This window comes from Rutilus rutilus, assembly GCF_951802725.1.
Source record: "Rutilus rutilus genome assembly, chromosome: 6".
Lineage (NCBI taxonomy): Eukaryota > Metazoa > Chordata > Actinopteri > Cypriniformes > Leuciscidae > Rutilus > Rutilus rutilus.
The window spans coordinates 50,000,874-50,072,558 of NC_140214.1; the positions used below are offsets into that span (position 1 = coordinate 50,000,874).

General features: G+C 40.1%; 2 protein-coding genes across 4 annotated transcripts; both read left to right on the top strand.

The window, feature by feature from the left end:
- Positions 1-2,462: 2,462 nt before the first annotated feature.
- LOC311292806 (hydroperoxide isomerase ALOXE3-like) lies at positions 2,463-20,547 on the top strand. The gene is made up of 16 exons (XM_084412622.1): positions 2,463-2,617; positions 2,725-2,783; positions 2,903-3,053; positions 3,323-3,527; positions 6,159-6,240; positions 6,352-6,474; positions 13,220-13,323; positions 14,798-14,967; positions 15,070-15,213; positions 15,664-15,867; positions 16,473-16,559; positions 16,914-17,083; positions 17,336-17,457; positions 17,830-17,930; positions 19,717-19,887; positions 20,204-20,547. The coding sequence occupies exons 3-16, from the start codon at positions 2,910-2,912 to the stop codon at positions 20,381-20,383; spliced, it is 2,007 nt and encodes a 668-aa protein (XP_084268748.1). The 5' UTR covers positions 2,463-2,617; positions 2,725-2,783; positions 2,903-2,909; the 3' UTR covers positions 20,384-20,547.
- A 7,859-nt stretch (positions 20,548-28,406) lies between these two features.
- Positions 28,407-33,626, top strand: LOC311291921 (uncharacterized protein). Of its 3 annotated transcripts, XM_084411277.1 has the most exons (10): positions 28,407-28,601; positions 29,037-29,255; positions 29,362-29,597; positions 29,794-29,903; positions 30,369-30,538; positions 30,720-30,917; positions 31,005-31,091; positions 31,295-31,548; positions 31,648-31,776; positions 32,179-32,248. In XM_084411277.1, the coding sequence occupies exons 1-6, from the start codon at positions 28,466-28,468 to the stop codon at positions 30,899-30,901; spliced, it is 1,053 nt and encodes a 350-aa protein (XP_084267403.1). In that variant the 5' UTR covers positions 28,407-28,465; the 3' UTR covers positions 30,902-30,917; positions 31,005-31,091; positions 31,295-31,548; positions 31,648-31,776; positions 32,179-32,248. The 3 variants fall into 3 exon arrangements, with proteins under 3 accessions (XP_084267403.1, XP_084267405.1, XP_084267404.1); XM_084411278.1 differs by lacking the exons at positions 28,407-28,601; positions 29,037-29,255; positions 29,362-29,597; ... (1 more) ...; positions 30,369-30,538; positions 30,720-30,917 and adding exons at positions 32,586-32,653; positions 32,839-32,953; positions 33,072-33,626 and having other exon boundaries at positions 31,009-31,091; positions 32,179-32,251; XM_084411279.1 differs by lacking the exons at positions 30,369-30,538; positions 31,005-31,091; positions 31,295-31,548; positions 31,648-31,776; positions 32,179-32,248 and having other exon boundaries at positions 30,720-30,833.
- The last annotated feature ends 38,059 nt before the right edge of the window (positions 33,627-71,685 follow it).

Consider the following 71,685-nt stretch of genomic DNA (forward strand, 5'->3'; position numbering starts at 1 on the left):
GATGACGACATACCCGCGTGCGCGATCTGCTTGCAGTCGTCGAGATGGATGCTGAGGAGTTGAAGAAAAGAATAGCAAGTGGAGATTGTAAAGTTGTCGACAATACGTCATCAAAAATCAAGTCCAGTGTGTGGGAGAAATTTGGAGTTATCTGAAGAAAATATTGTGAAAGGCTTTGCTGCAAACATTTTCGTGTTGGATTGGATAGCCGTAAATGTGGAACTTCATCCCTGAGGAAGCACGCAGACACTGTGGTAACAAAGCAGTTCTATCGAACGGTATTTTTCATATTTAACACTGTTCAGTGTGTGTGGTGTGCAGGGCGTGTTTGAACCCAGAATGGTCAGATGTAGGCTAGACGAAATTGCGTGGCAGATATAGTGTTGTAGCCGCGTCTGTTCGACTGGTAAAATGTTATAAGGCTACTCAGTTTTGTGGTAACTTTTGATAGTCTAAACTGATTTTATGTCGGGTGTCGGTTCTATTTTAAGCGGGTCGGGTGCAGATTTTAATTAGTGCTGCTGTCGGGAAACGGGTCGGGTACGGGCGGGTGTGGATTTACAAAATCGGACCCGTGCAGGACTCTGACCCATCCAAATCTCTGACCCATCGTCGTCTTCTTCGTTGAATATCTGTCGCTCTACATACGTCATCTGGTATAATTGAAACGATTGGCTATGAGCTACGTACAGGCGCATTTGATAGACATTTGTAGCGCCCAATAAACGGCTCTGGGCATTCGTAAACCACGCCTCCTACGAGAAAATGAACATGTGGTTCCCAGACCACGTCTAAAAAAGAGAAAGAGGTCTGACGTTAGCCAGGCTAGCATCGATCCTTGTTGAATAAAAATATTAATTTCATTAAAAAAATCTTACTGACGTCAACATTTTGAACCGTTATGTACAGTTTTGCTTTGTTTATTGCGAAATAACTCCGGATTGTTTCTCTGTCATCTAAGCAAGGCTTCGTTTCCCAAACGCACTGGGCCTGTGAGCTCAGCAAAGCACCAGCATCCAACGCTCTCTGGGATTGATTGGTTTCGTCTTGTACTGGGGGTTACTGGGGGTTGGTGGTACAGGGGTTGTAGACAAATGAAAAATAAGCAGAAAATGAAAAATAAGCCGCGCCCCTCCGTGTTCGGCGATGGTTTGACTCTGGCTCGACTCTGGCTCAGCATGTTTTATGACTTTGCGTGCGAGTCCGCTTCCGAAGATGAATAACTTCGAAGTGCGTTCCGCTGTGTGTGCGCGCTGTGAGTGTGCTCTCCGCTCCGTGTTCACAGCGCGTTCTGCTCAATATTCCGCAAGCAACCTCCGTGTGTGTGTGTGTGTGTGTTATGAGCTCTGCTCACGCTCACCGGAAAGGCAAAGTCCGCTAAAAAAAACGTGCCGACATTAAATTTCTCTGGACTTGTTTCTTTTTGCAATAGCACTACTGTGCTGTAACATGGTGTGTATAGCCGTGCTGGGCAACACTGGTAAAATTACACGAATCACGACCCTCTCGTTCACTGGTCCTTTCCCTGTTCTGCTCATGCTCTGATAAAAATAGCTTTGTAGGACTATACTTTATTTTGACAATTGGTCAAAAAATAAATCTGTTAAATCTGATTCTGCTGCATAGAACTGATTGAAGAATAATATATTGATATTTTTATATTATTTTAATATAGGTACCAGTATTAGCCTTTTCACCATTTGTATCACTCCACTTGTCTGTGTTTGCTTTGCGCCACTTGCATCATTAAGTGACTGTCAGTAAGTGACAAGTGACTGTCTTTATGAGTGAACAATTGAACTTTAAACTGATGAGTGCCAAAAACATTGATTAACTCAGGAGAGAAACAAGTTGCTGAAACCAATCTTTAATGCTAATATAAATTGCTCATCTGCCTCTGGACACACAAAGATTGCACTGGTTTTTGATTGAAATGTAACATCTATGCAAAATAATCCTTGAAAGATTTCTCATTTAAGTTCATTCCTGTTTGGAATATGTGATTATGTATTGTCAACAATAAGCAGAAACATTCTGCATTTCCATTTTGTAGTGTGGATCATTCATTGCAACATTTATCCTCATTCTCATTTTTAAGAATCTGTTATCTTGACAAATAATTTATGCTGCTGCCCACTGACATGCTTTTAAAGCTATTGTTATCCACATTTTTTGGCCTTGACACAAAATTGACTCTTCTGTGTACTTTGGCTCAGGATTTTTTCACATACATCTGGCAAACCTGAAATTACACTGCAGTTTACCATGGCCAGATATTTCCAGATTCTACCCTTTTCATGCAGTGCAGTGTAATCAGACTTTCGTCATGAAAATGTCACCAGTAACAGAGATAAGCACAAATGATCATGTCAGAACACCTCCAGGCCCAGAAAACACCTCAGGCCCCAGAGGGGGAAATGCCAGTGTTGGGAATCATTCCAACCAATCATAAGCTTAAGTTTGAAGACGTTTTCTTATTTGTACAAAAGAAGGCATTATTCTTTAGACTGGACCAATGACGAAAATGAATACATTACAAGGGAGTTATAAAATGCTCAGCCTCTTCTTGTTCAGGTCATTTTGAAAGGAACAAGGTCCTTGTTTTGGCAAAAACCTGGTAATAAAACTTTGAAGATTTTTGCAACGGAGTGTTCAATTAAAATGTATTTCATTTTTGTTGTAATTTCCATGACATAAACTACTCTCTCTTTACAATCAATCTAGTAACAACAGTTATTGCAATTCTTACAGCAGTAACATTGTGACTTCTCTTACAGTAAGAGGTGAGACTCTCTCTTTCACTTACGCACTCTCTCTCTCCCTCTCTAGACGTGGTGATATTCTTTGGTGGTCTCATCATGTTTGTATTATCTCTTAAAAATCATTGTCCTTTACTTTGCAGAACAGCCATGGTGATCTACACAGTAAAGTTATACACAGGAGATAGGCATTTGGCGGGCACCTACAGCCATATCTACATCAAACTGCGTGGCACTGAGGCTCAGAGTGATGAAATTATTCTAAATTACATTCGGTGGTTTTGGCGAAGCCAGGTAAGTGCACCCAATTAAACCAACAGTATGGAGTTTTGGACTAAAAACTATCAGTCAATGCTACATTTAATGGAAGATAATTGAAAGAGAGAGTATAAAAGTTTTATGGAGTTATGATAAAAAAAATATTTTTTTATTTAAAAATAAAAATGTTTGGGTTAGGGTTAGGGTTAGTTTCTTCTCTGAATTTTAAACCCAACTGCATATTATTTTTTTTATTTTTTTTACTACAATGGCCCTAATACGCCATTGTACATATGTCTGTTTAGGTGCGAGAATTTAAGATACACTGTAAAGCGTCCCTGGGAGAGCTCGTAACTGTCAAGCTCTACTCCAAGCCGTATATGGGTCTTCTTTACGACCAGTGGTTCTGCGATAAGATCATGATCAACACGCCAGAAGGAGACAAGGTTTTGTTTCCATGCTACTGCTGGCTTGACTGTAACAAGAAGCTCTATTTAAGACCTGCTAAAGGTAGGCACTCCAGTTTGTGCACCATGTGCACACACACACACACACACAGTCTGTTTTGCAGTTTTTATACTGTACAAACTGTATATTCTGTCCCCTTACACTAACCCTACCTCTAACCCTACCAATCACACAAAACTTTTTGCATTTTTACATAAAAAAAAATTATTCTGTATGATCTATAATTCAATTCAATTCAATTCAATTCACTTCACATTTATTTGTATATCGCTTTTTGCAATACACATACAGAAAGTGTATATTACAAATATTAAGCCCATATTACAATTTAGAGGGATGTGTTCTCAGAGGAAACTGTCTAAGTTATGGATTTCAGAAATGTACATATACAAAATCACAGTTAGCGAAAAATGTATTAATTTAAACAATGTAATAATTTAATGCAGAAACAATGAGCTCATTAAAGTAATGAATACTTGTCTGTTAACAAATGATTATGATATTTAGAAAAATTTAGCATTGGTGCTTGTTTGTGGTTCAAGTCCCCACCGGGATAGAAAAACATGCGCACACACACACACACACACACACACTTTTGTATATTGCAGAAGAATTCCTTTAAACAAACCTTTGTGTCTTGATTGAGAGATAATGTCAGTATCGTGTCAGTAATGTCATGTAAAGTGTCAGATGCTCAAAGTCAAGTCAAGTCATCTTCATTTATATAGCGCTTTTAACAATGTAGATTGTTCCAAAGCGGCTTTACAGTGATAATAGGAAATTGAAGTAAAGTGTTTAGGCTTTACAGCAGCTCTAGAATAAAGTTATTGTCCAGCTAAAATTAGTTTTGATTGATTCACTTCTGTCGCAACGATCATTAGTTATTAACTTAGGGGCCGCTAACACAACACTGTTTTAACAGAAAACTCTTAAGTTCTTCCTGCGCAAACTTCAAAAACTCGAACCTGTGAGAACACAGATGGCGTGCACATGCATATTACGAGTTCAGTCTATAGGTATGCGCGTTTGAATATATGTGCACAGGCGTGTAGTCCTTCCCTTCAAATCATACCTCAACATACTACTTGTCTGGCCTTAAAATTTATAATACAGAATCCTTATCGCTTCCACGCGAACCGGAATTATCCCGACAACGCTTTATCTGTAGAGAGGGAAAGGGAAGGGAGGGAGGCCTTCACAGGGAAGAGACTAGTGACACTTCAGGACTACGCTATCGCAGGTCCTTCGTCAGATCTGGATACGGTCTGGATCCGGCGGACTGCGGTAAACCTCGGGATAAACAGAGCGACTAATATTAGCGTAGACGCCATTCTTCTTATGATGTAACAAGTGCATCAGGATTTATGGGAAGTGTTCCCGGTTCCGGCTGACCTAATCTATGCAGCCTAACATTGAATTATAGAAGTCTATAATGTATTATGTGAATGCTAGGTCAAAGAGATGTGTCTTTAGTCTAGCTTTGAACTGACAGAGTGTGTCTGCTTCCCGGACAATGGTAGGAAGACTGTTCCAAAGTTTTGGTGCTAAATAGGAAAAGGATCTACCGCCAGCAGTCGATTTTGATATTCTAGGTATTAGTAACTGGCCGGAATTTTGAGATCGCAATAGACGTGACGGACTATAATGCGTTAAGAGCTCGCTCAAGTACTGCGGAGCTAAACCATTTAGTGCTTTGTAAGTAATCAGCAATATTTTAAAATTGATGCGATGTTTAATAGGGAGCCAGTGCAGTTTTGACAGAACCGGGCTAATATGGTCATACTTCCTGGTTCTGGTAAGAACTTGAGCTGCTGCGTTTTGGACCAGCTGTAGTTTGATTATTAAGCGTGCAGGGCAACCACCCAGTAGAGCATTACAATAATCTAGCCTTGAGCTCATGAACGCATGAACTAATTGTTCCGCATTTGTCAATGAGAGCATATGGTGTAATTTAGATATATTTTTAAGATGGAAGAATGCGGTTTTACAGATACTAGACACGTGACTTTCAAATGAAAGATTGGTATCAAAGAGCACACACACACACACACACTCACACACACACACACACACAGGTTCCTAACCGACGACGAAGACTTAACAGAGCAGCCATCAAGTGTTAGACAGTATTCTAGGTTATTACGTGAGGAAGTTTTTTGTCCAATAATTAGAATCTCTGTTTAGGGTTAAGGTTAGTATGATCGGTTAACGGTCAGATAAGTATGATTTAAACCATGCTAATGCAATTCCACTAATGCCAACATAATTTTCGAGTCTATTTAAAAGAATGTTGTGGTCAATGGTGTCAAATGCAGCACTAAGATCGAATAACACTATAATAGAGAGATACAACCACGATCGGATGATAAGAGCAAATCATTTGTAACTCTAATGAGAACTCTAATCATTTGTAACTCAAAGTATAACTCCTGCACAGGGTTAAGACTAGAGATTACATGGCTGTCATTAGCCGCGTTTCCATTACCCTTCAAATGGCGTAAATTGAAATTGCGAATTGAATATATGCCCAATGGAATTGCGTCAATTTCGCAAAAAAGTTTTTAGTACAAAATATATACAAAATATAACCTGCATTATTTCTTTCAAAAATGTTTTCGGTTGCAAACATAAACAAATTTAGATTGTGAATTAATGTTGGCATTTGCATTTCAGCTTCACTTGTGTTCCAGGACACCAACCTAATATCCCAAAAACAAAGGATGAGGGAGATAGAGGAGCAACAAAAGCTATTTAGGTTGGTGGGCAACAAGTCGGGTGTGACAGCGAAGTGTCTGTGTTATATTAAAATAAATTCAGAGAAATTAAATTCCTTCCGTTGAAATACAGCTGAATATTCTACCCCTAGGTGGCGTGTGTACGCTGAGGGCACACCTCAAGTTATCGACTGCAACACTCCCCTTTGTCTGCCACCTGAAGTCCGATTCTCTTTCACAAAGGAAACCGAGTTTTACTTCACCGCAGGAAAGCAGTAAGTGACCAAGTAATTTTAACCCTCCTGTAGTGTTCATGTCTTTGTTGTACACTGTTCGGTGTTCACGGGTCTGCTGGACCCAGTATTGGGTTTTTAGAAGAACACAACCATAAGAATTTAGGGAAACAACTGACCAGGTGTCGACTCTATTTTAATTTCAATTACAAGCAATATTGGACAGTAGGCCTATTCATGGTTAATCTTTGCCATATAGGCTTCCTCTTCCAGATCACAATTATTGGTAGCGGCAGCAGGTGTAGTTTCACTCTGCATAAAAATTAGGGAGAAGACATATTCTCGTGCTTAAAGTATGTTTTGTCCTGTTAGTAACTGTTAGTGAACACTGAGGGCGCTAGTGAGGGACATACTGATGTTTTGGTGTGAAGAGGAAGAAGAAGAATAAAGTTGAAGATAGTGTATTTATGTCTCTCGGCTCGTAACTAAATACTTTTACAAACTATCACATTTTGGCGACGAGGATGGCTATTAATGTGCCTTTACCTACACCGTGTATGCCTTGCCCAGGCGAACCTGCTATTCCCTTCCCTACATGGCTGAAAATGTTTGAGAACTACATGTAAGTAATCGATGCCATTGGGGAAAAGTGGCCCGAGGCAAGAAAGCGTGCTGTTCTTCTCCATGCATTTGGCACCGAGGGACAAAGACTGTTTTACGCACTACCAGATACAGGTACTACATATGCTACTGCAGTGGATGGACTTAGAAATCACTTCGTTCCTAAAGTAAATGTGATTGCGGAACGTCACAAATTTCGCCAGAGGGCACAGCGACCAGATGAGTCGATAAATCAGTATCTAGCCTCATTGCGAGAACTGGCTGCACTGTGAGTTTGGTGATATGGAGGAGCAAATGCTTCGAGATCAACTGATAGAGCGTGTTGCCAATACACGCGTACGAGACAGACTTTTGTTAGAAGCGGATCTGACCCTGATTAAAGCTACTTCGCTGGCCCTGCAGATTGAGGCGGGGCTACAGAATGCGAGCGTTCTCTCCGACAGTACTGCTAATGCTGCGACCTCAACGGTGGTTACTGCTGCGTCGGTGAGGGCCATACATAAACAGCATAGGAAGGGCCGCCAAAAAGAACAAAAGACACCTCCTTCATCAATGGCGCCCGCGCCTACAACTAGTCGCCACTCATGCTACCGTTGTGGATCTACCAGCCACCTAGCAAATAAACCTTCATGCCCTGCTGCTAAAGTGACGTGCAATTCATGTGGAAAAGTGGGACATTTTTCCAAAATGTGTCGATCCGGGCAAAAGGAGGTGCGTGAAATAGTGATAAACGAACTGACTGTGCTTTATATGACTGATACTGTGCAAGATAAAATTATATGTACTGTGCAAGTGAATGCAAATGGTCATTGTCATGACGTTGAGCTAATAGTAGACACTGGTTCATCAGTCTCTATTGTTCCAGAAAGCACTTATCAGACCCTTTTTCCTACATGTGAACTGTCTGAGCCTACAGTGAACCTGTTCACATATTCAAGAGAGAAAATACCCGTTATAGGGTGTATGAATGCCACAGTTAATCATGATGGGCATTCTACTACAGGCTCATTCATAGTGGTAAAGTCAGGCACTGCTCTATTAGGGCTAGATCTAGTTGTGGCATTGCACATGCGTATTGAGGGCACAAAAGTTGTAACAGCTGACAGCTCGGATGGTCCTACTGCACAGAGGGCACCTAATGTACCAAGCACAATACCACAGATTGCACCTGAGCTCCAGGTACAGGAGATTGGCTGTGCAAAGGGATTTGTGCACAAAATTCAACCCAAACCAGAGGCTGTGCCAATACAACAAAAACTCAGAAGACTTCCCTTCTCGGTGAGGCAGGCCGTGAGTGATGAGCTCAAAGACCTACAGGAAAAGGGCGTCATAGAACGCATTGATGCATCTCCATGGGTCTCTCCGATAGTGGTGACGCGGAGAAAAGATGCGCATGTGTGTTGACCTCAGGGAACCTAACAAAGCCATTGTCAGTGACTGTCATCCGTTACCACACATGGACAAGCTATTCTCTGAACTGAGAGGAGCCACAGTCTTTTCTACCATTGACCTGGCCTCCGCTTACCACCAAATGTTACTGCATCCAGACAGCCGTGATATGACTGCATTTATCACACATGATGGTCTTTTCCGTTTCTGTCGGGTCCCATTTGGCCTTGCTTCAGCTCCATCAGCCTTTCAGAAGATGATGACAACCATACTAGCAGGCATACCAGGAGTACAGGCATACCTGGATGATGTGATTTGCTACGGAACCACTCAACAGCAGCATGATGCCAACCTACGGAGGGTGCTGCATGCCTTGAACGAGGTAGGACTTAAGCTAAACATGCAGAAGTGCAAACTCAACCAGACTTCTTTGCGGTTCCTAGGCCACACCATATCCAAAGAAGGGCTTCACCCAGATCAAGATCAGATCAAAGCTGTGGCCAATGCACCTGCTCCACATGACGCATCCTCCCTGCGATCCTTCTTGGGTCTGGCATCATGGTACAGTAAATTTATTCCCGATTTTTCTACTGTTGTTGAACCGCTACGTCAAACACTCAGGGATTCTACAGAACGGCAGTTCAACTGGACTGCTGAGGCTGAGCATAGTTTTACTGACATTAAGAGACGGATTGTTGGTAGCCCTGCCCTAGCACTATACGACCCTGAACTGCCTACATATGTAACTACAGATGCCTCTGATTATGGGCTAGGGGGTGTACTTAGCCAACTTCATTCAGATAACACAGAGTCGTGGCGTTTGCATCCAGAACACTTTCTCCGGCTGAAAGAAAATATTCTACTGTGGAACGTGAAGCACTGGCATGCGTTTGGGCAGTAGAAAGGTGGAGAACATATCTTTGGGGACATCACTTTGTGTTACGCACAGATCATCAAGCACTTACTACCCTGCTCACATCCAGGGGTACTGGCCGTGCTGGATTGCGAATTGCGAGGTGCTCTGCAAGACTACTTTGCTTTACATATGATGTTGCTTACCGCCCTGGGAAACTGAATGTGACTGCCGACTGCCTGTCCAGGCTTCCACTGGCTACCACAGGAGAAGATGAAGTGGAACCGGACATAGTAGCGACCGTTTTCATGGAGTCTTTGCATGCCATATCCTTGTCGGAGTTCACCAACGCATGTGACATTTGTCCGGAATTGACTCAATTGCGACAGCAAATACAGAAAGGCTGGCCAAAATGCAAAAAGAATGTAACAAACAAGCTGGTTTCATACTTCAATGTACGAGACGAACTGGCTGTAGACAAAGCACTTGTCATGAGAGGTACTGACCGTTTGATCGTGCCTACATCACTGCGATCCAAAGTGGTAGACTTGGCACACGAGGGGCACCAGGGAGTGGTGCGCACTAAACAGAGACTGCGAGAACTGTATTGGTGGCCACAAATGGACAAATATGTACAGAGTAAGATAGCTTCATGTGTGTCATGCCAATACAATGACAAAACAGTGAAGACTGCACCTGCACCACTTACACCCGTCGAATTGCCAGATGGACCATGGGAAAAGGTGGCCATTGACATAACCGGTCCTTTTGAACGTGCTACATGGGACTGTCGTTATGCCATCACTCTCACAGACTACTACAGCAAATGGCCAGAAGTGGCATTCGCCTCTATAGTCACAACAGAGGTGATTACCCGGTTTTTAGCTACAGTGTTCAGTCGTGAAAGAAATCCGACCTACCTAGTCTCTGACAATGGATGTCAATTTACTTCCCATGAATTTGCAAACTTTCTGAGAGAGAGAGAGAGATAAAGCATCTGCGCTCCAGCGTCTACAACCCAAGAGCCAATGGAGCGATTGAGAGATTTAATAGGGTATAAAAGAGTGTCTCCAGACGGCAGAAAGAGCACACAAGCCGTGGAAACAAGCAGTGACAGAATTCTTACAGATTTACCGAGCTACACCGCACGCTACTACAGGAGCTACTCCATTTGAGTTGCTGAGAAATAGGAAGATGCGCACTAAACTGAACATCTTTCCTGTTTCACACAAAATTACATCACACAAGCAAGTCAAAGAAACTGTGAAACAAAATCAACAAAACAGTAAGGAGTATACAGACAGAAAGCGAGGAGCAAAAGTGCCCACCTTCCAAGTGAATGATGCTGTGCGAGTCAGGAGACCGGAACACGTTTACAAGGGGTCATCCAAATACACAGAACCTCTGACAGTCGTAAAGAAGGTCGGACCAAGTACTTATCTTCTCAGCGATGGTCGGAAATGGAATGCTTCAAAGCTGGCGCGTTTCTCAGAGGAAGCTCTAGCTTGCATCAGTGAGAACAATGAGACTACACTGGATGGTCTCACTGTGACCGAGAATGTGCATGTTGGGCAAGAACCAGGCCCTAGACGCACCCCCAGAGTCCGAAACCCACCTCGGTGGTTAACGGACTTTGAGAGATGAATACCGACGTGTGAACTGCAAATTGAAAAAAAAACCAAAAAATACTCATACTGTTCTACTCATACTGTTCTATTATGTAAGAAAATGTCATACTGTTTTGAGGTCTGAGTTATAATAGCTAAGAGAAGAATACCTTAATTGCCTGTTAAATTTAAATTTAGGTTTTCAGGTACGATCCTTATTGTAAGGGTTATTTTACAACGGTTGCAGGTACCATGTTTAAGTGACTAATTCCTTTAAGAAAAGGGGAAATGTTGTGTCCTGTTAGTAACTGTTAGTGAACACTGAGGGCGCTAGTGAGGGACATACTGATGTTTTGGTGTGAAGAGGTAGAAGAAGAATAAAGTTGAAGATAGTGTATTTATGTCTCTCGGCTCGTAACTAAATACTTTTACAAACTACCACAAAGTACAATTCCGGTGCAAAATGAACCTACAGTAGGGGTTAATAACACATGGGTACCGAGTCGACCGTTTTCTGGGAGGGATGTGTTTTCATACGAATGGAATGTACCCAGTTTTATCTCGAACCACTGATTAGCTTATAACGCTAGTATATAGGGCATAGAATAAGTAAAAAGAAATCGCTAGTTGATACCACTAACAAGGCTGAAAATAGCCTCACACTAACACGGTAGCATAATGAGGGTCCCTACATGCAAACCGAAGCACTGAGAACTTTGTAAGTTTAATAAGAAGATATTTTATAAAGACAGTACACTTCGCGAATACAGGCAGGAGCCATCTCTTGGAAAGTCACGAATTCACGAATTCCCGACCAGTCACGAATTCAACCCAAGCGCTCTTTGGTGACGTGGATGATTACGTTACTGTTGATCATCTGTCCATCATCGTATAAAGTCCACCCTGACAATTTGATTGGTCCGATCAGCTCTGGTTCGAGCATAGTTGCTCCACAACGGATCAAGTCCAGACCGAACTTCCCGACCTCAAATGTTGTGGGCGGGGCTAAGTTCGGCTGGCATCCAGGCTACAATATAATGGTAACTCTAGAGATGCATTTAGAGAGTTTGTTAGTAAGCCCACGACAGCAAGCTTAAAGGGATACTCCACTTTTTTCGGAAATATGCTCATTTTACAACTCCCCCAGAGGTAAACAGTTGAGTTTTACCGTTTTAGAATCCATTCAGCCGAACTCCGGGTCTGACGGTACCACTTTTAGCATAGCTTAGCACAGATCATTGATTCTGATGAGTCCAGTAGCATTTCTTTCAAAATGACCAAAGAGTTTCAATATTTTTCCTATTTAAAACTTGACTCTTCTGTAGTTAAACCGTGTACTAAGATCGACGGAAAATGAAAAGTTGCGATTTTCTAAGCCTATATGACTAGGAACTACTCTCATTCCGGCGTAATAATCAAGGAACTGTGCGGCTGTACCATGGGTGCAGCAGGCGTAATGATATGACGCAGCGCCTGAAAATAGGTCTAATAGGTTAGACAAACTTAGTCCCGGTCACGTTGGAAGAAGTTACCGAGCTGGGGACTATTTTCAGGCGCTGCGTCATATCATTACGCCTGCTGCACTCATGGTACAGACACACAGTTCCTTGATTATTACGCCGGAATGAGAGTAGTTCCTAGCCATATAGGCTTAGAAAATCGCAACTTTTCATTTTCCGTCGATCTTGGTACACGGTTTAACTACAGAAGAGTCAAGGTTTAAATAGGAAAAATATTGAAACTCTTTGGTCATTTTGAAAGAAATGCTACTGGACTCATCAGATTCAATGATCTATGCTAAGCTATGCTAAAAGTGGTACCGTCAGACCCGGAGTTCGGCTGAATGGATTCTAAAACGGTAAAACTCAACTGTTTGACTCTGGGGGAGTTGTAAAATGAGCATATTTCCGAAAAAAGTGGAGTATCCCTTTAACCATTTCACCATTATTGTTAGGACAATGGACTGTATCAATGTTTTCTGTTTGTAGGTTAGCCTAAAAATGGTGTGTTTTTAAGTTATAAATTGCACTGGTGGAAATGCTGAATATTTAAGCTAGATTTAGTTTTAAGTATGCTTTAGTTAAAAATTAACTCTGGTGATTTAAAAACATGATCCATGTATATTCAGTGTATTTTGCATGGAAGTGGATGGCATTCGCAAAATAGCTTTGTCTTCTCGAAGACCATAATGATATAATATATAATAGTAACTACAAAGATGCTCACAACTAAAGCTAGGATGGACCATAGGTAGTATATCAAGGCTAGTTACACTACTAATGTTTGCACTGTGTACCTGTGAATTCTGTGTGTGCAGGTTAGCTGTTCTGAAGCTAGCTGGATTAGCTGACAGCAGAAAATCATGGGAAAGCATCAAGAAACTGGAAGCAATCATCTGTGGAAACGGAAACAAAACCATTGGTACTCATCTTAAATGAATGAACTGTTCAAAATGACTGTATTGCACATAACATGTAGCAACCCTTATGGAACAAAATTATATGGGAATATTCTGCAATATATAATGTGATATATTATATTATATATATATATTATATTACATAATAAATTCCCGTATATGGGAAACTAGTGCTTTATTTTTTTCAATATACTGCAATATATGCATTGACCATGTATGGCTATATATTAATGAATATTAAATATTTATAAATGAAGACAAAAATAGCATTACATGTAATATTCACAAAGTTTTATCCTTTATTGTGTACAAGTATTGCACATATATATATATATATATATATATATATATATATATATATATATATATATATATATATATTAGGGATGCACCGAAATGAAAATTCTTGGCCGAAACCGAAAACCGAAAAAGAGGAAACCAAGGCCGAAACCGAAAACCGAAACACCGAAAGAAATTATGCCAATTATTAGTACCATTGCATTTATGGCTATGACTGTGTACTAACTTTACTAAAATCAAGGCATTGCAAATGCATAAATTAATATTAAAGTTTCAAAGAATAAATCAATACAAATTTTATGCAAATATTTATTTAGCACATTGCAAAGTATAAAATTAAATGTTTAACTTGACCCCACTAATGTGTACATTAAATAATAATGTAAAAGCCTGCTGGCCTGCAGAAAGGTTTAAAAATTAAATGTTCTTTCATAAAAACAAAGTGCATTTAGGTCAATACTGCCACAGCCCATAATAATATCTGCAGCTATATGCTCATGGACGTGAGTTGCAAAAACCGTAAACACACACACGCCTCTGAGAAATGACGGCTGCTCTGCGCACACACACGCAAGGTCTCTCTGCCGCGCGCGCGCTCGGAATCGCTCATGCTCGCTCGCGATTCCGGGAGATTTAAACTAATTTGCGGGCACCAGGGAGCCGCTATCAATACGCGGGAGACTCCCGGAACTTCCGGAAGACTTGGGATGTCTGTGTTTTGAAAATCGCTGTCCGTGGGTCACTCTCAGATATATTGAAATACGTCCACACAGCAGAAATGTTGCTTCAGACAAGCACGTGCAGGTCGCAGTATCTGCTGTTTGCATCATCACAACATTTCGGCCGTATTGTTTCGGTGATAAATTTTCGGTGGCCGAATATTCGGTGCATCCCTAATATATATATATATATATATATATATATATATATATATATATATATATATATATATATATATACTGTTATGATATATTAGTACATATTGTCCATTATTTTTAATATATGAAAAGCGGCAATTCCTTATGTTTTATTCAATACATTGTAATATATTAACACATTATATTATTCTGTGTATTTTCAAATATACTGTTAAACCGTTTAATATATTGATCATTCATATATTGGAAATATTTTTCGTGTCGTAAGGGATATGTTCTGACACAGCATGCTTTGCAGAATACTGTCAGGAGCACTGGGATGAGGACGAGTTCTTTGGCTACCAGTTTCTGAATGGCCTCAATCCCATGATGATCCAGCGCTGCTCAACTCTGCCCGAGAATTTCCCCATCACAGATGACATGGTCAAAGACTCACTAAGACGGCAAAGCTTGGAGCAGGAGATGGAGGTACGCTACTTGCTATTTGGAATGACTGGGTCTGGTTTGCTTTGGTTTAGCCTAATTTCCTGGGTTTCTTCATTATTTGGTGTGATCTTCCCCCATACCCAGAAAGGGAACATCTTCTTGTCGGACTATGAGATGTTGGACGGGCTGGTGGGGAATGTTGTCAATGACAGGCAGCAGTATCTCACGGCTCCCCTGGTCCTGCTGTACTGCAACCCTCAAGGCATGATGCTCCCCATCGCCATTCAGGTGCGTGTCTTGCATCCGAAGTACAGAAATCCACAGGCTATGAACAAAACCTCGGCTCTTTGAGGGAGAACACAAGACATCACCCTGTATGGGATATCGCTCCTTGAGCATATAGAGGGATTAGAATTGGCTTCAGCTGGGAAATGCTCAAGAAGCGATATCCCAGGGTGACGTCGAAGTGCTTTGACTGATACAGAACTACACGGTCAGTCTTTATTAAATTAAATACAGATGAATAAATCTTGAAAGATGAGGTAAATAACCAAATTATTACAAAGAAACAGAAAAGGTGATATATAATGTACAACTGATGAGTAGGCAAACATGTCTGAATGATTAAACATTAAATAACCCTTTTTTAAGATGTCATTGTCTTTAAAAATAATAACCCAGATTCCCTCAGAATTCGTTTGTACCATTTTCATGGATGTTCAAATTTAATCTGCACAGTTAATGCAACATCCCAGCAAAGACAACCCCATCTTCCTCCCAACGGATTCAAAGGCCGACTGGAAACTGGCCAAGATCTTCGTCCGAAACGCAGAGTTTGCCGTTCACGAGGTGGACTTTCACCTGCTGAGGACTCACCTGCTGGCGGAGGTGTTCACCGTGGCCACGTTGCGCAATCTTCCCTCTTCACATCCTCTCCACAAGGTATTGAATCTGTTGCGCATGAGTTGGTTTGACGTGTGAATGGCGAGGGCTCATAGAACAACAGGGACGTCTTCCAGACATGCCACAACCACAGAGCGAAAGAGAGAGAGAGAGAGAGAGAGAGAGAGAGAATGATAGAGAGTTAAATAATGTAGGTTACTTCTGCTATTTGACGACGGGAGTTTTTCAGATGTAGTCTGTGGTCACAGCTGTTTATTTGACCTCAGAGATGTGGCTTTGTGAAAAAGCCTGCCCTTCATTATTTGCCTTTTGGAGAGCGAGACTGAGATATCTAAAGCCTGTGGTCACAGACTACACAGAACATTAGGTACAAGTAATGTCTTACTCAAACCCATTCATCTCCCTCTTACTATTTTCTCAAAAAATTGAATTATTCTTCTGTAATTCATGTAAGAATAACTGGAATGGCACATAGGGAGTCACCTACAAAAGCAGGCTTGCAGGTACAGGTACACACACGCAGGTGCAATAACGCACGCACTCACAGGCAAGAAATTAAAATTAATTCTTCATTCATATACTTTTATCTTCAAAGGATATGAAGGCAGTGAATGAAAATCTCTTACTTACGTTTCCTTCTGTAGCTCCTCTTTCCCCATATCCGATACACGCTCCAGATCAACATCATGGCCCGGAGTCGACTGATATCCAAGGATGGGGCCATTAGCATGGTATGCATATGTCATGGTTAAAGAGCACTAAAGGTTCAGTCTTCAATTATAATCCAATACACTTTTTGTTGAATTCAGTTCACTATCCTGTACCTGCAAACATATCTTGTAAGATTGGTACAAAAAAATACATTAATGGCTCTTTAATGTTTTCTGTGATGACTAACTTCTCGAACAGTAGATTGCTAAAGATTGCTAGTAAACGATTGTTAGATTGCCTTTACTAAATTTATTATTTTTTATTTAAAAATGTGGAAATTATTATGGGATTTGTGGTGACAGAACTGTGTTATACAGTAGCCTTTAACCTAACTTTAAGTCATGTCTTCTCTCCGTTACTGATACCACTCATAGAATGCAGGAGTAGGTGGAGAGTCATTGGAGAAGTTGCTGAAGCGCGCTACTGCCTCCCTGACCTACAGCACCCTCTGTCTTCCCGATAACATCTCTGAGAGGGGCCTGGAGACTGTGCCCCACTACTACTACAGAGATGACGGGATGAGACTGTGGGATATCATCAACAAGTATGACTACAGTGTTTAGGGCTGAACTAATACATCCTGTTGCACATCCTGATTCATATTTCAACAAATACAGTGTTGATTATACAGGTTCATGGGTTTATTAGTCAGTGAGCACATGCTGTACATGAACTGTGTTGTAAGTCGCTTTGAATATATTCCTGCTTAAGACATAAATGCAAGGCAAATCTTCAAAAAAAGTATAGCTATAAATATGTAAACCTGGAAAATATCTGACTGTGAGTTTGCATACAGGTTTGTTGCAGCTTTCTTGCCACACTACTATCAACATGATGCAGACGTGCAGAAGGACACAGAGCTGCAGCGCTGGATCAGTGAGATATTCACCAAGGGCTTCCTGGGAAGAGATTCCTCAGGTCTGTTATCAGTCCGTTATCAAGGCTGTTGCAGTTGAAGATGCTGCCAGTGTGATTCCTGGTGGGATAAAAATCTGACTAGAGTCTCTAGACCAATGAGTATGCATTTCCAACTGAATTGTTGCCATCTCAGAACATTTATTCCAACAAAGGTTTCCTTTCTTTTTTTTTTTTGTGCTCTTTTGTAAACCCCACTGTAATTCACTGTTTCATGGCAAATAATTGAACCAGGTCAAAAGTCAAAATTAGTTTGGTTTATGGCTCCACTCTCCATTTCAGTGTGTGTGTATGTGTTTGTGTGTGTGTGCGTGCACATGTACAAACATCTTAAACTGAGTTCCTCACAGAAACAGCCTTTTATTATTTTCACAGGAATACCATCATCTTTTCAGACATTGAAAGAGCTTATCAAGTTTGTCACCATGGTGATCTTCACTGCATCAGCCCAACATGCCGCTGTAAACAGTGGACAGGTCAGTTAGTACAAGTCAATTCACTTCCAATCACACAGAGCCATTAAAGCTGCAGTCCGTTTGACATGTTCACCAACAGCCGACTAATGACCGTTGCGATCACATTTTACCCACGACAAAATTCTGACAGTATCAGAAGATCAAGCAACAATCGTAAAGGCCAGGTGCACAGTGTGCATTAGTTTACCCCTAATTTCCACCAAATGCAGAACAGCTGCGGATCTGCTCTGGAACGGTGGCGGAGTCAATAGGTTTCCATTAAAGTCAATGTGTGTATTTTCACTGACTGCGGAACGGCTGCGTTCCGACTCCGGCGATCCGTGGAATTTGGTGGAAATCCGGGGTCAGTCTTCCTCCATTCCTTGCCTGTGTTTCTCCTTGGTTACAGATTTGATTAGAGTCTTTAGTTCAGGTGTGTCTTGTTAAATAGTCTCTTTAGTCCCTTTGTTTGTGGTGTACTTAAGCCCTGTTTAGTGCTGACCAGGGGCATGTTCAAGTTCAAATCGGTGCGCAATGTTTTGCTACGGTTTCCGGGTTGAACGTCATGTTTCCTGGAGACATGTTTGTCGTAAGTTTTATTGTAAAAATATAGGATATCAACATAATGATGTAGTTGTTGTTTATATTTTTAGCTTCAGTGTATGACATTTGGTATAGAAATAAACAATGGTAATAAAGTGCTTTTCCTAAAAATGAGAAAGAAAATACAGGGTATTAAAACAGTATGAACTACAAATAAAGTCAGTATGTGAGGCTAAATAGATGTGTTTTAGTCTGCATTAGGTAAGATGTGTGCTTCCATTTCAGTTTCCACAAATCCCTTCACTCGATTGGGATGTTCTCTTTTGTTCTGGGCGGCAAGTGCAGTAACTGTAACATCGGGCATATTTTGTAGTATTAAACACATATTTATACCGACTTCATCAGGCTCAGAAAATTCTTCACAAAGAACACAAAGAATGGCCTTCTCAGCTGCCATAGCTGCAACTCTTGCGTCATCAGAACAGTGTGTTCAACGCATCACTGTTTCTGTTTAAAAAACGTTGTGCAACGTTTTGTCGGGGCTGAACGCAGCCCAGTTGTCAGTTCTAACGTCTTGATTAGTTGGTTGTTCCCGTTCCTGAGCTTGTTCCTGTGCCTGAGATTCTGTTTTGTGAAAATTTTAGTTTGTTCTTGAAATTAAAGTTAAAGACTGCTGCACTTAGATCTTGTTTCATCTCTACTGCAACCTACAGTGACATTCAGTGTTCGAGCTCTGTTGTCCTGGCTGTGAGAATGGGAAGCAAACAGAGTGGTTGGGACCGAGCTATATACAATCCTAAGGGGAGGGTTTTCACTAGATTCACTTTTGAGCTCAAATGTCAACAACCTTTCACAAACCCATATTTGCAGACTCTGTTTTAAACTGTTTTCTGTTATTACATTACCTCAAGATGCTTCAACACTCTAGGGCAGCGGTTCTCAAAGTGTGGGGGCGCACGGAAAACAGACGTTGCAACGGCTTTCAAGTGCGTGAATAGCGGTTGGCGCTCTGCCTTCATAAAGCAGCACCGAACGCCAATTCCACTGAATCGTTCTTCTTAAGACTATTGACTTGTCACCAGATTTCTTTTAAGTGTTTAATTTTTTCTTTTTCATGACTAAAAAAGTTTGAGAACTACTGCCCTAGCAAGTAGCCCAAGACTACAAGAAAAGCCTGTCCATATCCACTTTCCATTGCCTAAGTAATGTGAATTATGTGTTCTATGTGAATATATCACATTTTTCACCAATTCTTTCCCCCCAGTATGACTTTGGCGGCTGGATGCCTAACTACCCCACTGCCCTCAGAAAGCCCCCTCCCAAGGAGAAAGGCCAGACCACTGAGGACACGATCCTGGAGACCCTACCTGATGTGAGCACGACGGTGAAAGGGATGGCTGTCCTGAGACTCCTGAGCAAGGACTCTACACACCATGTGAGTTTTCACACCATTAGGGCACATGTTAAACGACTGCAATTAAATGTTGCTGTGAAAAATGTAATGGTGTTCTTGCGTATGCCATCATATTACTCTGGATGACAATGGCTTACTTACACTGCTTTCATTCCTCTAGTTTGCATTACCTGACTGTTACATTACAAAAGAGATTTAGCAAACAGTAAGCATAGTGTTGTAGTGGGCTCTTACAGAGTATTAGTGTGCTGTCATACGCACTGTGTTAAACATTGTTATAAACATGTTTCTTATCAACATGTTATTTACGATTACAATCTTGATATCCTGTCCGTAGTACCCTCTGGGAGATTTCCCAGAAAATCTGTATGATGAAGAGGTCCCCTGCAAGCTCATTGAAGATTTTCAAAAGGATCTGGAGGAGTTGTCAAAACTCATAGAGGAGCGGAACAATAAGTTGGAGCTTCCTTACACCTATCTGAACCCCAAAGAGGTGGACAACAGTGTAGCCATTTGAGTGGATACAGTAGTCCTTAATACATTTGTCTTTCTATTAATAGCTTTGTCAAATATAAAGACCAAAGCAAAAAGACCAAAATATCTGTCTTATTTGATAAATCAAAGTGAGTCATGGGTGGTGCCTTTCAGAGAAAATAAACAACAATGTGAAAGGCTCTGCTTAATGTGTGGTGTATTTTTTTTAAACTTGTGGGTTCTGAGATATGTTTTTAGAGCTGTGGTGCCATCTATTGACATTAATAAGTACAATCCTGCATTATTAAACATTGCATATGTGGGTCTTGCCAGTTAATAGGGAAAATAGAGACACCAGAACTATACTTAACACTCGACCACGCCACCCGGAATACACCTGGAAATATCAGCCCTATACAGGGGGGCACACAGGTTCGTTACCAATATGTGGGCGAGTAGAGAGACAGGCAAGGGAGGGAGTAAGATGAGGTAACTTTATTAAAGTATACAAAAGATTAAAAGCGGTTAATACATTAATCTTACAAGGGCTCAATATTCACAAGTCACAAAAAAAAAAAAAAAAAACAACAACAACAATGTAGAGTCTGGGCTATGAATCATTTTCATTTGTTATGAATTAACTAATTCTGACTCTGTTTCTGAACATATTCTTTCACTCCAGACTAGATCTTGATAACATCAGCTTTCTCTCAGAGGAGCTTTTAACCCGTGACTCATCCAATATAACTCACAGCTTTGGGGCCGCTGAGTCTGCACCCAAAGTGTTTTCTGACACCCTTTTACGACTCTGTGATCCTCCCCAGAGACAATCGTACACTCCTCTCTACTCACGTGGGCCACGTCAAAGGAATTCCAAGCCCCCCCCGTTGTGTGCTCCACACACATGCAGATTCACCCCTGGAGACTACGAAGCCATCACACACACACACACACACACACACACACACATAATGTTTTATGTGGATTAGCCAGACTTTTTCTCCAAATAGGCCCGGTGGTGGTTTAGATGGACTACCCTTTCCTGAGGTCCTAGAGCTATGAGAGTTAGATTAAAACAATCAAAAATACACACCACCCTAAAACTATTGTGGTTTATAGAGACAGTTCTCTTTTTGAAGAATATGTGACTTATAAGGACCAAAACAAACATAATTGGGACTTTAAAGGGACAATGACGTCACTTAAATAATTGCTCATTAACATAAATACACATTAACCTGACACCACCAAGCATTAAAGGTAGGGTAGGTAGGAATTTTGTTTGTTTTGTTTGTTTAAACTGTCTTTATATACCAATACATAATTAAAATGTAAGTGCTCTTAAAAAGAGAGTATAAAAATCGAATGACTGTAGACCTTTTAATCTGCAATAAACACAGCTCATTATTTCCATTCGGGACGAAACAATTGATTGGTTTGGGCGAATGTCACTCTCTCGCAACCAATGGCTACCACCCCTGTTACAAGATCTGCCCATGTGCGCGCCGCGCTCCCGTTTGACTTGAGGAGTGCAAGAGAGACTTGGAACCTACGAAGAGTAAATTATGGCAGAGAAAGAGCATTCAAAATTCAAAACGACCTCCTCTGATTCGCCCTCGACCCCGGACCTGTCCTCGATCCGACGATGCGGTAGGCTACTTGTCTCTGGAGTGTAACGTTAGTCCTCATCAGAGTCAACAATGTTTTCATCATGGAAACTCTTACATGCAAAACACCGTATATGTTATGAATCTTACACGAAATTCACCTTCATCACAGTGTAACTGATGGTAATGGAAAAACGTGTATCAATGCAACCTGTTTTTAGCTTTGGCTATATAGCTCGTTACCTATAAATATAGCTTGTTACCGAATCAAACAAAATATATTTTAAACTTTACCAGTATCGATATGCTAGCTTGATAGTGAGTACTAAAAGCCATCTTATTTGTTTATATTCATAGTGATAAAGTTAGGTATTTTATTACATGTGATTCTGACATGATGTCACTGCATGCACTGCGCTCGTTCCTCTCCACTCGTCTCAGGTAAATACAGTGAGGAAAATAAGTATTTGAACACCCTGCTATTTTGCAAGTTCTCCCACTTGGAAATCATGGAGGGGTCTGAAATTGTCATCGTAGGTGCATGTCCACTGTGAGAGACATAATCTAAAAAATAAAATCCAGAAATCACAATATATCATTTTTTTACTATTTATTTGTATGATACAGCTGCAAATAAGTATTTGAACACCTGTCTATCAGCTAGAATTCTGACTCTCAAAGACCTGTTAGTCTGCCTTTAAAATGTCCACCTCCACTCCATTTATTATCCTAAATTAGATGCACCTGTTTGAGGTCGTTAGCTGCATAAAGACACCTGTCCACCCCATACAATCAGTAAGAATCCAACTACTAACATGGCCAAGACCAAAGAGCTGTCCAAAGACACTAGAGACAAAATTGTACACCTCCACAAGGCTGGAAAGGGCTACGGGGAAATTGCCAAGCAGCTTGGTGAAAAAAGGTCCACTGTTGGAGCAATCATTAGAAAATGGAAGAAGCTAAACATGACAGTCAATCTCCCTCGGACTGGGGCTCCATGCAAGATCTCACCTCGTGGGGTCTCAATGATCCTAAGAAAGGTGAGAAATCAGCCCAGAACTACACGGGAGGAGCTGGTCAATGACCTGAAAAGAGCTGGGACCACCGTTTCCAAGGTTACTGTTGGTAATACACTAAGACGTCATGGTTTGAAATCATGCATGGCACGGAAGGTTCCCCTGCTTAAACCAGCACATGTCAAGGCCCGTCTTAAGTTTGCCAATGACCATTTGGATGATCCAGAGGAGTCATGGGAGAAAGTCATGTGGTCAGATGAGACCAAAATAGAACTTTTTGGTCATAATTCCACTAAACGTGTTTGGAGGAAGAAGAATGATGAGTACCATCCCAAGAACACCATCCCTACTGTGAAGCATGGGGGTGGTAGCATCATGCTTTGGGGGTGTTTTTCTGCACATGGGACAGGGCGACTGCACTGTATTAAGGAGAGGATGACCGGGGCCATGTATTGTGAGATTTTGGGGAACAACCTCCTTCCCTCCGTTAGAGCATTGAAGATGAGTCGAGGCTGGGTTTTCCAACATGACAATGACCCGAAGCACACAGCCAGGATAACCAAGGAGTGGCTCTGTAAGAAGCATATCAAGGTTCTGGCGTGGCCTAGCCAGTCTCCAGACCTAAACCCAATAGAGAATCTTTGGAGGGAGCTCAAACTCCGTGTTTCTCAGCGACAGCCCAGAAACCTGACTGATCTAGAGAAGATCTGTGTGGAGGAGTGGGCCAAAATCCCTCCTGCAGTGTGTGCAAACCTGGTGAAAAACTACAGGAAACGTTTGACCTCTGTAATTGCAAACAAAGGCTACTGTACCAAATATTAACATTGATTTTCTCAGGTGTTCAAATACTTATTTGCAGCTGTATCATACAAATAAATAGTTAAAAAAATCATATATTGTGATTTCTGGATTATTTATTTTTTAGATTATGTCTCTCACAGTGGACATGCACCTACGATGACAATTTCAGACCCCTCCATGATTTCTAAGTGGGAGAACTTGCAAAATAGCAGGGTGTTCAAATACTTATTTCCCTCACTGTAAATGCGTCTTCCAGCTGAGCCTGAGCGTTTGGCGTCGCGTTCATGTGTTTTGGGGGCGTGGCTTTGGAAGGAGCTCAGAAGGGAAGGGGTGGAGTGAATGGAAATAATTAGCTGTGTTTACAACAGTCGTGAGAGGTCTACAGACACTAAATTTGTATACTCTCTTTTTCAGAGTACTTACATTTTATTTATGTATTGGTATATAAAGACAGTTTAAACTAATTTGGAATGTTTTAGTTTTTTTTAATTCCTACCTACCCTGCCTTTAATGGGACTTGAATTATTATTTTATTGCACAACTCTAACATCACCAGTGTTATTTGGTGACACTGACTAACAGCCAGATAACAGCCTGTAAGAGCTAAACAATAGATTGTCACACAACACAAGTGCCATGGCAATGAGAATTGAGCAAAAAAGGTCAAAGTTATTCTTACCCACCTTCAAAAGACCCATGGTTGCACATAACAAAAAAATAAATAAAATGTAAAAAAATTAAAGCTGTTTTACAGTTTGCTTTTGTGACGGCCTCTTTGTCATTCGAACTTCTATTTTTGTACTGCACATCATTACAAACTATAACAGGCAGGACACAACTTAAAACACAAGAGCCACACTTTTTAAAACATTAAAGGAACTTTGGACTTTTGGGACATTATTCCCCGTATCCCCCAGAGTTAGATAAATCCACACACACCCTTCTCATCTCCATGCGTGCCATAACTCTGTCTGACACACCCACCGCTAGCCTAGCTTAGCACAAAGACTGGATGTAAATGGCTACAGCTAGCATACTAATCCCAATAAGTGACAAAATAATGCCAACATTCTCCTATTTACATGTTGATTTGTATAGTCACAGTGTGTACAAATAACAAGGTCACATGAGACACAGCCATCTTCTAACTGTATACTATGGGATTCCAAATTTATTAAAATGTTTAATTTAGGTTTACAATGAATTTAGCATGTTAAGGTTAGGTATACATTATTAGTAGCAGAGTTTTCTAGCAAAAGACTCCGGTCAGTCCTGTTTTACTGAAACTCTTAAAGGCTCTCGGATTTTGTGTTTTAACAAGAAAGTCCAGCCAGTCCTGTACTCGGGTCTCAGCAGTTGAATAGATATGCTGAGTGGATTAGGGTGGGCAGCACTCTCGGTCTAGAACCGGTTCCTAAACCTGTCTTTTTGGTTCCGGCCCCTAAATGTATATAAACTTTAAGAGAACATTTCACAGATTCAGACTTTGGTGACTGCAGCGACCGACAGCTCGTGTTTTCAATAAACAATCTTGCTGAAGAAACAACCAAGTCTCCTGGTCTTTCGATTCTGAGTTTCCAACACATGCATCTGTCCCAACTTTTTTTGGGGTGTTTTGCAGCCATCAAAATCAATATTTGATCATATTTACAAAATACAATTATGTTGGTCAGTGAAAACATTGGAAAACGTTCCTTTGTACTTTTGTCAGTTAAAAAAAGGTTAAATAGAATTAACAAATCACAGATTCTTGATTTTATTGCATTTTACAAAAAGTCCCAACTTCTCTGGAAATGGGGTTGTATTTATTGTTCTGTGTTTTGTCTATAGACTGGCATTTGTAATCTCGTTGTATGCAGAGCTTACAATGACAATAAACAGATTCTGATTCTGATTCTGATGTGTCACTATTTTCTACAGCTACATATTCTCCTGTTAGACCGACCCGTTAGACGTGGATCAACCTCACTCACACAGAGGTGGTTTGGTACCAGTACAGAAACACACTCCGGGTCAAACACCGCTACCATGAGGACAGAATCAAAGCACAAAACAAAATAACACATTTTTTAAATATGCAAAATATTGTCCAACTATTGTTATCGACAAAATCCCAGAAAATATCCACATATCCTTTTTGGGTAAATCTTTATTTTAAGGTGCTTGTAATAGGCAGTAATTAACAGTTAATAAGACACTTATAAGACCTTATAGGATGCTTATAAACATAAATAAGTTAATATAAGTGTTAATTAAAGCATAATTAGCACTTTTATTATTGCTTATAAGACAATTATAGGCTCTTATTAAAAACTTGTAAAGTTATTTATACCTCATGGACCTTAATAAGATGTTTATTAACATTAATGAGAGTTAGTAATGTCCTAAAACACATTTATTATTCCTCGTAAGATATTTATGAGTACTTATTAGAAACTTGTTAACAGTTTATAGACCACTTATCAATGTTAATAGGATGTTTATCGACAATAATCAGACTGTAAGAAGGCTAATATATCCTTATTTATGCACTTATTAACCATTAACAATGCAACTTTGCAGCTACCTGAACTTAAGTGGGAACAGTGTCTTATTTAAATGAATAAATCCTTTATTATGCACTTATTAACCATTAACATAACTAATACAAGAAGGATGTGGAAAAATATTTAAAAAGTTAGTGTTATAGTTGTGAAGCACAAAATCATACTCTAAGACATTTTGTGGAAAATAAACATTTTTTTTTTACATTTCACACCAACCAAAAGATTATATTGAACTTCCACTCAAGCACAAGTATAAAAAAAAAGTGCAATTACAAATACGTTTTCTTTAACATTAAAGGTGCTGTAAGCGATCTCGGTTGGCGTAACCTCTTGTTGATGTTTGAATTATTATCAAACAAAACGGAGGCTAGCTCGACCCTCCCTCCTCCTCATCCGAGCACTAACCCCCCGAACCCCACCCCCACATCATTCTTGTCGGTTATTGGCTGGAACAGTTTGTTATGTTTCCTGCTGCGGGTTGCTCTGTTTGTTGCTCAGTTTGTTTTTGCTGCAGTTTGTGGAGCCTGTGGTGTCTGCAGAGACCGTGCTTTTTTACAGTGTGTTCAGGGGACAGGCAGCTAGCGGATAGTGAGGAAAAGCTGTATTAAAAAATGTGAGGAAAAAAAATTTTGGCCTAAAAAACGTGAGGTCGCTTAGAGCACCTTTAACTGTAAACAACATTATGAAAACATTTTGTATGGCAACGGCTTTTCTTCAGTAACAAAATGACGATAGAAGTGAGTTTTTCAGTCCTCCACCTTCAACAACGTCTGTATGGCATTTAGGCCAGTAAGATGACCTTGAGATCGTGGACTTGGGGGAATCCTCCAGCTCCACAAAGATCTTCTGAAAAACCTTAAAGGTGTATTTCAGTTTCTTTGGATTGTTTAGTACCAAGCCATAAATAAGGCCCTTTAGGTCGGGGCAAGCCTGTGCAACACTGGGAATACCAGAGAAGACCTCTGCTCCTGCGATGGCTATTCCAGCTTGCTTCTCCAGACCTCCCTCCCGGATCTTTCTGGACCACAAATATGTTGAGTGCAAATGAAGCATCGTCGTCATCACAAACCTGTGAAATATACCAGAGAGAATTAAACCTACTTTTTTTGGCAGATGTTCAGAACACATATTTGCTCTCCCTCTGGACAGAAATCTGGGGGGATTATGTAGTTGCTGTGGTAGTTTGAGTGGTGTTGGGATTTAAGGCAAGAAATGTGTGTGGGCATCAGCAATACCTTTGTGAACATTAATGTTTGGTAACACTTTAGAATACTGTTCCTTCATTAATGAATAATTACACAGGAACAAACGAGTAACGCATTATTAACATTCTAGTAACTACTATTAAAGGCAGGGTAGGTAGGATTTTTCTAAAAAAAAAACATTCCAAATTTGTTTAAACTGTCTTTATATACCAATACATAATTAAAATATAAGTACTCTGAAAAAGAAAATATAAAAATCGAGTGACTGTAGACCTTTTAATCTGCAATAAACACAGCTCATTATTTCCATTCACTCCCACCCCCTCCCTTCTGAGCTCCTTCCAAAGCCACGCCCCCAAAACACATGAACGCGCGACGCCAAGCGCTCAGGCTCAGCTGGAAGACGCATGTATTACCTGAGACGAGTGGAGAGGAAGGAGCGTTTGGAAGCATATGTGTAGCAAAATTCAATTTGCAATGCAATATTCAAAATGGCAATGCAATATTCAAAATGGAAATGTAATTCTGTATTTAAATTTACATTTTCCATCAACTCCATGCATGCAAAATTTGGTGCAGAATGAAATTGAAAATTAAATTATATTATTTACATTTGCCATTTTCAACAGTAGTCTTAAATTGTAAAGTGCATACTATTTTAATGCTTTATAAGTAGCAAAATGAAAATGAAAATGTATAACCAAATTGATTTGATATGTGAAACGTGTCCAAACACAAACAGTAGCAAAATTATCATTTAAATGTTATTTGTCCTAAATGCATTTAGACTAACAGTTAGGACACGTACGATTGCATTTTCATCATGACGCCGTGGGATATTTGTAGCAAAATTCAAAGCGGCTTTGAAAATGCACCCTACGCACTCATTGCGTCAAGGCGGGGCTTACTTTGCGTTGTCGTGGGTATTTTGATAATTGGCGGTAAGGAACATGGCGAAGTCTGTTCCACAGCTTCTCCGAGAAGCTGCCCAAGCACTGGAGCGGCAAACTGCAAATGTTGGCCCTTCAGAAAACCCATCGTCTGGTCTGAGCACGACGCCTCCGGATCGAAGTGGCGGGACACGGGGTAAGTTGGCAGATAAAGACCAAGGCAACAGTTTGACCTAGGGTTGCCAACTTTCACTCGGGTCTGGCGAGGTGGGTTGTTACTGACGACGATCACATTCGTTAAAAATCGTCTGTATGAGAAATGCTCGTTTTTGACAAAACAATGGGATGACGGCTTTAGCCACGGTCACACTACACTTTGAGCAGGCGTAGCTTACTTAACAACAACAAAAAAATAAATATTCAACCCAAAAAGTACAAATATTTAAAGCTTCACTTTACTGCAAAAACTTTATTATTATTTTAATTCAGTTAAAGGTTGCGTTGTGATCGGTATTGGTCACGACATACAAATTCGCAGGTCAGAGTTTACCATACAGTTTGCAGACCAGACACTGACTGTGTAATTGAATTTACAAACTAGTGTTCATTTTCTATGATCATTTTCTTGCAGCAGAGGTTTTAAGATTGTTTGCACCATATTCAAATCCACGGGGCCGTGTGCCGAGACGTCCCAGCACTGCTGGACCTTCAGCAAAGAAATCTAAAAGTGTTTCCTACACCCATCGTTTTTTTTGCCTGTCCAAGAGAAAGGAATGTGAGGTTCCAAGTCCATCAGTGAAAAACAAATTAGAGAGGGCAGGAATAGGAGAGAAGAGGATCACCATTCCAGGTCAGTTATTTTTTTTTCTCTTTCTAAGGGTTTGCTTAAATCATGCTTACATTAATGTATTATCCACCTGATTTTAACTTGTATTTTTATTTTATCTTTGTTTTAGACAAATACTGCACTCCTCAGGAGTTTTCAGACCATCTCTTTCAGCATTTCCCCATGTTGAAGGACTGTGGCGGTTTCCAGCTGTTGCGATCCAGCGGATCAACACGTTCCAAAAAATTAGAGACAATACCCTGTCCAGATGATGGGTATTCCCCTGAGTACCTCTTAAGTGAGTCTGTCATGGTTGGGCAGGCTCTCATATATATCCGGCCACTCCAGAAAGATATAGATCTGCAGGTAGGTAGGAAAAGGTTAAAATCTCTGGTTAGTAATAATACTGTGGTTGTTTAGACAGTTTAAACCACTAAAACTAAGTAATACACTAGTTTTAAATAAAGTGATTTAGGAAATTCCTAAATTAATATTTCTTTGTATAAGCTAACCCTACTATCTATCTGCTAATGTGACTTTTTATGTTCTTACAATGATTCAGACTCTTGAGAGTGACCAGCCTATATCCTCTGGACCACTGACAGAATGCTTGTACTGCAATGAGAAGTATAGCCTGTCAGAAATACAAGACCATGTTGATGTTTGTGAAAAGTAGGTAACTTAAAAAAAATGGTGTGTGGTGGTGGTGTTTATCACTCAACAATGTAGATTAATTTTTTTATGTAAAATTATTTTAAATGAATGTGGGCAGATATCCCACCTCTTTGTCTCTCTCTCACTTACTCGCCAAAATTCTCTGCATTTGTATATTATTTGCACCAGGGAGCCACTGTTAATTTGTGGGAGACTTCCGCAACTTCTGTGAGAGGTGGGATATCTGTGTGGGACTCTAAATCTCTTCATACAGATTTAACATTTTTTGCTTGACCTTTTTTTCATAAATTGCGGTGACGCCTGTCTGCAATAATTGATTAATTTATATGTTTCGTAACTTAAGTCAGGTACAAAACATTTGATGGTACTGTGGGAGGGTTTAATACAGCTGCAAAGAGAGTGATGTTGAATTTTATATCTTTAACTAATCTAGCTGCTGTACTGTCGTTATGGTTATATCAGGTTTCATGAGTCAGGCGAAGTGATATCAGATAGAACTGGCAATACAAGACAGGAAGAAATGGCAGCAACCATGTCAGAGGATTATGCTGAAAGGGAGGAAAGGGCCTCAACATCACTCAATACTGTTTTCTCAGCCAGTGCCAGCACATCTGCAGAGCCTGCCACTGAAGGTGTCCCTATCATATTGACCATACCACTGAGCACACCTTTCTCTGTATTACCTTTTTTAGCATACAAATCATTTTTCTCATACTACAAAACAACAGGACATCAATCAGGGATGTTAATTATATCAGTTAATCATATATTTTTTATATCAAGAATTGTTATCAGTAATCTGTGTTTTCATAGAGTGGAAGATTGAACCGGATCTTGAATCAGCTGCCCGGATGTATCGAAGACAGATCTTAAAGAATGCAGATGACAAACCAGACCTAGTTGTTACACTAGATCTGCACAGCTGTGAAAAGGATCGTGAACGAGAAATGTTAGCTTTTTATAAACGTCCAAATGTTGATTGGACAAGTCCATAAACGGTAAAACTTAAAGGTATGTATTTATTAGTGCAAAGTAGCTCTGCTTGTTTGCATTAGTACTTAGAGATTACATACAATTTAATAATCCTCAATTAAACAGGTGATGCTGCATTAGGGGACGGAGTTAAACGGCACTTTTTCACATTGATAATGGAAAAGCTCCACCATGGATTTGAACTTGACATTGGTGAGTTATAATTGTAAACATTTTGAAATGTTGTGCAGACTTTCCTTCACCTCCACTTTTAGTCACTATTAGAAATACAGACATACTGGATATAATACATATAAACTTTTTTTTTAGTAGATTTAATAGTTATGTGCATATTATAGGAAGAGATGATTAAGTATGTTCATCTGAGTGCATTATACCTGTTATACATTTTTCAGATAACTGTGGCAAAACGCTGTTCTTCAATGGCGAAGATGATCACAAGGTTCCTTCAACATCTAGAGCCCTCTTGGATGGTGATCTGTTCAGAGTTGTGGGACGAATGATAGGACATACATTTATTAATGAAGGTCCACTCTACTCAGGACTTAGTCCAGCTTTCTTCCCCCTTTTAAGTGGCGTTAAGGATGATACTCCAGTTTTGGAATTGAAGGACTGTCCTGATATGGATGTGATTGAAGTTGTGTCCCTTGTATGTATATATTTATTTGATATATATACGTTATATAAATATATGTATATGAGTATACATTTAAAGTCTTACCTTTTTCACACTTTGTGTAAATCTTAGCTGGAAAGCCAGAATGAACTGAATCAGAATGAAATAGACAATATAAACAACCTGGCCATCAACTGGGACTTGCCAGCAATGAGCAACAGCAACAGGTGGTGGTTGGCAGAAACCATTCTCCACCACGGGGTATGTATGTCTTATCATATAAAGGTGAAAGTATGTTAATTGCAGTTGGGTATGTAGTTTATCTTTTTAGTTTAACTCTACATAAGCCTCTTTACATAACCATTAAGTTAGGATAAAAGCTTAGATCTTTCGTCAAGGCTTGCATACCACCGGTTTCACAGACATGGCTTAACCCTAGTACTAGACTAAATGTAAATCTGAGCTGTTTCAACTGAAAGAAACTTGCACTGACTGACCTTTAAACATGTCAGTGCCTTTGTTTTGTCTTAAGATGCACACAAGTAATGTTTTTTTTTTTCTAAGGCAAGTTTATAAAAATTACTTAAATGTCCTTTTTAAACCATGTCTATGAAACTGGGCCATAGTGTTTATAATTTTTTATGGTTTGTGGATCATTTCTAGGTTATTGGTCAACGTGAAAAACAGATCTCTCAGCTGCGGAGAGGACTCAAAGATACGGGTGTTTTGAGAATGATTCACTAGTTCACACTTACAAATAAGTCAGATAGAATTAATGCGTATTTGGCGTGCTGTCCGAGGAGAGGAGAGGGCTCGGTATTCGGCCCGAACCCAGAGTACTCCCCCCGTATTCCTGGCTGTGAAAGAACAAGCCAAGGGTGAGGAGTCGGGGTGGTGGAGGGATGCTGGAAAACTGTCAAGGAAGTTAGGTGAGTTGACAGAGTGAATATATATATGCTTCCTCTCATGCTGATAGGGTAGACATGGTAATTGTTTGATGAGATGATTGATAGATTGGTTGATTGATTATTTGAACGTGCTTCTCCCGAACTTTGTTTATAAAACATCATTAAAAGAACGACCCAGTTTAACTGCAGTACTGTTTCCTAGATCTTCAACACTGCTGATGGAACCAGAAGTAATTGGTCTATTTTACTTAGAAGAACAGACTGTATGGAAGCCGTTGCATTAAATCAATTATTAAATTTTCTGTATCTAATCATACAGTGGGTTGTTTCTAATAAAACACTAAGTCAGTGGATGAAATACATTGTTGCAACTCCATATTAAGGCTTGTATTCTGTGCTGCTATCTTTGTATTAGATGATACTTAGGAGAGTCATCTGGCCAGAACCTGACAGTGATGAAGATGAAGCCCCTTCGAACCTGGAGCAATCTTGTGTTGTTACGGCTTTCTTGCGTGAATATATTCAAACAGGTAAAATGTGCTATTGTAAATGTTAGATTTTAAAAACATAAAATTAATGTGCATTTGAAATTTAGTTGCAGATGTAGGAATTATGCTATAAAATATGATTTTACCCAAACTGATGCAGGATCACCTGCTGAACTGTGCGAGTTGCTGAAATTTTGGACTGGCTGGGCTGTTCTCCCTCAACACCTGTATGTCGAAGTATCACCTGACCTATCACTCCCAGTGGCTTCAACCTGCCTCACAACACTGAAACTTCCTTTAAGATGCAAAACCTTTATTGCATTTACACAAGCAATGAGAGCAGCGGTTTCATCCACAAGATTTGGCTTTGGCCTTATCTGAGTTGTAATATTTAAGTGTTCATGTGGAGAACTGCATTTTTAAGAAAAAATGTAAATTTTATGTTCATTGTCTTTAGTATTTTTCGCATTTCTTGCTTAAAAAAAATGCATGTTCTTGACAGGAAGTTTTAAAGAGCTCTTATTGCAGTGATGGAAAGTTAACCTTATGAGTTAAGTGAAAAACAAATTAATTACAAATGTTAAAACTACTTGTTTCACTCACTTTTTTTTATTTTGTTTATCGTCATACATTGTCATTCATGTTCTTAAGAAATTTTGTAGTTCAGGTATTTGTTCAAATAAAATAACAAAGGAAAAGCTGCTTGTGGTGTCCATGCATGTTCAATGTCTAAAAATCTCTGTCAATTGGGCTACTGTGCTCATGTAGGCATCGATTGCCTCGTTTAGTGGCATTTCCCGGTTCGGAAGACCTGCCAACTCCTCTGCAGTGAGATCTCGTGGTAACTCTACATCTGGGATTGAAATGCTGTCTGCGTCTTCCACGGCATGTGGTCCATCCCAGTCAACACCATAGTCATCATCAACCTTGCAAAATACAATGACAGATGCTTTTAAATTATCTACCAAAACACCCAGTAAATATTACAAGCATTTGTCGCATATACTTTTTGTTCTGATGTAGGTATGAGTGAGGATATTTTATAACTTTTGTCAACAATTCTTTAAAATATCTTGAACAGTTCTGGGGCACCACTGACTTCCATAATGTTTGTTTCCATTACGTCAGTGGTGCCCCAGAGCTTTTTGATTACACACATTCTTTAACGTATCTTCCTTTTGAGTTCAGTAGAACAAAGAACTAACTTGAGAGTGAGTAAATGATGAAAGAATCATTTAAAATGTGCAAACATACAGCTTCCAGATCATCAGCAGCCTCTCTGTTTTGCAGCCAGAGTTGGTATGGAGAGCAACCATTCTCCGTTCTCAGCCTGTGCAAGTTCCATGCTTCTTTAAAAGTGTTACGCTGACGTTGTAACTGGGGCAAAAATGCCCAATGCAGAGCAAAGAGGTGGATCTCATCATCAGGATTCAACAGTCCAGTCACTTCCAAATGGAAAAACAACATGTGGAACAAATCGAGAACTTGTGTTTAAACATCTCGCCAGAGACGTTCAATTCTAAAAAAACAAATAGAACAGAACAAGTATCAACATCAAATATTAAGGCTAAAAATAATAAAAAATAAAAAGGTGAGAATGAGGGGTGGGCGATATGACTATATATACACACACACACACTAATATGTGTGTGTGTGTGTGTGTGTGTGTGTATATATATATATATATATATATCACATTATAGTTATTTTAACTTTAAGTAAGGTTTTTGTAATAGCAAAATTTTAATACCATAGAAATTCCAGAGTTCTTGTCACAAATTTATCTATATTTATACTTTTCTTCAGATTCTAGTTCTTATTTAATGGATACTAGTAATTATTAGATACCACTGAGCTGCATTGACATGGGTCATTCATCATATCTCAGCAAACATGTCAAGTCACCATAAATATAGAAATGCATGAGTATTATTTCAAACCATAAAAGTAATTTTTCATTTACCTCTGATTATGCACGCTTCTTCCAGTGATGTGAGAGTTGCGGTTTTCTCCACGGTGCTGTATCATAACATGGGCCACCTCAATGTTTTCTCCACCTTTATCTGAACGAACACGAGAGGGCAAGCCAAACTGGCTAACAGCACGAAGGAAGGCATCAAGCACAGTGGTCGCATTATTGTTAGTAGCAGCATTCAGATACACTATAAGACGACTAAATCCATCGATACCTCCATGCAGGGTGTCTACAGATATGAACAAGTTAAATTTAAGACTTTTTAAGACCTTTTTAATGCCACTTTGAATGAAATTTAAGACCAAACCTGTGATGGAAATACAAATTATATTACATGCGTATATATTAGGGGTGTAACGGTTCACAAAATTCACGGTTCAGTTCGATACGATACACTTGTGTCACGGTTCGGTTCGGTACGTTTTTGATACAGCATAAAGAAATTAATGCCAGAGAAATGTCCTTGATTTAAATGTTTTATTCTTTTTTATATTAAAACTAACATCAAAGTATGATTTTTTTTTTTTTTTTTACTTTGAGCAATTCTAGAGCTACAATTGACTATTCTTAGGAGCATATAAAACAAAACAGCTCCTTGGAAAAAATGAAATGTCATATTGTAGTAGTTATAAACAAAGGTTTATTTTAGTTCAGATTAACATTTGATGGCAGCAATTATATTCATAATGTCAAAATAAAACCGACGTAATGTTACTTGAAGGCATTATAGCCTACTATTCCTGCCAAACGTCCATGGTTGCAGTTAGTGTTACTACAGTAAATCCATGGTGAATGTTGCTGATCTGTGGACACTGATAGTTCATTCATGGCACAGTGTTTCTTCCAGGTTTCCATGTCAGCGCTGTTTGATCCGTTAATAACGGAGACATATGAATGCTTCTCACTAGATCTCGCAGCGATGTTATTACTTCTGTCAGTTCTGTTCTGTGGCGAATTAAAATGCTTTCTTTACTGCATCTCTTATTAGCGCTGTGTAGTAACAGTGTCGCATGATCACGATCGGCTCGCGCTGCACTGGTCCAAACTGATAAACGGTCCTTCAACCACACAATAACGAGCAGTTTCGTTCCGCTTGCATTTTACGTTTGCACATTTGATGTTGGGCAATGTTGTGGTCGCGCCGGCGTCTCTTACATTATGAGCGCGCTTGCCACGCGCAACGCGCCTACATTTGAAATAACGAAACGGCGTTACCAGAAAAAGCCTACATTATCATTGTCGATAGCTGTTTATGTAATAAAATCTGAATCATTCTCGCGATTCGATGCTTCACTGGTTATTTGACGGACATTAGGTCCGTCAGACTGGATAAATTTTAGAGGTAATGTGACCAGAAATATTTAAGACCTATCAAATCTGAATTTAAGACATTTTAATACTTTTTAAGGCCTTTTATTAGGAAAACTTTATTTAAGACATTTTAAGACTTTTTAAGGACCCGCGGCCACCCTGCCATGAATCACAAATCGCCAGCTACTTTGAAAAAAAATTACAAGAAAGGTACATCAGAGTTTGACCACATTTTGACTAGCAAACTTCCATGCCTTTCCATGCTCGAGTTCCCTCTGGATCCACTCTTTGTAGTGAATCACGAACCCTAACAACTTCAGATAATGAGATGTTATTACACTTCTTGTAATGTTACATTACGTTAAAGTAAATTTAAGTAAAATCTACTTCTACTTGATGTGAAGTATATATATATACACATACAATTTTCAAAAAGACTTATCAATAAAAATGAATGACTAATGGCTGACATACCTTCCATAACTCAATTGACACTTTTCATAAGAATAAATCCTCCAAAGTTTTTTATATTTGCTATTTTTTATAAAATGCATGAACATTTATTACACTATACTTTGTATTATATTACCCTTGCAATGCGGTAGCCCTCCAGAAACAGGGTTAGTGATCCCTGGCATAGTGGCTATGCAGGTCTGCCATAGGTCCAACACATAAGTATAAACAAGCCTGCAAGTATGTAACAAAAACAAACTTACACTGAATCAAATGCCCACTTGCTTGGAGGAAAGCTCTCATCATATGATATCCACACTGTGGGTGTTCCCTTTGAATTTCCAACACCAAACGGTCCAGCTCTGTATCATTAATGCCAGAGTACAACTCTGATACTCTGTGGAACAGGTGGATAATTGTGTGGTAAGTGGCATTAGATGTATCAGATATTTGTGAGATGAACAAAACAAAACAAAACAATACAATAGAAGCCCAATTGAAATCTTCACAGAAATTCTAATGGTTTCCATTAAAATGCCATTATTAACCATTAACTTTTTCATGTAAAACCATTACAAAATTCCTTTTTGTAGTGTGTTTTGGGCTTTTTTCCAATAGGATTTAACACCAATAAAATCCATCACATACCAGTATACACCATTAAAACCAATGCAATTCCCATTGTTTTCTATTGTGTTTTAGGCAGGGATCTATTGGGGGTTTTTTGTTGTTGTTTTTTCCAAGCAGGCAAACATGCCTCTGAATTTCCTAGTGAAATTTATATCAGATTATTCAAGTCAGCCTATGTGTTTCTATGATGCTTCAAAAAAAGAGGGCATTCATGACCTAATGTTTAGAGTCAGGGCGTTTAATGTTACGTTCTATGAAACCATAAAAAATAAATTAAAAAATAAACATTTAAGTTGATGTTTACCTTAGTCCACATTGTTGCATTCGTCGATGTACCGTCCAGCGACTAACTCCATACAAGGCCGCGATGTCTTTAACTTTAAGACCATACATAAGATACCCCTCTATGGCCTCGTCAGGGATCTCCACGGCCGGTGTTCCCATTCCCCTTGACAGAGACGAAGATAATCGATCTTCCACCACTCTCAAGGGTTCAGCAGCCAAACGAGTGTCGAGGCCTGTTAAGGCGTGAAATTAGTGTGTTCACGATCCACTTCATCTGCCAATGCATTCAACGATCTTATCAGATCTCCGGCCGCCATGTTTCAAACGATCTAAACGTAACACGCTTCCGCCAATCCCCGCCTTGACGCAATGAGTGACGTAGGGTGGGCGTGGTCAGCTCGGAATGCATTTTCAAAGCCGCTTTGAATTTTGCTACAAATATCCCACGGCGTCATGATGAAAATGCAATCGTACGTGTCCTAACTGTTAGTCTAAATGCATTTAGGACAAATAACATTTAAATGATCATTTTGCTACTGTTTGTGCTTGGACACGTTTCACATATCAAATCAATTTGGTTATACATTTTCATTTTGCTACTTATAAAGCATTAAAATAGTATGCACTTTACAATTTAAGACTACTGTTGAAAATGGCAAATGTAAATAATATAATTTACAGTTTTTCTCAGTCGCTTTGGTGCATTTCTCACATCACTATTTACATTTGCACAACAGTTAATGCAGTTCTCAAAACAATTAGTACAAACTGTAAAACCTAGTTGATAACCTGCAAAAGCGTGTCACTTGCTCAAAATGGATAGCTCATTCCTCAAAACCAAGTATTCATGTCAATGAAAGTGTCAGTGTCATCAAAATGAAAAGTCCTGACACCATTGTTTATGAGGAAGATAGTCAAATGGCTTTGTCACGTTTTCATTATGACAGTTTACTCTGTAAATGTTTTCCAATGCAAAAAAGTCAGATCTTGGTGACACTACCTGAACATGCTCAAGACAGCACTATATACTATTTGCACAGCCATTTGAAAAGTACAGTAAAGTTACAAATTACTGTATTTAGTGAGGTAACTGAGTACAAGACACTGAATATGTATGTTTCACATTTTTACTGCATATGCTCTTTGCAATTCTAATTTGTTCACAGCATTGTGCAAAAGAAAAAAATACACCCTTATTTACAACAAACATAAACTCCCTTTGGGAAGAGCTGTGCACAACTGTAAACAATATTGCAGTACATATTGGAACTGAACATACAACATACATAGTACTGTAATCATTCATGCACATCCAGACGTTCCTCATCAGTGAAAGCTGAGATTCACCTGAGAGAAATTGTTCAATTTAGGAGACATTTTCAGAAAAAAAAAAAGATTTAAAAAAATGTGTCAAATTTGCTTGACAGATTTTGACAACTAGGTCAACATTTTTGTATGTAGTGACTCAAGCAATGAAATGAGGACTATTAGTTTTATATGGAATGACTATTCAGTATTCACAAGTATAGTTAATTTTGACTGACATGACATAAGCAAATGATAATGTTATAAAACAGCAGAGAGTTGTATGAAAGCAATTGTTGCATGTCCAAAAGCATTTGCAATTTGTTGAAAGGAATGAGAAACTGCTACTATGATGTGCACAAATGACTAAATGTTGTGGAGGTTGAACTAACTGTTGTGCAAATGTAAATAGTGATGCGAGAAATGCACCAAAGCGACTGAGAAAAACTGTAATTTTCAATTTCATTCTGCACCAAATTTTGCATGCATGGAGTTGATGGAAAATGTAAATTTAAATACAGAATTACATTTCCATTTTGAATATTGCATTGCCATTTTGAATATTGCATTGTCATTTTGAATATTGCATTGTCATTTTGCATATTGCATTGCCATTTTGAATATTGCATTGTCATTTTGCATATTGTATTGCCATTTTGCATATTGTATTGCCATTTTGAATATTGCATTGTCATTTTGCATATTGTATTGCCATTTTGCATATTGCATTGCAAATTGAATTTTGCTACACATATGCTTCCATAGGAGCGCAGTACATACAGTGACATCATGTCAGAATCACATGTAATAAAATACCTAACTTTATCACTATGAATATAAACAAATAAGATTTCTTTTAGTACTCACTATCAAGCTAGCATATCGATAATGGTAAAGTTTCATTCGGTAACGAGCTATATTTATAAGGCAAAACTAAAAACAGGTTGCATTGATACACGTTTTTCCATTACCATCAGTTACACTGTGATGAAGGTGAATTTCGTGTAAGATTCATAACATATACGGTGTTTTGCATGTAAGAGTTTGCATGATGAAAACATTGTTGACTCTAATGAAGACTAACGTACACTCCGAGTCCGGAGACAAGTACCGCATCGTCGGTTCGAGGACAGGTCCGGGGTTGAGGGCGAAGCAGAGGAGGTCGTTCAAGAGTGCGGGCAGGGTCCGAGGAAGTAGTTTTTGCCTTGTTTGCCTTCGCTGACTGCATATGCAGGTGCTTTGAGCTGAATATTTCCGGGAACGGTGACATGTGATGAGTGCACGCAGGGCAGCGTGCGCAGTGGGGCTCGGGCACGAGACATGAAGGCATCTGATTGGTTCTTTACATTCGCACCGAATGGCAGTGATTGGTCAGAGTTTTTACTGTCCTGCAGCTGCTACAGAGGTCTGATTGTTTTCATTCCTTTTTCTGAACACATAATGTATTGACTACTCTCAGGATGGAAGGACCATTTCACCCAGTATAAAAAAAAGTGTTTCTGAACAGGATTACCTACCCTACCTTTAACTAACAAGAAACTCTGATTAACAAATTAGTAAGTAATAGCGCTCAGATGAATGTAGTAGTTCATTATTAGCTAATTAATAACTACTATTTTTTTCATACCTCCCAGATAACTACTATCTACAGGTTCATAATTAACATGAATAATGCATAATTTATAATATAAGGTAATGGTAACCCACTAGTAATGAATCAAGTGTTACTACATAATTCTAAAGGAACTACTGATTATTTGGATCAGTATTCTAAAGTGAAAAACATGATAACTACCTAATATTGACTGAAGTCATTGTAAGCTTTTGAGATTTTTGTAAGATTTTGAATAGCAATTCCTTCCAATGGATTTAGTAACACTTTAGTCATTACTAGTGTGTTCCCATGATCTTCACTTTAGAATACTGATCCAAATAATTAGTAGTTCCTTTAGAAGGATGTATTAACATGTGATTAATTACTAATGAGTTACTATTACATTATTATATATTATGCATTATTAATATTAATATTAATTATGAACCTGTATATAGTAGTTCTTAGTAGTCTTCAGTGAGGTATGAAAAATAGTAGTTATTGATCAGCTAATAGTGAACTACCACATTCGACTGAACGCTATGACTTACTAATTCATTAATCAGAGTTTCTTGTTAGTTAATAGTAGTTACTACAATGTTAATAGTGTGTTACTCATTTGTTCCTGTGTAGTTATTATAGTCCATGTGTTATAATTCCCCTATTGTAGTGTACTTCTATAATTTAATGTTAGGCTGCATAGATTAGGTCAGCCGGAACCGGGAACACTTCCCATAAATCCTGATGTACTCGTTACATCATGAGAAGAATGGCATCTACGCTAATTTGAGTGTTTTTGTTTATCCCGAGGTTTTCCCGCAGCCTGCCGGATCCAGGCCGTATCCAGATCTGATGAAGGACCTTCGCCTGGACCCGATGACGACGCAGTGCTGAAGTGCCATATAGTCTCTCCCTATGGAGGATCCCTTTACCACTCTACAGATAAAGCGTCGTCGGGAAAACTCAATTTGCGTATCTACCCCGAATTGATAAAATAAAATATAATTATGTATAAAAAATTATAAGGAAACGCCAGTACTTTGTTTAGGCTTGGTTTGTAGGGAATTCCAAAACCTGCGTACATATATTCAGACGCACATAACTATGGAACCCGTTCTTAATGTGCATGTGAACACCATCAGCGTTTCTCACAGGTTCGCGTTTAAAGTCTGTGTAGAGAGAATGGTGTCGTCTTGGCGGCCCCTAATTTAATAACAAATGATCGTTGCGACGGAAGCGAATCAATCTAAACTAACTTTAGATGGAAAATAACTTTATTAAAGAACCGCTATAAAGCCAAAACAATCTTACCTTAAATTATATGTTTATCTCTGTAAAGCTGCTTTGAAACAATCTACATTGTTAAAAGCGCTATATAAATGAAGATGACTTGACTTGACTTATTCATTAATGAAGAAACAGTATTCTAAAGTGTTACCGAATTAAGTCATTTCAATTGGAATCTACAAAGAGACCCATTTATATTGACAACAGAGTTCCCTTAAAGGGTTAGTTCACCCAAAAATGAGAATTCTGTCATTAAATACTCCCCCTAATGTCGTTCCAAACCCGTAAGACATTTGTTCTTCTTCGAAACACAAATTAAGTTATTTTTAACGAAATCTACGAGGATTCTGATCCATCCATATGCAACAACGTCATTGCAACTTTCAAGGCCCAGAAAGTTAGTAAAGACATCATTAAAATAGTCTGTGACTACAGTTGTTCAACCTTAATGTTATGAAGAGAATACTTTTTGTGCGCACAAACCAAACAAAAATAACGACTTAATTCAACCATTTCTTCTCTTCCACGTCATTCTCCTACTCTGTTGACATAGTGTAAACAGTGCAGCGCTTCCGGGTTCTACGTCAGAACACCGGCTCACCATTGGCCGACGCTGGTCATGTGAGCACCATGACACATGCGTGTGATGCTGACACAGTGTTCTGATGTAGGATCAGGAAGCGCTGCACTGTTTACACTACGTAAATAGCATAGGAAAAGGATGTGGAAGAGAAGAAATTGGGGGGGGGGACGTTTGTGCACAAAAGTTTTCTCATCGCTTCATAACTTTAAGGTTGAACCACTGTATTCACATGGACTATTTATCAATGTCTTTACTAACTTTCTGGGCCTTGAAAGTTGTAATGACGTTGATGCCTATGAAAGGACAGAAACCTCTCACATTTCATCAAAAATATCTTCATTTGTGTTTCGAAGATAAACTAGGGTCTAACAGGTTTGGAACGACATGAGGGAGAGTAATTAATGACAGAAGTTTCATTTTTGGGTGAACTAACTCTTTAAATTTAATGTGGAGGTCAAATTTGGTGAAAGTGGAAAGTGTCTTTATTTCAGTGATCTGTGCTGATGGAGCTTAGTAACAGCAGCATGGCAGATCCAAAGTGGAGGAAGTGCTTATTTTACTGGCTACTTCTCTCCATACAGCGTCTTTTTACGGACCATTTCTTAATCTTAATCTGCAAGTGTTGTTGGACAGAACTGTCTGAGAATTCAGGCTCGAGACTAGATGCCCTTACGGAATGAAAATATATTTCCAATATTTATGATCAATATATTATGATCAGTATATGGTGTAAATATACTTATTGAAAAAATTTATTCACAATATATTTACACTATAAAATGTCATTAGTCGAGTATACTTCGATAACATGGAAAACATTTATGGATTTCCTTAAATTTCAAGGGCGTTTTAATCAAATTTGAAAGTTTCCAATAGAAAAGCATACAAAAGAGTGTCGGGACAATGACTTTGTGCATTTATTTGTATTTATTTCACTGAAACTTTACTGAATAAACACAAAAAACACATTAACTTAACATAGAAGTTAATAGAAATCACTTCAATAGATTTCTACATTTTAAATAAAGCAACATGCAGCATATTCTCAATGTTTCTTGTTCTTCTGCTAATGTTATAATGTGTTAAAGTCGAGAGCCCAACTAAAGCTAACACTGATCACAATCTGGTGACTAATATTATATTACTTTCAATAAATCATCAACATCTAAATCTCAATCTAAATCTAAATGTTAATTCTCAATAAGAACGTGTGTAGATGTCTGACAGACTGGCCAGTAAGTCAGTCTGGTTAGTAATAAGTGAAGCTGGTAATGCTGTTTGAGGAGCTGTTAACCCTCCTCTGCTAAGATCTTCACAGATCATTTAGTGTTTAATGTTCTGTTGGGGTTTAAAGGGTTTGTGCTGTCGGAGTTTTGTGCTGAAGAACAGAGCCTGTGCTTCAGTCTAGAGTTCTCAACGGGTCGGGTCGGCCTGACAAACCCGACGGGACCCGCGGGTTCGGGTCGAAAATATAATCAAATGACTCGGGTCGGGTCGGACCTCGGGCTTAATCTTTTCCGCTCAGTGAAAAAAAAAACAAAAAAAAAAAAACCCTTTATTAATCATCGCTGCTGTTCACCGTAAAGAAAGTCTGGCTGCTGCGTGCAACGTGCATCATGGAGAGGGGCAGGGGCAGACCTGACGCCGCTGCGTGCACGCCTTTAGCCTGGAGAGAAGAAGATGGAGTTGGTGAAAAGTAAACTTGCCGCAGGTGAATTCACCGTCGCTACTACAGCCTATTTATATATTTAAAGTTTATTGTTTCAGTTGTTTGTATTGTTTGTATTGTTAAAAGGTGTGAACATTAAAGGTTGATTTGAATTCCCGTCTGCTGGTCATGATAATACGTGTATGAGAAAAAAAAAATCCAACGCGGCGTTGGGCCGCGGGCCGGGTTCGGGCAGATAATTCATGTTGATGTGTCGGGTTACATCGGGTCTGGGCTTTAAAAGCCACGGGCCGGGTCGGGTTGTAATTTTCAGGCCCGTTGAGAACTCTACTTCAGTCCAGCAGAAGAACAAGAAACATTGAGAATATGCTGCATGTTGCTTTATCTAAAAACTGAAATTGTATTGGAGTTCTTCTTTCGTGTGTCGTCATCAAATGTCCAGCTCAGTAGAACTCAGCCACGTTCTCATCTCAGGTCCCACGTCGAAGAGGCCGGCCTCCGAGGGTGGTTTATACAGTGGACAGGTGGTGATTATGTGCTCAGCGGTCTGCTCTGGCTCCCCACACTCACACACCGCTCCGTCCACCAGGCCCCACTTCCTCATCGATGCTTTGTAACGTCCAACCCCAGTTCGCAGGCGGTTTAGCAGAGTCCATTGCCGGCGTGGCAAATCCTCTCCTTCAAGACCGCCTCCAGGGTCATAGATGTAACGGTGGATTCGTGAGGGCCCTGCTGACTCCCACTCCTGCTTCCAGGCTGCCGCGAGCCAAGCCTCTGTAGACAGGTCCTCAGGAATGGACCTGAGCAGGTCTTGTGCCGCCTTGTTGTACGGGTGGCGGGACTTCAGTCTATGAGGAGGCAGTGCTGTTGTGGTGGTATTGTGCAGGATATGCCAGTTTTATCTTTGGGCTTTCCTTGCAAGAGCGAGGGTAGCAGCCTCTTGTCGGAGGCCGGCCGGGGCAATTCCCACTAGTGTGTGCAGATGGTAGACAGGGGTAGATTTCAGGCAGCCAGTTATAGTCCGAAGGGCGGTGTTTATGGCAGTGTCGACTTTCCTGGCGTGTGGGCTTCTGCACCAGGCTGGGGCACAGTATTCAGCTGTGGAGAAGACGAGAGCTACTGTTGATATTCGAAGCACCTTGGCAGTTGCACCCCAGCTAGTACCAGCGAGACGTCGAATTATTGCGACCCTTGATGACACTTTGGCCGTCACTTCTTCAAGGTGTTGTTTGAATGTTAGAGATCTATCCAGGCGTACGCCAAGGTACCGTGGGGCTTGCTGGAACTCAAGGCGCTTGTTATTAACGAATATGTCCAGTTCCCGTCTGGCCTCACTGTTGTTCAGGTGGTAAGCTGCTGCAACTGTCTTGCCGATGCTGAGCTGTAAACGCCACTCACGCAGGTAGGCTGCCAAGGTGTCCATGTCCTGGTTTAGGCTGGCCTGCATCTGCTCCCATGTTTGTCGTCTCATCATAATGGCCAGGTCGTCAGCGTAACCATATTTCCGGGATGTTGTTTCCGGTAAGTCGTGGATGTAGATATTGAATAACATCGGTGCGAGGACAGAACCCTGCGGAACACCATTCCTCAGCCTTCTAAGCCTGCTGCATTGACCGTCACTGGTCTTTAAGGTGAAGCTGCGGTTCGTCACCATCTCAATGATGAACTTCACCATGTGCCGGTCGGGAATGATCTTTAGTAGCTTTAGGTGGAGTCCACGGTGCCAGACGGTATCGTAAGCGGCTGTGAGATCAAGCAACACTACTCCAGCCTTCTGTTTTTCCTGAAAGCTGTCCTCAATGTCTTGGGTGAGCAGTGTCACCTGGTCAACCGTTGACCGACCACGCCGGAAGCCAGCTTGTTCCCGTGGTAGTTGAGGGTCCACTATTGGCTCGATACGATTATAGATCAGCCTCTCCAGGATTTTGAATGGGACGCAGAGCAGTGAGATGGGTCGGTAGGATTTGGGGTCTTCAGCAGGCTTGTTTGGTTTTGGAAGGGCTATGACAGCAGCGCGGCACCATATCTTCGGGAGCTTGGACCTCCGAAGGCATGTCGAGTAGAATGAGCAGAGCCATACAGATGTTCTTACACTCTGGTGAGTCACAAACTCAGGGTGGATGTAATCATGGCCTGGTGCTTTCCCTTGTTTGGTCTTACTCAAGGCAGTCAGGAGTTCAGCTGTTGTGAATTCCCCTGACAAGTTGGCGTCCACACTAGCTGCTCTACACAGGGAAGTCACCTGGTGTGATGTTGTGCGGGCAAAGTTCTTATCAGCATCAGGGAAACAGCTGTTCTTAAGGAGCTGGGATGCGATGGCATTTGCTGTTATTGGGCACCGGGAGGTCGATGGTGTTCTACCTGTCAGCTGGTTTATTGTCCGCCACGCCTTACGGCTGGAGTGGGTGAAGTCATTTGACAGGAACTACTTCTGTCCACCTTAACCTTCGGATGGCATCTAGCTTCTGCAGAAGTACCATTGCAGATTCTTCAACTTCCTCCCTGGAGCTTGCCTGCTGGTGGACATGCAGGAGGTGGCTGCATTCTCCATCCCAGCCCGGGATGTAGTTTGTGTTAAAGCCACGGGGGATGGTTTTCCTTGCTGCCCCAAGGAGTACTCTGCAGTAGGCTGCGTACCCAGCGTCCACGTCGGCGTTGTCTGGGTCTGGGAGACAGGATGATGTCCTTTCTGTCTCCTCAGTGAATGACTGCCAATTTGCCTTACGAAAGTTCCATCTCCTGACGGGTTTCCCTGCAACTGGCTGCACCAGGGATGGGACCTTTATGATGGACGGTCGGTGATGTGAGCGGGGGAACCTATCCAGGACACGTCTCTCTGGCTTTTGAGCTGTGTGCCACACAGCGAAAGCCAAGTCCGGGTTGGTGTGGGTGTTCCAGCGTGCTGAAAAGAAGCTTGGAGGTTCTTTGGGGTCGAACAGCAGCAACGCATTGGCACTGGAGGCCCATTGGCTTAATGTCTCTCCATTTGGTGTAGTATGACTGTAACCCCAGTCTATATGTTGGCAGTTAAAGTCCCCTGCATAGATGGCGGGTGCAGGTGCCGGTGGAAGTGATGCCATGGTCAGCATTGATGGTGGGGGCTTGTAGACATTGACAACCGTTGTGGTCTGCACCTTAGTGGACAGCCATTCGATACTCGAGCCTGGTGGAGATTGGCCAGTGGCTGTCCAACTAAGGTTGTTCCTTACAAAGATTGCAAGTCCATGCTGTTTGCTGTGGGTAGACCCAGCAAGCTGGAAACCGGGCAGTTTGAGGATGTTATCACTGTCACGGTGTGTCTCCTGGAGGAGGACGGCTGCTACTTTGTGGGAGTCAGCGAGATGGTAGATGACTTCCATTTTGGCGGTGGTAAGGCCCTCTACATTAAGTTGGAACACCGACAGACCTTGGTACTCGATGGTCGGGATGGTCACTCGTCCTGACATGGACGCACCATGTCCCTTCGGTCTCTTGCACCTCGGTCTGCCAGCTAGATGAACTGTAGATGATGGTCTATGGTGCTTTTTGACTTAATTAGTGTACCAGGTTGTAACACAAATTATGTTTAATTCACATATCACTATAGTTATTAATTCCATCCTAACAAAACTGCTCTCTCACTTCTTTAGGGTTAGGGGTTAGTAACTAGTTAGTAGTAATAACTATATAATAGTCGTATGGCAAAGGTATGTTTTTCCCCATCAAAGCAGTGGCTCTCAGGTTGGCAGAGGTTGGCTCTCAGGTTGTCAGTCTCATCCCTTTGAGACTGAATGGATTGAATAAGCAAGGTCAAGCTAAGCGCAATGCAAATAATGGTGTGTGTCTATTATATTGCAAAAATATTGCACAATATTATACTACAATAATCTCCAGAAAGAGCACAAAGACACCACTTCCTGAAAAATCACTTCAATCAAAGGACTTTATCTTGGCTGTATATTCCATATTTGTCTTGACAAATGAAACATTTTTCCCAATCAATATCTCTTCCTATTTGTTTTTCTTTGGACGCTAGGCTTACAGCTCCCTCTGGATCCATGTTATCTCATCTGAAGGCAAAGAAATTTTTCACTACACTAGTCTGATTGGTTTCTGAGTGGATCACTACAATGTCCTCTGACATAAGCTGAGGGCTTTGCTATCTAACAAACTTATTAACACTTTTAGCTATAGCAGACTGTAAAATAGGCTGCTGTGCAGCAAATAAATTAAAAACATAATATTTCCATTACACATATGCACAAAACTTAATTTACCCATTAGTAAGTAAGCTAGTAATTATGAAAGTAAATTAGCCTAGCTATACACTCACCTAAAGGATTATTAGGAACACCTGTTCAATTTCTCATTAATGCAATTATCTAATCAACCAATCACATGGCAGTTGCTTCAATGCATTTAGGGGTGTGGTCCTGGTCAAGACAATCTCCTGAACTCCAAACTGAATGTCAGAATGGGAAAGAAAGGTGATTTAAGCAATTTTGAGTGTGGCATGATTGTTGGTGCCAGACGGGCCGGTCTGAGTATTTCACAATCTGCTCAGTTACTGGGTTTTTCACGCACAACCATTTCTGGGTTTACAAAGAATGGTGTGAAAAGGGAAAAACATCCAGTATGAGGCAGTCCTGTGGGCGAAAATGCCTTGTTGATGCTAGAGGTCAGAGGAGAATGGGCCGACTGATTCAAGCTGATAGAAGAGCAACTTTGACTGAAATAACCACTCGTTACAACCGAGGTATGCAGCAAAGCATTTGTGAAGCCACAACACGCACAACCTTGAGGCGGATGGGCTACAACAGCAGAAGACCCTACCAGGTACCACTCATCTCCACTACAAATAGAAAAAAGTGGCTACAATTTGCACGAGCTCACCAAAATTGGACAGTTGAAGACTGGAAAAATGTTGCCTGGTCTGATGAGTCTCGATTTCTGTTGAGACATTCAGATGGTAGAGTCAGAATTTGGCGTAAACAGAATGAGAACATGGATCCATCATGCCTTGTTACCACTGTGTAGGCTGGTGGTGGTGGTGTAATGGTGTGGGGGATGTTTTCTTGGCACACTTTAGGCCCCTTAGTGCCAATTGGGCATCGTTTAAATGCCACGGCCTACCTGAGCATTGTTTCTGACCATGTCCATCCCTTTATGACCACCATGTACCCATCCTCTGATGGCTACTTCCAGCAGGATAATGCACCATGTCACAAAGCTCGAATCATTTCAAATTGGTTTCTTGAACATGACAATGAGTTCACTGTACTAAAATGGCCCCCACAGTCACCAGATCTCAACCCAATAGAGCATCTTTGGGATGTGGTGCAACGGGAGCTTCGTGCCCTGGATGTGCATCCCACAAATCTCCATCAACTGCAAGATGCTATCCTATCAATATGGGCCAACATTTCTAAAGAATGCTTTCAGCACCTTGTTGAATTAATGCCACGTAGAATTAAGGCAGTTCTGAAGGCGAAAGGGGGTCAAACACAGTATTAGTATGGTGTTTCTAATAATCCTTTAGGTGAGTGTATGTCTGGTAAGTATATAGCTAGTTGGAAAACAGTTTAGCTTACCTGTTTCTGGCAACATTTGATGGTAGAATCTTGAGGTAAATGTTTGTGTAGACAAATAGATCAAGTTAATCTGTTGTGTGATTGTGTGATTCACTCCTTTATAAAGTTTTGTTCATACTGTACTGTTGACACCTGCTGTGATCATCTTCTCTGGATCTGCTGCCTCAATCTGCTGCCAAATCACAGCTGTGCTGACACAACAGTGCCCCTTGTGGTGTGATACTCTTGTGGTATTTTTTAATGATCATGCTTGCACATAAGTTGGATTATATTGCACATTTGCCCAAAATTACAATAGGTAACATTGAAGAAAATGGAAGCACTTTGGGAAAAAAATCCGCTTTTACCACTTTTAAGAATATAGTGTTATAATGGACAAAAAAAACATTTTATAAGCTGACAACCTGGCTAGAATACATGTTGAGGACTTCCGGCTTAACGATCTATGGAGTAGGACGCAATTTTCGGAGCTCCTGCAGTTAGCGTTAAATTACGTTCATTGGCACATTTTCGCGTTATTTTTCTTGGTGTGTGTTTTATCTAACACTTCTTCTTTTACTATTGCTGAGTAAAATGCCGGCTAAACCCAAATCTGGCAATGCTCCATCTGCTGCGCTTCAGCGGCCTGCTGCACACGCTTCATCCCCGCCTGTTAGTGATTCCTCCTCCCCTTGCGACAGTGCTGTAATGTCCGCTGCCCCACCCGATTTCAAGGAGGAGCTGCTCGCATCACTTCATAAAGAGATGGCGGCTATTTTCAAAACCGAGCTCCAGGCTGCCCTAAGCGAACATTTTACGTCTATCAAGACGGAGTTGCAGGCAGTTAAATCCGAATTGACTGGTACTATTACAAACATGCAGGCTAAAGTGAGCGCCTTGGAGAGCACGGTAGGTGAAATGGAAACTTCACTCTCCACCTGCAGTGATGACATTGCTTCGCTACAGTCTAAAGTGGAACATCTGTCTGCTGGGCTGCTAAGAGTGGACAATAAATGTGAGGATCTCGAGGCCAGATCGCGTCGCAATAATATCAGGATCATAGGTGTGCCCGAAGACTCAACCAGCTCTTCCATGATGTCGGCTGTCTCCACTCTGCTCAAAGAGGCCTTTCAGCTGGATAAAGAGCCCATTTTGGACCGCGCTCACCGCACCCTGCAGGCCAAGCCCAAACCTGGGGAACGCCCACGTCCCATAATCGCCCGACTGCACTATCATACAGACTGTGTGGACATTCTGCAGCGAGCTAGAGCCCAACAAAGAATTAAGATCGGTGATATGGCTATACATATCTTCCCTGACCATACCGCGAAGACTGCCCGTGCCCGTGCTGCCTTCAATGACATCCGCCGCCAGCTCCGTGAGATAACGTTGCCTGGGTTACGGTATGGCCTTCTCTACCCGGCGCGCCTCCGTGTTACATATGACGGTACCGAGAGAGAGTTCGAATCACCGGAGGACGCCAGAGCATACATTAAGACATTAACCAAGTAAGAAATCTGGTATCTTTTCAAGCAGTTTTACCATCGTGGAAGTGGTATGGACAATTACGATCTTTTTTACTTAACACACTAAGTGCTTTGTTACAGCTGATGTTCATCATGGGTGCCTTGTTCTTTATTGTTGTAAGTTGCGGGAGCCCGTCTCAAGCTTAAGCTTTCCATTAGGCAAATGCCGGTAGCCTTGCCCTTAGGGAATTTACTCCTAGTGGAGTTAGCACTGGGTTCTCCATCGTTTGGGGATGGGGTCGATGTAAGTGCTTTGGTGAGGGTGGGAGGGGTTTGGCTAATGTTCAGCCTGTTTGGCCATCCAGTTTATGTGTGTATGTCTGTGCATGTGTTTGTTGTTAACCCCCCCCCCCCCCCCTTTTTTTTTTTTTTTTTTTTTTTTTTTTTTTCTTTCTCTCTCTTTCTTTCTGGGGTGGTGTTCTGCATTCATCTACGGCTCTTAGTTAATAATCCATAAATGTCTACCAACACTGGAAATTCAGGACCCACTATTAGAGGTTCTCATATTAGGTTTGTGAGTTGGAACATCAAGGGTTTGGGAAGCCCCATTAAAAGATCTAGGGTATTTACTCACTTGAAAAGGCTTAATGCGGACATAGTGTTTCTACAAGAAACCCACATGCGCACCACAGACCAGGTCAGGCTAAAATGCCCGTGGGTCTCTGAGGTGTTTCACTCCAACTTTAACTCTAAAGCCAGAGGAGTTGCTATTTTAATTGGTAAATCAGTTCAATTCTCTACTTCTAAATTGATTTCTGATGAAAATGGCAGATATTTAATCATTTCAGGCACGCTGTCACACATTCCTGTATTACTGGTCAATATCTATGCTCCAAATTTTGATAACCCAGATTTTATGAATAAGGTATTTGAACGTCTCCCTTCTCTGCATGATAACCTCCTCATCTTTGGAGGGGACATGAATTGTGTTATTGATCCTAGGTTAGATCGCTCCTCTCCCAAAAGTTTGACCCCATCATTAATGTCCAGGTCGCTCTCTGACTTCATGGCCAAGAATGGTTGCATTGATCCCTGGAGATTCTACAACCCTACCATCAAGGAGTATTCTTTTTTTTCACATATGCATAAATCCTTCTCTCGGATTGATTATTTTTTCATTGATGCTAAATTTATCTCCAAGGTGTCAACGATTAAATATCATCCTATAGTTATCTCTGACCATGCCCCGCTCTCTTTAGATATTCAGCTTTCTCCGCAATCCCGATACTCCTCACCATGGAGGTTAAATACTCTGCTCTTATCAGATGATAAATTTAACTCTTTTATTGTATCTTCAATTGATGATTTTATCATGATCAATCAAAACAAGGCTGATCCTATTTCTTGTTCACTGCTATGGGAATCACTCAAAGCATACTTGCGAGGTCAAATAATTTCCTACTCTGCACATTTAAATAAAACTCGAATAGCCAAACTTCAAGAGCTTTCAACTAGATTGGACAAATTAGATCAACAACTAGCCACTTGCCCCTCCCCTAAACTGCTCAAAGACCGTGTTGATTTACAAACTGAATTTGACCTCGTTACGACTACTGAGGCAGAGCGCCTTCTTTTGCGCTCGCGTTCCACATATTATGAGCATGGCGATAAGGCAAGCCGGCTCCTGGCCCATCAGTTGCGTCGCCAGGCTGCCTCACATATGATTCTTCAAATCAAGGATCCCTCAGGCACACTGCATACTGACCCTAATTCCATTAACTCTGTATTCTGCTCATTCTATTCTTCTCTGTATAAGTCCGAGTCCTCATCTGACGCTTCTGACATGGGTGCTTTTTTAGATAGTCTCGACTTTCCTACTATTAGCCCACATGTTACCAAAGATCTTGATCTGCCGCTATCAGTTGATGAAATCAACACTGCTATAAACAACATGCAGAATTCTAAAGCTCCTGGCCCGGATGGATTCCCAGTGGAATTTTTTAAAAGATTTCAATCTAAATTGACCCCGATATTGCTTTCTGTATATAAGGAATCTCTGCAGGTTGGCTCTCTCCCTCTTACTTTAAGACGAGCCTCCATAAGTCTGCTGTTAAAGAAAGACAAGGATCCCAACCTCTGTGGTTCTTACAGGCCCTTGTCTTTACTAAACGTGGATGCAAAAATCCTTGCTAAGGCTCTGGCCAGCCGCTTGGAAAGATTTCTTCCGGCCATGATTTCAGAAGAGCAAACTGGCTTTATTAAGGGCCGTCAGTTATTTTACAACGTCCGCACCCTTTTAAATATAATATACTCGAAAAATTCTACTATAACCCCTGAAGTGGTCATTTCAGTTGACGCTGAGAAGGCATTCGACAGGGTCGAATGGAACTTCCTGCTTGCCGTACTAAATAAATTCGGGTTGGGTGATTCATTCATTTCATGGGTACGCCTTCTCTATACATCTCCACAAGCTAGTATCTCCACCAATGGCGTCCAATCTGCTTATTTTCCTTTATCTCGAGGCACCCGACAGGGTTGTCCATTATCTCCTTTACTCATTGCGCTGGCAATAGAGCCTTTGTCAATCTATTTGAGATCCTCCTCCATTTTTTCTGGTATATCACGTTTTGGAATGGAATTTAAACTTTCTCTTTACGCGGACGACTTGTTGTTATATGTCTCCGACCCCGGCCGCTCTATACCAGTAATTTTGTCCTTTATTCAGAAATTTGGTTCTTTTTCAGGTTACAAAGTTAATATCTCCAAAAGCGAATGTTATCCTGTTAACGCTCTAGCCTGTCAACTGAGTCAGTCTGATATCCCCTTCAAATTGAGCCCCTTAGGTTTTAAGTATTTAGGAGTTAATGTAACCAGAAAGCTAACCTCCCTTTTTTCTGCCAATTTCTCCCCTTTAATGTCTAAAATTAAGTCTGACTTTCAAAGATGGAGGGGCTTGCCATTATCGCTTATAGGTAGGATCAACACAGTTAAAATGAACATTTTACCCAAGTTCTTGTTTCTATTCCAATGTCTCCCTCTATTCCTATCTAAGCGCTTTTTTAAAACTATTGATCAGGATATATCTAGCTTTTTATGGTGTGGAAAGGCATCCAGAATAAGTAAATCAATTCTTCAGAGATGTAAACTTAATGCCGGACTCTCTCTCCCAAATATCCAATTATACTACTGGGCAACACATATTCATAAGATCTCATTTTGGTCCAAATCCACGCATCCCCCATGGTGCAAGTTAGAGATAGATTCATGCAGCTCATCCTCTTTGCCGGCTTTGCTCACCTCCTCTATCCCTACCAACTTCTCTGGCTTTACAGATAACCCAGTGGTAATTTCCACTCTAAAAATTTGGTTCCAACTTAGAAGGTATCTTAAATCTACTTCTCCATCTATTTCAGCTCCTTTGCTAAAAAATCATTTGTTTCAACCTGCCCTATCTGATCCCACGTTTTCTACATGGTATGACAAAGGCCTGAAAACTTTTAAAGATTTCTATAGAGATGGTACTTTCCGTAGCTTTGCAGATTTGTCTAGTGAATTTCAACTCCCGCCATCTCACCTTTTCCGCTATTTCCAAATCAGGCACTGTGCCAAATCCTTGTTCCCGGCCTTTCCCTCATCACCCCCTCTCCAAGTGTGGGAAGAATTTCTCTCTCCAGACCCCCCTCAGAAGTCTTTCATTTCAGAAATCTATAACAAACTTCTGAATCATGATACCTCATCCATCACCAAAGTTAAGGCTGCCTGGGAGGGTGAACTTGGGTTGGAGTTGCATGACACATGGTGGGACGTTGCCCTCAACAAAATCCACTCTAGCTCAACCTGTGCCCGTCTAACTTTGATACAATTCAAAGTATTGTACAGGATCCATTTCTCCAAGGCACGCCTGTCACAAATTTTTCCCACTGTCACCGACAGCTGTGACAAATGCCATACCTCTCCCTGCAATCTAACGCATATGTTTTATTCTTGCCCGTTAGTTTTTTCTTTCTGGCAGAGGTACTTTGATATTATCTCTGAAATACTTGTGATGAATTTAACTATCTCTCCCCATATTGCCATATTCGGATGCCCAGAGGATTATACTAGATTTACATCAAAGCAATTAGACATCTTTGCTTTCACATCTTTACTGGCGAGACGACATCTCCTTCTCCACTGGAAATCTACAAAAGCCCCTTCCAGCGCTCAATGGCTAAGGGATGTTATGTTTTTTCTGAAATTAGAAAAGATTAAATATTCTCTGAGAGGTAATTCCAACAAGTTTTACAGTAAATGGCAGCCCTTTTTAACTTTCTTTAAATCTCTTCCCTCTTTTCCCCCTGATTGATGGAACACCCCCCTCCCCTCCCCCTCCCTTATTGTTGTTTATCAGTTATTGGTTTTATTTATTTATTTATTTCTGCTTTTGTGAACTTGTGAATGCCTGTATGTTTTGAACTTTGCACTTCGTTTGCTTTGTGTACTCGTTTTTTTTTTTTTTTTTTTTTTTTTTTTTTTACATATTGTACGTTTAAAAAAAAAAGGAAAAATAGCTAAGTATGGCTTTATTGTTGTGTCATCTCTACCTCATTGTTATGTATTTTTCAATGTGCCATATTTTTCAATAAAAATATCAAAAAAAAAAAAAAAAAAAAAAAGAATACATGTTGAGGGGTTCAGTGGTGGAGGAAGTACTGAATCTCAGTACTTAAGTAAAAGTACAAATAACCAGAGACATATTTACTTTAGTAAAAGTAGAAGTACCACAATGAAAACCCTACTTAAGTAAAAAGTAAAAAGTACCTGATTTTAAATGTACTTTAAGTATTAAAAGTAAAAGTACTTGCATAACAATTTATTCTCTTAATGTCATATTCTAATAATTAGGGCTGTAACAATATGCAATATGAATCCGAAATCGCTACACTCAGATCTACGAACCTGTGTCGCGGTGTGAGAAGGCAGAATCGCGACACACCCCTTTATTTGAAGTTAACATTATACCTACACCACAAAACTAGTTGAGGATAAATTATTTAATATTGGGCAATTCCAGCGTTATAAACGGGACATTTGCAGTAAAACTTGAAATATAAATTCTCAGAAAATGCATTTAATACATAGGCTATTGAAAAATATCAGTCTACACGTTTTATATTTAATATGAGGGAAATAGGCTAGTCTACACATGCGTTACAGGACACAAAAAATCTTTAACTTTTAGGTAGCAAAATATTTTTTTGTAATTCTGTGAATTAGACTGCGCAAACCAAAAGTAATACCCACCGGATGAAGAAGGGTTGGCTCTCCACAGAACATAAAATATTCATTTTAATTTATTTTTCGTGTTCCCATTTATGAGGAAAAAACAATGTTACAGACGTGACCGCTCTGAAAGCGGCACTAAAAGACTGCTTTAAAACTTTCACAGAGACCTCAAACAGAAAGCACAAAGCCTTTTTTTAAAAGTGAATTTCATTTTGTATTAATTGTATCTTAATTTTAATCAATGTTTCATCAACCAATTGCCAGGATTTAATAAATGAGAAGTAAATATAGTAGAAAATAGATAATCATGACACAGAGGCGCCGGCGTGTGAACTGAAGCATGTCTCATAAATAAACCGAAACTCAGCGTGTAAGGTACCCTACTTCCCTCACAGACCTGATAAATATATCTTTAGACAGCTTTAAATGTGTACTTTTAAACAGAACAATTCAAAACGAAAGAAAACAGACTGCTCCGTATGAAATGCGCATTTCTCTCTGGCGCGTTCACTACTGCGAAGATCAACTTCATCTTTGCAGCCGACACAGAAAACACTTGTTTATTAATAAACAATTAAAATGTCTCCTTGCTATATTTTACATAATTACTTTTGCTGGTTCCTTGTGACAGCTTAGGTGCTTTATTGGCAGCGCCACCATGAACGCGTCAGCACCGAAAACATGGAGATTTTTTTCAATCCCTGTTTTGACAGGGGGAAAACTGATCAGAAGATGTAACGAAAATGTAACGAAACGTTGTAGAAATGTAGTGGAGTAGAAAGTATAATAATTGCTGCAAAAAGTAACGAAGTAAAAGTCAAAAGTATGCACTACTGATTCTACTTAAGTAAAGTACAGATACGTGAAAAATTTACTTAAGTAAAGTAACAAAGTATTTGTACTTCGTTACATTCCACCACTGGAGGGGTTAAATATTAATACTGGATAGGTTGTATACTTGTACCAAAAAGTGTCCAACAAAGTTTTAATATCAGTTTTGGCCCCCTGACTACTAGTGTTGCTTGCAATGTTGAGTAGTTTCAATACACTGAGAACTTCTTGTCTCATTCCCTCTGCCTTACAACTGGATTCACCTTTGCATGTTTAATAACATTAACATATCATTTTACCATATTATAAATATCTACGTTTGAGCAGATATCCACAAACACCGTATTTAACAATAAACACTGGTCTAAACATTATAATATTCAACATAGAGCAAACACTCATACTAGCCTACTTTTATATCGTGCTGTTTTATTATCGAACATATAAAAACATCCTCGTGCCGTACATATACATTTAGCATTAGGCTTCATGTTTTTACTCATATCACATTTCATAACGTACATTTTAGTCTGGCACCAGTTTAACTAGTAGCTACAATGTAGTTTATGCAACAATAACATGCTACTATTATGAGTGTCTTACCTTAAAAATCGTTCTCATAAATACTCAAATCGTGTTCTTCTAATTCTTCTGAGGTAAATCCAAGGTAAACAGCACAGCACATTGAGCACAAACACGGTCTTCCAAACTTCCAAAGTATAAACGGTACTTGTTTTTGAGGTAATGAGTCTGTTAACAGCTCTGCGTCCCACGTGGATCATTTGCATGTCAATCGCTCGTGCACGCGTGGACGTGGTCACATTAGAGTTAATTAGCTCGGACTGGAGAAACTGTACATGTCCTTGCTTTCATACGGATTACTTAAACAGAGAATATTTGTTTTTTATATGGTTTACATCATTTAAAAATGGAGACTTCAAGCTTTGTAAAGACACATGTTTCATGCCACAGTGACAAGCATTTACGGAGTTACAGATCATTTTCTGTCGCATTTCAGAATGAACCACTTTGAGAGAGACGGGACAACGCATCATGTTTATTTATATTTCATTTTACGAAAAACACAACCTTTTGTTTTTATTATTTGCAATAGCCGACCCCAGGGGGTTAAATGAAACATAAAATAAATTATTTATTTAATTTAGTTATTATAGATTATAAAGGTTTTTAAACATCTAAAAGGTCATCTAAAGCCAGATGACCTCTATTTTTTTTTTTCCAAATAGTGAATTTTGCCCATTTCCACCACTGATTACAACATACATTAAATAATGTATTACAACGTACATTAAATTAGGGATAGTTCAATTAGATCATTATCATTTATTTTTTGAGAGATCTTGTAATTTTTGTGACATTTTGCTGTGAAATGGGGAATTATGCAGCATTTTTAACTTTATTCAGCGCTCACAAAAAACTGGAGGGACTGTTTTTACACTCCCTTACCTAGAAGATACACAGAGATACAATACACGTAGAAGGAACGAAACTGAGGAACTGAGAGGAACTAAAGGCTTGAGATACAGAGTGAGGTAAATTACTGGAACAGAAACGGGTGTGTGATAAATCAGAAACAATAGAAACTAATGAGCAGGAACACAGGCAAAACGGGAACAAGACGGAGTTCCGGTTGAGGAAATGACGGAGTGAGTCGCGTTTCTGCCCTGCTCCCAACCTCTACGTTTATAACTTTTCTTACAGTCCAACTAAAGTGTTAAAAACGATCCCCAACACTTAAGTATATTTGACAGGGCATCGCTGCTTGAGAGAATGACCAGTAGATCGAAAAAAGGGGACCAGAAAGGAGAGAACGACCCTCCGAACACCGTGCTGCCTGCGCTAGCAGATATGCTAGCTAAACACGAGGTTTCTCTTATGACTAAGTTCCAGGCGGAATTCAACACTGCGTTCTCCAAGCTCGAGGAGCGGGTTGATAAATTCCAGAATACATTACTCGACCACCAACAGCGTCTCGCGTCATTGGAGACATTTGCTAATTCCACGAGCCAAGACACGAAGGCCATGGAAGCAGAGCTGGCCGCATTATCTGAAGCGAACGCTAAGCTACAGACTAAGCTTGTCGACCTGGAAGGCCGCTCTAGAAGAAACAACATAAGGATAGTGGGCCTTCCAGAGAACATTGAAGGTGGCCACCCTACGGCTTTTTTCTCTCAAGTTTTGGTGGAGGTTCTCGGCGACCAAATATTAAACTCTGCCCCTGAACTCGACCGAGCTCACCGCACCCTAGCTCCAAAGCCGGGGCCTGGCGGCAAAGCCCGGCCCGTTATTATTCGCTTCCTTAAGTTTCAAGAGCGGGAGTTGGTTGTGCGTGAAGCTCGACGTTTACGGGGCAAACTAAACTACAGGGGCTCTGAGATCCACATATTCGAAGATTACTCACCCGAAGTGGCAGAACAACGCTCTGAATACCGGGCCGTGATGAAGCAGCTATATGACCTGGGCCTTAAACCGACTCTCCTTTTCCCTGCCAGGCTGTTCATCAGGCCCGAAACCGGACCGCGACGCCACCTCCCCTCCCCGAAAGCTGCTCAGGAGTTCATCGCTTCTCATCGTCAAAGCAGCTCGGGATCCACGGAGGACGGGTAACGTAACTCGCGTAGCTCTGTGACGGCGGAGCTAGACCTGCACGACTGGTGATTTACTGCCAGCTTTACTCCAGCTTTACTCCCTTTCCAAGGGCTACTGTAAATTGAGGTCCCTCGGATGTGGTCCACTTTTAACTACTGGACAGCTAAGACACGACAACCCCCTTGCTTTATCGTTTACTGAGCTGGTAAGACTGCTCCAGGACTTATAGCCATAAATAGCTAATGCTACCATATACTTTCTGTGCCAATGATACCCCTAAGTTTAGCTTCTCTTCTAGCTCCTTTCTTTATTTACTTCTATTTACCTATTTATTTATTTTCTTTCATTGGCAATGTTTGTGTTCGATTTTATGGTTGATGTTAGTATTTTTGTTAGGCTGTGGTGATATGTAACTTTATGTATGCGCACGCGCGACCGTGTATGTGTGTGGTGATGTGAGTAGCCTACATGGACGCGCCACATCCTTTTGCAGCCTACTTTATTTACTTTTATTTACCTATTTATTTATCTTCCTTCACTGTCAATGTTGAGTTTGATTTTATGGTTGATGTTAGCATTCGTGTTAGGCTGTGGTGATTTGTAACTTTATGTATGCGCACGCGCGACCGTATGTGTGTGGTGATGTGAGTATATGTACGCGCCACATCCTTTTGCAGCCTACTTTATTTACTTTTATTTACCTATTTATTTATTTTCTTTCATTGTCAATGTTGAGTTCGATTTTATGGTTGATGTTAGCATTCTTGTTAAGCTGTGTCGGCGGACACTGGAGAAAGATGCTGTCTGAATGACGAGTTGTTTCGGGTTGTTTTGGTAATGTTTTGACACTGGACTATTTTGCTGTTCATGGGAGTTGGGGACACTAGGAATTCACGCGGAAGTGTATGAGACACACCGCTGTGCAATGGACACTGAAAATATTGTTTGCTATCGGGGTTTTCCAGGCCAGAGTTTTGTGTGTGTGTGTGTGTGTGTGTGTGGTTGTTATCCGGTGTGCCCCCCCCCCCCCCTTTTTTTTTTTTTTTTTTCTTTCTTTCCTCACTCTCTCCCTCTTTATCTCCTTCTTCACCCCCAATCCCTGTTTCGCTTACTCAAGGAATATCAATAAGGTATGTCAAGCATGAACAATATAATTAGATTTATTTCATGGAATGTGCGGGGGGTGGGTGGCCCCACTAAGAGCGATAAGATAATGACCCACTTACAACAGCTCAAAGGTGACGTGTTTTTTATTCAGGAGACCCACCTGCGCAATAGGGAGGTGACACGACTTAAAAGGAATTGGGTTGACCATGTTTTTCATTCCAGATTTAATGAAAGGGCCAGAGGCACCGCCATTATGATTCGTAAAAACGTCATGTTTGAACCAGGTAAAGTGGTATCAGACCTTAACGGTCGCTTTGTTATAGTCGCTGGCAAATTACAAAATACACCCGTCATCTTGGCCAGCGTCTACGGTCCTAACTGGGATGACTGTTCATTCATATCAAAACTATTCACGTCACTACCAAACATTGATAATCATCGTATAATTATAGGCGGGGATTTTAATCTGGTGCAAGACCCCATACTAGACAGATCGTCAAACAAACCGTACTCTGTAAGCAAATCAGCCAAAACTTTACATGACTTTGCCAAACGACTAGGCCTCTCTGACCCATGGAGGCACACTTCTCCCACGACCAAGACATTCTCTTTCTTTTCTCATGTGCACCACACCTACACACGCATAGATTTTTTCCTTCTAGACGACAGACTGCTCTCCATGATTAAATCCAGTGACTACCACAGTATCGCAATATCGGACCATGCACCTACCTCCCTTGACTTACACTTATGTACTCACTTCAGCCCCTTCAGGCAGTGGAGATTTAACTCTTCTTTATTATCGGAAGATCCCTACAAGCAATTTATACACTCCCAGATCACTCTTTTTTTTGAGCTGAATGACTTGCCAGACACAAACAGAGGTGTACTTTGGGAAGCTTCGAAGGCTTATATTCGAGGACAGCTTATCTCCTTTGTGTCTAATTCAAAACGAGTCGAAGCGTCACAAACATTAGACCTGTTACAGAAAATTAAGAGCATTGATGACGAATATGCGGTTAACCCGGACCCTATCCTTTACAGAGAGCGTCTTAGACTCCAGACAGACTTTGATCTTCTATCTGATAACAAAGCCAGGCTCCGTTTGCTCAAATCTAGACAGCGTTTCTTTGAGTCGGGGGATAAAGCGGGGAAACTTCTGGCTCATCAGGCCAGAGCTGAGGCAACCTCGCGGCTTATTCCTGCCATTAGAGCCAGCTCAGGCGAGTTGCACACTGATCCTGTCACCATTAATAAAATATTTGCTGAATTTTACGCTGACCTATATACCTCTGGCTGCCCCCCCATTGCAGACGAGACGCCTAACGATTTGATTTTCCCCCAAATAGACGCAGAATCAGTGAACGACCTAGGTGCCCTTATAACCACTGCTGAGGTTCAGGGAGCCATTAATTCCCTACAGAGCGGTAAATCCCCAGGGCAGGATGGCTTCACTGTAGAATATTACAAAACTTTTTCCGCTTCTCTCGCACCAGTCCTAAAAAATATGTACAACGAGGCTTTTCATCAGCGATGCCTTCCGGATACCCTATCTAAAGCCACCATCTCCTTAATTCCTAAGAAAGGGAAAGACCCCCTGCTCTGTGGCAGCTACAGGCCAATCTCACTTCTCAATGTAGACCTCAAAATTCTCGCGAAGGTTCTTGCACTCCGTCTCCAACGGTTAATGCCCTCCATTATTTCGCTAGACCAGACAGGGTTTATGCCGGGCCGACAGTCTTTCCATAACACTAGACGGCTACTCGACATCATTCACTCATCAAATAATAGTATCCCGGAAATTGTGGTGTCCCTCGATGCCGAGAAGGCATTCGACAGGGTCGAGTGGGGATATCTGTACGAGGCAATGGATAGGTTTGGTCTGGGCGGGAATTTTATTCTATGGGTCAGATTATTATACTCATCCCCGACGGCATCGGTTCAAACTAATGACGTGTTATCACCTCCTTTCTCACTTCGGAGAGGCACCAGACAGGGTTGTCCCCTGTCTCCACTTCTATTCGCCATAGCAATAGAACCTCTGGCCATTTGGCTCCGTGCGGAGGAAGGCTTCAAGGGCATCACACGATTTGGTGTAACTCATAAAGTTTCACTATACGCGGATGACCTGCTCCTGTATATCTCTAACCCTGTCACCTCACTCCCTGTCATTTTGAATGTTTTGGAACGGTTCGGTACGTACTCCGGATATAAGCTCAACTACCAGAAAAGTGAGCTTTTGGCGATAAACTCTCTGGCTAAGCAGCTCCCACGCTCTTTATCGACATTTAAGTGGAGTAACGACGGATTTAGCTACTTGGGGGTTTATATTACAACAACTGTGTCTGACTTGTTCCGCAAAAATTTCGTACCTCTGGTCGCAAAAACTGTAAGTGATTTTGACCGATGGGCGGTCCTTCCACTCTCCCTCGTAGGCCGGGCAAATTTGATCAAGATGGTTATCCTCCCCAAATTCCTTTATTTGTTCCAGCACATCCCTGTACTCATGTCCAAATCTTTTTTTGACAAACTGGATACAGTGATATCTAAATTTCTTTGGGGCGGCAAACCTGCCAGGATCCGCAAAACGATCTTACAGTCCCCTAAGTCTGAGGGGGGTCTGGCCCTCCCCAACTTTAGACGGTATTATTGGGCAGCTAACATGCAAAAACTTTTATACTGGATGGGTGGGGACGCCTCACCTCCTGCCTGGGTACATTTGGAGCGATCAAGCGCACGCTTCCCGTTGCGGTCGGTCCTATGCTCCCAACTCCCTTTGCCTTCAGGCTCTGCTGGCTCGTGCCCGATTGTATCCCTCTCACTCAAGATCTGGAGTCAGATTAGGAAGTGCTTAGGTTTACAGGGTCCCTCCATCCTGACACCACTTTTCCAAAATCATGTCTTTACCCCCTCAAGGTCAGATTTGGCATTCAGGGCCTGGCATAGCAATGGTATCATTAGTGTTAAGGACCTATACAAGGATGGCACATTTGCATCCTTCACAGAGCTCTCATCTCTTCACAACTTGCCAAAGTCACACCTCTTCCGCTTTTTTCAGATCAGAGACTTTGTTAAGAAAACATTTCCCCACTTTCCAAATCGCCCCCCCGAAACCCTGACTGACTCCCTCTTGGCGACGGACCCCAATAGTAAAAAATGCATTTCTGTATTGTACGAGTCACTAGGATCAACCTCTGCAAACCCTGGTGCCTTTTCCAAAGCCGCGTGGGAGGGCGACTTGAACATGGCTATTACGGACGAGCAGTGGGGCCATGCTCAGGTTATGGTTCATTCTTCTTCTATATGTGCCCGTCATGGTCTAATCCAGTGTAAGATCCTCCATAGAGTTCATTACACAAATGCAAAATTGTCTAAAATATACCCTAATGTCCGAGACGCCTGTAACAGGTGTAACCAGTCCCCTGCCAATCATACACATATGTTCTGGTCCTGCCCTAAACTGACAACTTTTTGGGTTAACTTTTTTGACACCTTAAGTAGAGCCTACGAACACACTATCCCTCCCAGCCCTTTGTCAGCCATTTTTGGCATTTCCCCAGACACTGACCTCCCTGTTGCGCTGGAGCGGGCCCTGGCATTTACATCATTGCTAGCTCGAAGGTTGATTCTGCTCAACTGGAAGCTTCCCTGCCCCCCCACACATGATCGTTGGATTAAAGAAGTGCTTGTCAATCTGAGGTTGGAGAAGCTCAGATCCTCTTTGAAAGGCACTACCACAGCATTTCTTAACACGTGGAACCCTTTCCTGGGGCTGATTAATTCCCTCAACCTGTCCCCTGATTTGGAGGTTTGAATCCCTAAAAAGGTTTTTTTTATTTTTTTTTTGTGTGTGTGTGTGTGTCTGTATTGATAAGTCTGTTGGTATGCATGGGTCTGTGTGTCTGTCTTCGTCTAGGGGCCTGTGTTGGGTTAGTTCACGGGTTGGGTTGGGTTGGGTTGGGTGGGGAGGGGATTGGGTTCAGGTGTTCATTTTGTAATGCTTATTGTTAACTACATTTGTCACCTGGTGTGGGGAAAAAATGTAAAATCTTCTCAATAAAAAAAGTTGAAAAAAAAAAAAAAAAAAAACGGGAACAAGACAAACGAATGCACAACTGACTAAAGCAGGATCCTGACAGCCATAAAGGAGAGGGCACGAACTACACTTCAGGATGCTTTCAAATAAATATAAGAGGGTTTGTTCTTTTGCTTGTTATTTTTTTGTTTGTCACACAGTTTGTCTATTTTGTATCTTATTCGCTTGTCTTTATACTTTATGTTGTATTTCACTGTCTGTGTACTGTTGTTGTCAAAACTAATTCCTCGTGTGCAAACATACTTGGCAGCAGAGCTCTTTCTGATGCTGATTCTGAGTTCGGGAGGTTTGTCACAGTTATTTGTGATAATAATTATGATTTGGTATACAGCAGCTTAACATTACAGTAGATCAGTAAGCAGAACCTCGTCCCCTCTTTATTCACATGTTACAGTTTTTCTCAATGGTTTACACACTAATACTGGAACTGGAGACACAATGAGCACAACATGTAACTCATGCACCAACCCCCTGAACCAGTCCTGCTCAACTACAAGCACAATTCCTGCTTTACACTCTATCTGCAGATCTAAAACACACTTTTTTCAAAACACTACACACAATTCCCTGCTTTTGGCACAATTTTCATGCAGAAAATCTCCATTCAGATACACACACTGACTCATCACATGGGCAAACACCCGTCACACAGTTTTACAATAAGCAATCAGAGCTTTAGCATGAAAGGGCAACAGACCGAAACAGAATAGAGGATGCAGCATAGTTTCTGTAACTGTATACAGTGAATACTTCTGTTGTTTGTATGCAGACCACTGAATGTGCAGCTTTGTGTTGGTTGGGATGTACACTGTGTACATTGTTTTTGAATGGTGAACTTGTGTGTTCTGAGTATAAAAAGTCAAGTCAAGTCATCTTCATTTATATAGCGCTTTTAACGATGTAGATTGTTTCAAAGCAGCTTTACAGAGATAAACATAATTTAAGGTTACCTGTAAAGAGGTTGTTTTGGCTTTATAGCGGTTCTTTAATAAAGTTATATTCCAGCTAAAGTTATTTTTGATTGATTCGCTTCCGTCGCAACGATCATTTGTTATTACAGTTTTTCTCGATTGTTTACACACATTTTCTGAAAGCATGCCTCATATTCTCAGAACTCTACACACAAATCCAAAAACACACACACAATGGGCAAAACCCCTCAATTCTCCTGCAAAATGAAACTTTACATTCAAAACAATGTTATTTCTTCTCAAAATGGTATTTTGTTTTCAAATGACACACACAAACCATCATATGAATAGACATTTATAAGAACCAGTTGAACACTGATGTGCTCAATGTAAAACACTGTGATGAATGGAAAACACTTCTTCTCCATTCATCATAATGACTTAGGCCTTTTTTTTGGCTCAGTGTTACACTTACTACAGACAGTACATACATAAGTGTGTTGTAAAATATTTGAGAATATTGTTTTTATACTCAGAACACACAAATACACGGTAACAAATATATTTAATTTTTCCCACAAAAACAATGTACACAGTGTACATCCCAACCAACACAAAGTTGTACATACAGTGAGGAAAATAAGTATTTGAACACCCTGCTATTTTGCAAGTTCTCCCACTTAGAAATCATGGAGGGGTCTGAAATTGTCATCGTAGGTGCATGTCCACTGTGAGAGACATAATCTAAAAAAAAAAATCCAGAAATCACAATATATGATTTTTTAACTATTTATTTGTATGATACAGCTCCTTTTATGCTAAAGCTCTGATTGCTGATTGTAAAACTGTGTGACGGGTGTTTGCCCATGTGATGAGTCAGTGTGCATATTTGAATGGCAGTGTGTTCCTTGTGAAAACAAGAGATTTTCTGCATGAAAATTGTGCCAAAAGCAGAGAATTGTGTGTAGTGTTTTGAAAAAGGTGTGTTTTAGAACTGCAATTTGAGTGTAAAGCAGGAATTGTGCTTGTAGTTTAGCAGAATTGGTTCAGGGGGTTGGTGAATGAGTTACATGTTGTGGTCATTGTGTCTCAAGTACCAGAAAATGTGTGTAAACAATCGAGAAAAACTGTAAATTAGGGGCCGCTAAGACGACACCATTCTCTCTACACAGACTTTAAACGCAATCCTGTGAGAAACGCTGATGGCGTTCACATGCGCATTAAGAACTGGTTCTATAGTTATGTGCGTTTGAATATATGTGTGCAGGTCTGGAATTCCCTACAAACCAAGCCTAAACAAAGTACTGGTGTTTCCTTATAATTTTGATATATAATTATTTTTTTTTTTATCGTTTTGGGGTAGGATAGAGAATAAAAACAATATTCTCAAATATTTTACAACACACTTATGTATGCACTGTCTGTAGTAAGTGTAACAATGAACCAAAAAAAAGGCCTAAGTCATTATGATGAATGGAGAAGAAGTGTTTTGTATTCATCATAGTGTTTTACACTGAGCACATCTGTGTTCAACTGGTTCTATGTCTATTCATATGATGGTTTGTGTGTGTCATTAGAAAACAAAATACCATTTTGAGAAGAAATAACATTGTTTTGAATGTAAAGTTTCATTTCCCATATGAAAAAAACCTGCATGGTTCATATACAGCAACCATATATCTTCCTTACTTAAATCGGATAGAATTACCTTCTGTGTTTCATGTAAGGACAATACATGTCCTATACAAAATCAGACCGATTATGGCCACTTTCATACTAAATAGCACACATACAACTTGTATGGGAATTTTGCATTATATGTAAATACTATAAGAAGTCTTATATGACTTTTACATGAAAAAAGTATGCAATGGTATATGGTATTAGTAGAAAAAACATGATTTTCATATACAAATCATTTAAAGTTCTTATATTGAATCATATGCTAGTCAAATATAAGTCATATAGGATTTATATATATATTGTGTAATTTGTTTATATGTGTTTTATAAAGATTTCATGTTTTGTTTTATAGGGAAATGGTGTGCCTGCTCTTTGAGTTTTATATGTTTCTACCTAATTCCTCATATTACAGCTATAATATTTCTATATTTATAATATAATTACAATACATGATTTTCATTCAATAATACTACACCTCTGCATATATTAATCATATATGATTTCAGTCAATGACTTGCACAAATTTGCTATGGAAACACTTTTATTTCAATAAAATCAAAGTAACAACACACAAATCAAATTATACTCCACATGAGTAATTAAGAATTCCACCTTGATAGCAAACTGAACTTTGCTCAGAAAAAAACAAAACAACAAAAAAAAACACAAAAAACCATCAACAACAAACCTTCGACACATTGTCATGGTCATCAGTCATCAAAGAGCATTAAGGTTTCTGGATGTTTTTGTGTTTTCTTCTTCACTCTGATTTCAGTAAGTTTGGCATTGATGGCTGCACCAATGCTGGAGGGCACCACATGAGGCCACTTTTGCAACGTTGCTCCTGTGAGACAAATTAATAAAAAGCAAAACATAGATGTTGTTAGGAAGCAAGGTGGCCCACAGTTCATGACAACATATCAAGTTAGATAAATCAGCAGCAGCATGGGTGTGGTCTAGTGTTTAGGGTTCAAAATAAAATTATATTTTTTAGCTTCCAAATGGAACCCCAGAAAGTTGTGTTTGATAGGGATTGCCACGATTGTGGCCCTGAGCAAGCTACTTAAGGTTTAAGCACTTGGTGGTTGAACCCCTAATTAACCCTTAAAAAAGGCAAGGGTGGAAAATGATAAGCAAAAAAATAATTTCATGTCATTTTTTATATCATCTGGACTTAAGTAAAACATATAAAAAATAAATTTTGAAATATTTGATATATTTTGGATTGTATGAGTTGTGTGACCTGTGAGTCACATTGCCTGTTTTGGGTATAAAAAAGGGACCAATTCATTAATCTGTTTTGCCACTGCACGATTAAAACAATTATATCCTATACTTCACCTAATCTAATGTTAACAAATTATATATCATTGGAAAGCTTACGAACTCAAGATTCAACCTTTGAAAACCGTTTTGAAATTGGACCTTGCTTTATCACAAAAATGGTACTTTTACACTTAACTCTCACCCCCTCTTTTGAGAATGTACTATTCAAACTTAAATGGTTGTAATTCAAGAATGCTTTAGACCCAAGTTTGGTCTTGTTTTAAAGAAAACACTCAGTAGCTTATTAATGAAGTGAAATCACTTCAATGAAAGTATGAAAAAGTTATGGAAGTTTAAAGTAAATCAAAAATACTGTACCTAATATTTTTTCTTTTATATAAAATATATATTTTACCTTTTTTTTTATCTAAAATTGATATAAAATCAAATCCATATATCTAACCAAGTTGTGTTCCAAATTTGAAGTTGATATCCCATGAGATTTTGTTTAGGCACAATATCTAACTATACCACATGTATGCATTCAGCCATAACAAATTAATACATTTCTGTCCAAATATCACTTCTGTCACAAAATATGGAACCTTGAGACTCAGACCTTTCTGACAATAGGCTATGTGTTTTGTCAAGATTAGAAAAGGTTTTGATCATAAATTATGAAACATGATGATGCTCAAAAGTGGAGGAGCCAGATAAAATAATTTAGAGTACCGTTTCTATGGTAAAGCAACGTCCAATGTCAATTTCAACAGGATGAATTCTGAGTTTGTAAGCTTTCAAATGATATATAATTTGTCAACATTAGATAGAATAGGATATAATTGTTTTAAACATGCAGTGGAAAAACAGATTAATGACTTGGTCCTTTTTTTATACCCAACACAGGCAATGTGACTCAGGAGTAACATATATTTCAAAACGTGCTAAATAACCACATGAACAACATTTTTATAAATTTTCTTTTTCAGCACCTTAAGATAATGTTCATAATTAATGTTAGCAGTGTTTGTATTATTTTTTCAAAAGAAAAGTAAGTTTAATATATATTTACTTTCTTCAAAATCTGAATGTCCTGGGGCCCGTTCTTCGTACGTTGCTTAAAACATCCGAGATCAAATGAGACATCCAAGATGATATCATCGTGCTAATCATGATCTGGCTAATTAGGTTCTTTGATCACACCTGCCGGATATGATTAGTATAGCTGGATTGAGTCATCTGAGATAATTGCGCGTTCATGCGCTGGTTAAAAGGGGATATGTATCGATAGTAGAAACATTGATCAGCAACGCTGCTATTGGCTGCTCAGCGTGGGCGTGGCCAAAGAGCGCGCTCAGTTTCTCTCCTCAGCAGAGCAAGAACTAGTCAAAGTTTATTCGGAATTTTAATGTTTAATTAAAACGCCAGGGAACACCTCAAAGTCTGCAAAAGCCAGGAGAGAGGGCTGGCAAAAAGTAGCAGACAATTTAAATCCGTTAGAAGTGGCGATGTTAGATGTTTTTATCACTTATTAGCCTATATTTTTGTATTTTAATAATTGCATAATTACTTTGTTCATTGTAATCACCACACTAGAACATGGGAACAAATAAAAGTGAAGTACAAAAATATTCTACATAATGGTAATTTTTTTGTTATATAGTCTCTTTTATAAATGGCACTGTGAAATAAATGGTTGTCTGTTTATAAAAGCAACCAAGAAAAAGGCTGAGAAAAGAATAGAAAAGATCTTAGTAGCCTACACTGTAAAATAATTTTTGCTGCATTAAATTAAGGCCGTATAGTCATTTCAACTGTTAAATCTTGAGTAATGAAGAATTGCTTTGACTTGTGAAAGTGAAAACTGATAAACTTATGTTAATGTAAAAATATTAACACTTGTATCTGTTCCCAAGAAAGTGGAGCTGAAATATGTGCAGTAAGTGGACATTTTCTAACTTTTCAAAGGAAAGAAAGAATAAGACTTTGTAATGTCCATTTGTTTCCATTGCACTGGACAGTGAATAAACCCTCTCAGATAACTGTCATATGGAGGAACTAGCCTGCAAGTGCATTAATAACTTTACTTAATTTATACTTGTATGCTTTATGGCTGCACTATAAGTTGCAGGATTCCACATCTACAGAAAGGCCTACAGAAGAGTCTGCACAGACAGAGGAGACATAGGCCTACAGGTGGGCAGTGAATAGCCAACTTTTCCTTTTTATTTGTTGCATGAGGCATGTGTCTAATATCTCTTGTTGCAGGCACTTGACCACTGGCTTTTCTTTACAAAGAACAACTGAAATAAAACTCAAGGAACTAAGCATATTTGTATTTTATTAAACATTTAATGAAAAGTGTGTTTTTTGCCATTGTTGTGTAATATGGCACATGCAGTAATGTCCCAGGCCCTGTCAGGTGTGCAACCCTCAGACTTTTCAGACACTGAAATCTTCCCTTTAGTTAGCCAAAGTTCATTTCATTGTGTGCCCTTGTCCTGGCAAGAGCTGCATTGTAACTGGTTTGGGTCAGGGAATGGGGTCATAAAACACCTGTCTGCAGGAACATGTCATAATCACCTATGAAGAAATGCAGTTCTGTTAGGATCAGCATAAGTGTATGTAATACAGTGAGCTTGATATTTAATTGTGGAACTTTCCTTACCACTTTCAAATAATGTGCATAAATGTGAATCTCTGAAAATTCTTCAGTCATGCACAGATCCTGGCCATTTTGCTTTCACATTTGTGATATGGAAGATTTTAGTCAATTGCCATTTTTTTTTTTTTTGATATAATATTTCTAACGTGGAATATTAAGAATCCCAATAGTAACTGGGCTGCACATTTACATTGTGAACCCTCTTTCTGTTCACATAATCCCCTTCATTGAGG

Excerpts from the sequence above, each read along its gene's own strand:
- LOC311292806 (XM_084412622.1), top strand. The coding sequence starts at position 2,910 with ATGGTGATCTACACAGTAAAGTTATACACAGGAGATAGGCATTTGGCG. Across the intron at positions 6,241-6,351 it reads GAGCAACAAAAGCTATTTAG|GTGGCGTGTGTACGCTGAGG; the intron begins GTTGGTGGGCAA and ends TTCTACCCCTAG. Across the intron at positions 15,868-16,472 it reads CTTCACATCCTCTCCACAAG|CTCCTCTTTCCCCATATCCG; the intron begins GTATTGAATCTG and ends TTCCTTCTGTAG.
- LOC311291921 (XM_084411277.1), top strand. The coding sequence starts at position 28,466 with ATGGCGAAGTCTGTTCCACAGCTTCTCCGAGAAGCTGCCCAAGCACTG. Across the intron at positions 28,602-29,036 it reads TCGAAGTGGCGGGACACGGG|CAGAGGTTTTAAGATTGTTT; the intron begins GTAAGTTGGCAG and ends ATTTTCTTGCAG. Across the intron at positions 29,256-29,361 it reads GAAGAGGATCACCATTCCAG|ACAAATACTGCACTCCTCAG; the intron begins GTCAGTTATTTT and ends TCTTTGTTTTAG.